The 60,948-nt window shown below is 43.8% G+C and overlaps 3 long non-coding RNA genes across 4 annotated transcripts; all 3 read right to left on the bottom strand.

Annotated features, from left to right (window-relative positions):
• Positions 1-9,032: 9,032 nt before the first annotated feature.
• LOC117185564 (uncharacterized) lies at positions 9,033-17,881 on the bottom strand. 2 transcript variants are annotated; one of them, XR_004471073.1, is made up of 4 exons: positions 17,436-17,880; positions 17,085-17,385; positions 16,659-16,726; positions 9,033-9,322 (listed from the first exon to the last, which is right to left on the bottom strand). It is a non-coding gene; the product is annotated as an uncharacterized lncRNA (long non-coding RNA). The 2 variants fall into 2 exon arrangements; XR_004471072.1 differs by having other exon boundaries at positions 17,085-17,881.
• LOC117185565 (uncharacterized) lies at positions 9,862-10,161 on the bottom strand. The gene is made up of 2 exons (XR_004471074.1): positions 10,028-10,161; positions 9,862-9,977 (listed from the first exon to the last, which is right to left on the bottom strand). It is a non-coding gene; the product is annotated as an uncharacterized lncRNA (long non-coding RNA).
• Positions 17,882-23,874: 5,993 nt separating the features above from the next.
• Positions 23,875-25,252, bottom strand: LOC117185567 (uncharacterized). The gene is made up of 2 exons (XR_004471076.1): positions 24,515-25,252; positions 23,875-24,162 (listed from the first exon to the last, which is right to left on the bottom strand). It is a non-coding gene; the product is annotated as an uncharacterized lncRNA (long non-coding RNA).
• Between the last annotated feature and the right edge of the window lie 35,696 nt (positions 25,253-60,948).

Here is a 60,948-nt window from a genome sequence, read left to right as displayed (position 1 = left end):
GTATTTCGGTAATCGATCAAAAATCTATTTAAAAATGTATTAAAATCTTGTCTTTCATTAGCCTTTATGTTTGCATATAGTGATTTCTTAACAGTCTTTACAAAATTTTCTGCTTGACCATTAGTCGCTGGATGTCCTGGAGCAGTAAAAATGTGATTAACACCATTGTTTTTCATAAACGTTTTAAAATCATCAGAAGTAAACTGTCGTCCATTGTCACTAACTAACACGTCTGGTAAACCATATCGACAAAATACTTCTCTAAGCTTGTTGATAGTAAACAATGAAGTTATTTCCTTCGTTTTAAATACTTCTGCCCATTTTGTAGAAGAATCTATAATAACCAATAAATGAAAACCTCTAATTGGTCCTGCAAAGTCTATGTGTACTCGACTCCAAGCCTTTCCTGTGGATTTCCACGGTATTAACAGACTCTTTTCTGGACTTGATTGTAGTTCCTGACAAGGAATACAATCTCGAATTAATTTCTCAATTTCAGAATCCATGCAAGGCCACCACACATAAGAACGTGCTAACATTTTGGTTTTTACTATTCCCAAATGCGATGCATGAAATTCTGCTAAAATAGCTTGTCTCAGTTTGGTTGGAATTACTACTCTGTGTCCCCATAAGATACAATCATATGAAACTGAAAGTTCATTTGTTTTAGAGATGTAGGCAGAAAACTCGCTGCCATTTAATCTTGTCTTCGAACCAGTGTTAATTGCCTCACAAACTTTTGATAATATTGGGTCACGTCGTGTTTCACGAGCTATTTCTTTGAAGCTAATTTTGAACACCTTTTCGGACTGTATAAAATGTATGTAATTATAGTCTTCGTTTGGTACAGCCGTTTCCCATTGAGGCATTCTTGAGAGTCCATCTGCTATATTTAAGGTCCCCTTTATGTGTTCAACTGTATATTGAAAACCTGACAAAGTCAGTGCCCATCTTTGCATTCGTGCAGAGGCCATCAATGGAAGTCCTTTCAGGTCTCCAAATATGCTTAGTAAAGGTTTGTGATCTGTTCGAAGGATGAACTTGTTTCCTAAAAGATACTGTCTTAATTTACTCACACAGAACACTATAGCCAGGGCCTCTTTCTCGATTGTACTGTAATTATGCTCGCTTTTGGATAATTCTCTTGATACAAATGCTATTGGTTTAATATCTTCATTGCATTTATGTGATAAAACACCTGAAACTGCATGACTGCTAGCATCAGTCGTTAATACTAACGGTTGATCTGGGTTGTAGTGAACTAAAACTTGTTCAGAAGTTACTTCTTTACCTCTTCATATGCACTCTGACATTCGCGTGTCCAATTAATTTTGTATTTTTCTTTAATAATGCATATAAAGGACTCATCATCTGAGCGAAGTTATTGATAAACTTTGAATAATAATTTACCATGCCTATGAAAGCTCTAAGCTGTGATACGTTTTCCGGAGCCGGTGCAAGCAATACACTCGCAACTCTATCATTGTTTTTGCTCAGTCCTATCCTGTCAATTGAAAATCCTAGGTAACAAATTTTGGATTTAAAGAACTCACATTTCTTGTCATTTAATTTAAGTCCAACTGATTTCAGTTTTCTAAGTACAGCTTTTAGGTTTGAAATATGTTCTTGAAGATCTCGTCCTGTAACTGTTATGTCATCTTGATAAACCACAGCTCCTCGCATACCCTGAAACAACCCTTCCATTGTTTTTTGAAAAATAGCTGCTGCAGTTTTTATACCAAATGGTAAGCGTTTAACTTTCAATAGTCCAATATGTGTGCTCCAAGTATACAAATTTTGAGATTGCTCATCTAAATTTAGCTGATTGTAAGCATTTGACAGGTCAAGTTTTGAATACAGTGTACCCCCTTCAAGCGCTGCAAAAATGTCGTCTATTCGAGGTAGTGGATACTTTACGTCGACTAAAGACCGGTTTAATGTAACCTTATAGTCACCACAAATTCGTATGTCACCGTTTGGTTTTAAAATCGGTACCTAAGGTGTTGCCCATTCAGAACTAACAACTTGCTCTAAAATTCCATCATCTATGAATTTTCGTAACTGCACATCAATCTTTTCTTTCCATGCTAATGGTACTGACCTAGGCTTGAAAAATATTGGTTTTGCATCTTCTTTTAATAGTAACGATATCGTATTCGTAGTATATGAACCTAAACGAGGCTCAAAAACTTCAGCAAACTCCGATTTAATCTGTTCTGTAATTACAGAATTTGGTTCATTTACGTACACATTGTTCACCTGCATTAACTCAAAATTAAAAGCTCTCAAAAATGTTCTACCTGCATTGGTTACAACAACAACAATTTGTTTTTTTTAGACCTCGATATTCGATCGTTGCATCGTACTCACCAATAACTTTGATTGAATCTCCATTGTAATCTACATATGGAACTAGACATTTTCTAAGTGGTCTGCTGGTATTTAAGCTTTCGTAAAATGTTTTTGGAACCAATGTGCACGGTGCACCAGTGTCGCAAGCAATTTTCGTTATGTTTCCATCAATTTTTACAGGTAAATAATATACTCCACTAGTTGAGGTTGTATCAACGCTATAGATAGAAAAGTTATAATTATCATTATCAAAATTATTATCAGAATAGGTGTCATGTTTTGTTTGAGATACATAATTTACGGATTTTTTTGATTTATTTTTACAAATGCTCGCCAAGTGACCTATTTTTCCACAGCTGTGACATTTGCATGCCTTATACTTGCAATTGTTTGAGTTATGATTTCGCCAGCCACAGTGTGTGCATGGCTGCTGCTTCTTTTATCTGCCAGCGTCGCAGTCGTTTTCGCCGTCGCCGTCACCGTCGCTTCTGCCGCCTCTGTAACTCACGTTTCGGTTTCCCTTGAAATGACTTCTGCCGTTGCTCTTTGCTTGATCTCTGTTCTCGCCTCTTTGCCTCTGCCATTGACTAGTCCCGTTCTTTTGATGCATGTAGTTGACGTTGTGTTGTCTTCCTTGTGCTGATCTTCGTCTCCATGATCATCGCCTTCTTGAGTGCATCAGCCAGAGTTAGATTTTCGTCTTCTTCACATATTCTTTCATATATGGGGTTGGGAAGGCTCATCACAAATTGGTTTAATACAAACGCTTCCAGATTTGAGCCAAATTTGCATTCCAATGCCAATTGTTTAACTCGAGCATACCACTCCGCTACAGTCTCATCTTCACTTTTTGTGGACATGTGAAATTTTTTTCTTTCTCTGAATATGAGTGTAGGTGGTGTGTAGTGTGTTTTTAAAATTTCACATAATTCTTTGTATGCTTTTGATACGGGTGATACCGGATTGCACAAACTATGTAGTACAGTGTAAGCCGCTGTACCGATCGACTTCAACAAAACTGCCTTTTTTGTGTTTTCCTCTTTCACATTCAATTCGCACAAATGTATGTCGAATTTTTCCTTCCAAATGCAGAACGTTTCTTGGTGTGGCGAAAACTCAGCAATTGTTGCCATTTGATAGAATGTTGGTGCTTCATTTTTCGTCATGTTGCTATTCATATATTATATGCACTTTTAACATGTGTATGTATATTAATACGTTTTATTTTATGCTCGTCGCCAATTATGTAGTGTATTGACACTCAGATTTAAGCACGCGTTGTCTTCAAGATTCTCTTTTATTCTATATCCCTTGGATGGTGTGACCGTATATAGATATTAATATAATACCTAACACTCCGCAACTATATGGCACCTGCACTTATATAGAACCCGTCCCTATACAGCACTTGCATGTATATTGAATCACCGCACCTATATAGCATCTACGCTCCAGGCAATGTGGCAGGATCGCATATTTTGGTCATAAGCACCAATATGGCAATATAGCCCCAAAAAAGTGGAACCTCCGCAACTATAGGGCACCTGCACTTATAAAGAACCCTTCCCTATCCAGCACTGGCATGTATACTGAACCACCGGACCTATATAGCATCCACGCTCCAGGCAATGTGGCAGGATCGCATATTTTGGTCATAAGCACCAATATGGCAATATAGCCCCAAAAAAGTGGAACCTCCGCAACTATATGGCACCTGCACTTATATAGAACCCTTCGCTATCCAGCACTGGCATGTATACTGAACCACCGCACCTATATAGCATCCACGCTCCAGGAAATGTGGCAGGATCGCATATTTTGGGCATAAGCACCAATATGGCAATATAGCCCCAAAAAAGTGGAACCTCCGCAACTATATGGCACCTGCACTTATATAGAACCCTTCCCTATCCAGCACTGGCATGTATACTGAACCACCGCACCTATATAGTATCCACGCTCCAGGAAATGTGGCAGGATCGCATATTTTGGTCATAAGCACCAATATGGCAATATAACCCCAAAAAAGTGGAACCTCCGCAACTATATGGCACCTGCACTTATATAGAACCCTTCCCTATCCAGCACTGGCATGTATACTGAATCACCGCACCTATATAGCCCTCACACTCCAGGAAATGTGGCAGGTTCGCATATTTTAGGCATAAGCACCAATATGGCAATATAGCCCCAAAAAAGTGGAACCTCCGAAATTATATGACACCTGCACTTATATAGAAACCTTCCCTATACAGCACTTGCATGTATATTAAATCACCGCAACGATCTGGAACCCACGCTCTAGGAAATGTGGCAGGATCGCATATTTTGTGCATAAGCACCAATATGGCAATATAGCAATATAGCCCCAAAAAAGTGGAACCTCCGCAACTATATGGCACCTGCACTTATATAGAACACCTCCCTATCCAGCACTGGCATGTATACTGAACCACCGCACCTATATAGCATCCACGCTCCAGGAAATGTGGCAGGATCGCATATTTTGGGCATAAGCACCAATATGGCAATATAGCCCCTAAAAGTGGAACCTCCGCAACTATATGGCTTCTGCACTTATATAGAACCCTTCCCTATCCAGCACTGGCATGTATATTGAATCACCGCAACGATCTGGAACCCACGCTCTAGGAAATGTGGCAGGATCGCATATTTTGGGCATAAGCACCAATATGGCAATATAGCCCCAAAAAGTGGAACCTCCGCAACTATATGGCACCTGCACTTATAAAGAACCCTTCCCTATCCAGCACTGGCATGTATACTGAACCACCGCACCTATATAGCATCCACGCTCCAGGAAATGTGGCAGGATCGCATATTTTGGGCATAAGCACCAATATGGCAATATAGCCCCTAAAAGTGGAACCTCCGCAACTATATGGCTTCTGCACTTATATAGAACCCTTCCCTATCCAGCACTGGCATGTATATTGAATCACCGCAACGATCTGGAACCCACGCTCTAGGAAATGTGGCAGGATCGCATATTTTGGGCATAAGCACCAATATGGCAATATAGCCCCAAAAAAGTGGAACCTCCGCAACTATATGGCACCTGCACTTATATAGAACCCTTCCCTATCCAGCACTGGCATGTATACTGAACCACCGCACCTATATAGCATCCACGCTCCAGGAAATGTGGCAGGATCGCATATTTTGGGCATAAGCACCAATATGGCAATATAACCCCAAAAAAGTGGAACCTCCGCAACTATATGGCACCTGCACTTATATAGAACCCTTCGCTATCCAGCACTGGCATGTATACTGAACCACCGCACCTATATAGCATCCACGCTCCGGGAAATGTGGCAGGATCGCATATTTTGGGCATAAGCACCAATATGGCAATATAGCCCCAAAAAAGTGGAACCTCCGCAACTATATGGCACCTGCACTTATATAGAACCCTTCCCTATCCAGCACTGGCATGTATACTGAACCACCGCACCTATAGCATCCACGCTCCAGGAAATGTGGCAGGATCGCATATTTTGGGCATAAGCACCAATATGGCAATATAACCCCAAAAAAGTGGAACCTCCGCAACTATATGGCACCTGCACTTATATAGAACCCTTCCCTATCCAGCACTGGCATGTATACTGAATCACCGTACCTATATAGCCCCCACACTCCAGGAAATGTGGCAGGATCGCATATTTTAGGCATAAGCACCAATATGGCAATATAGCCCCAAAAAAGTGGAACCTCCGAAATTATATGACACCTGCACTTATATAGAAACCTTCCCTATACAGCACTTGCATGTATATTGAATCACCGCAACGATCTGGAACCCACGCTCTAGGAAATGTGGCAGGATCGCATATTTTGTGCATAAGCACCAATATGGCAATATAGCAATATAGCCCCAAAAAAGTGGAACCTCCGCAACTATATGGCACCTGCACTTATATAGAACACCTCCCTATCGAGCACTGGCATGTATACTGAACCACCGCAGCTATATAGCATCCACGCTCCAGGAAATGTGGCAGGATCGCATATTTTGGGCATAAGCACCAATATGGCAATATAGCCCCTAAAAGTGGAACCTCCGCAACTATATGGCTTCTGCACTTATATAGAACCCTTCCCTATCCAGCACTGGCATGTATACTGAACCACCGCACCCATATAGCATCCACGCTCCAGGAAATGTGGCAGGATCGCATATTTTGGGCATAAGCACCAATATGGCAATATAGCCCCTAAAAAGTGGAACCTCCGCAACTATATGGCACCTGCACTTATATAGAACCCGTCCCTAAACAGCACTTGCATGTATATTGAATCTCCGCAAATATATATCACCCACGCTCCAGGAAATGTGGCAAGATCGCATATTTTGGGCATAAGCACCAATATGGCAATACAGCCCCAAAAAGTGGAACCTCCGCAACTATATGGCACCTGCACTTATAAAGAACCCTTCCCTATCCAGCACTGGCATGTATACTGAACCACCGCACCTATACAGCATCCACGCTCCAGGAAATGTGGCAGGATCGCATATTTTGGGCATAAGCACCAATATGGCAATATAGCCCCAAAAAAGTGGAACCTCCGCAACTATATGGCACCTGCACTTATATAGAACCCGTCCCTATACAGCACTTGCATGTATATTGAATCACCGCAAATATATATCACCCACGCTCCAGGAAAGGTGGCAAGATCGCATATTTTGGGCATAAGCACCAATATGGCAATATAGCCCCAAAAAAAGTGGATGCTCCGCAACTATATGGTACCTGCACTTATAAAGAACCCTTCCCTATCCAGCACTGGCATGTATACTGAACCACCGCACCTATATAGCATCCACGCTCCAGGAAATGTGGCAGGATCGCATATTTTGGGCATAAGCACCAATATGGCAATATAGCCCCAAAAAAGTGGAACCTCCGCAACTATATGGCACCTGCACTTATATAGAACCCGTCCCTATACAGCACTTGCATGTATATTGAATCACCGCACCCATATAGCATCCACGCTCCAGGAAATGTGGCAGGATCGCATATTTTGGGCATAAGCACCAATATGGCAATATAGCCCCTAAAAAGTGGAACCTCCGCAACTATATGGCACCTGCACTTATAAAGAACCCTTCCCTATCCAGCACTGGCATGTATACTGAACCACCGCACCCATATAGCATCCACGCTCCAGGAAATGTGGCAGGATCGCATATTTTGGGCATAAGCACCAATATGGCAATATAGCCCCAAAAAAGTGGAACCTCCGCAACTATATGGCACCTGCACTTATAAAGAACCCTTCCCTATCCAGCACTGGCATGTATACTGAACCACCGCACCCATATAGCATCCACGCTCCAGGAAATGTGGCAGGATCGCATATTTTGGGCATAAGCACCAATATGGCAATATAGCCCCTAAAAAGTGGAACCTCCGCAACTATATGGCACCTGCACTTATATAGAACCCGTCCCTAAACAGCACTTGCATGTATATTGAATCTCCGCAAATATATATCACCCACGCTCCAGGAAATGTGGCAAGATCGCATATTTTGGGCATAAGCACCAATATGGCAATACAGCCCCAAAAAGTGGAACCTCCGCAACTATATGGCACCTGCACTTATAAAGAACCCTTCCCTATCCAGCACTGGCATGTATACTGAACCACCGCACCTATACAGCATCCACGCTCCAGGAAATGTGGCAGGATCGCATATTTTGGGCATAAGCACCAATATGGCAATATAGCCCCAAAAAAGTGGAACCTCCGCAACTATATGGCACCTGCACTTATATAGAACCCGTCCCTATACAGCACTTGCATGTATATTGAATCACCGCAAATATATATCACCCACGCTCCAGGAAAGGTGGCAAGATCGCATATTTTGGGCATAAGCACCAATATGGCAATATAGCCCCAAAAAAAGTGGATGCTCCGCAACTATATGGTACCTGCACTTATAAAGAACCCTTCCCTATCCAGCACTGGCATGTATACTGAACCACCGCACCTATATAGCATCCACGCTCCAGGAAATGTGGCAGGATCGCATATTTTGGGCATAAGCACTGAAGTGTTCAGTCTTTGCCAGTGAGTTGGGGCCAGAGCCTATTTAGGCTCTAACTCCGACAGTGGCCAATAGATGGTTTTTTTCTGACCTCATGTTAATAGGAAGCTAGGTTCGAATGCGCGCATTCTTGCTGTGCTCGGGTCCAGCTCGTCGGATTGGTCGGGGTTCTTTCTCCCCTAGCTACACAGTTTTCCTGACACAAATCAATATAATGCGCTTCAAAAAAAATAAGCAGGATCTCGACGTTAATATCAATAACCAATAAAAAAAAACTCCTTTCCACTCTGCGCCGATACGCATTTAGAAAACGCTTAGAAAAAGTGTAGTTCGTCTTCTGTCTGATAGAGGGAACAGCGGTGATATATGTCCCTAGTCTTTACCCACCCAACCATGACAAACGCGTTTACATTCGGGCGTTGTCCCAATTCAAAGATCCAACATCTTCTAGTGCATTTTGAGGGAGATAAGCATAAGTACTTGACGGACGGAGATAATATTTAGTTTAGGCAGACATAATCATGATTACAAATTCCTTTTATTTTTATGTTAAATGTCCCTAACCATGTGAGATTGTATTGATATATATATTTTTTTTTACATTAATTACAGATATAATCCGATTCCTTACATTTACAAATAAACAAAAATATACAGACTTCCTTCTTCTTGGATCAGCAAAAAAAACTTAATTATTTGAGCATTTGAGGGGGGTAATATTCTTTCAAATCAGTATATATATATCTACTTCAACAAACTTACGCCTGCATTGGTGTATAGACATTGTGGTTTCAGCCACTAGTGGTACTCACAGTAATTGGTTAAACTCATCGGTGTATCGTTGGGCCCAAGATGACTTTGACGGATTCATTTGTATGCACTGTGTAATTTAGAGGTTGGTCAGTATAAATGTATGTATATATATAAAGAGAAACACATTATCCCAAACTCATATTGCTCAGTTTTCAAAATCTTCAATTACTTTACAAATTTACTCATTGGAGGAAGCTATTTAGTTACTACATTAATCAACACAATGATAAGATATGAATATGTGAATCTAATCAGCTGGTTCTTAGAGCAGCAGCGTATAGATTTTTATGTGATAGTGATAAAGGCAAACGGGAACTTGCACTTGAAATTTAATTTGAGAAACACGGGAATCAAAATAAACACAAATCTGCTGACAGCAAGAGTGGTTCTGAGGCAATGTGGTTTAGGCTAGCCTAATTACTCAATCCTTTGTAAGTTTTCGTAGGTTGGTGACGATTATGTCCTCCGGCTTTTTTTATGAGATCGGCAGGTTCAAACTGAAATTCGGACGTCCAGCAGTGGTGTATGGTGGTTGGTCTTTCACGAGCCGTAAATGATTTCCGATATTGAGCTAGCCCAATGTCAACGGTTCAGCCTTCACTTTGCCGCCGTGGATGTGCACTGCACTAACTCCCAAACGGTCAGCTTGGTTGTTTTAGTAGTTGATACCGTAGATTGGTTGGCCGGCTTGGCTGTATTAAGATTTTCCAGTACTCCTATCCCTAAATAAAACTGTGTCAGAACCTTATCTTTCCACGGTGGACTAACGTACCTTTGCTTCTTTCAAGAATTTCACTTTATTTTCACTTTTCCCTCGGGTAGTTCAGCTAACGCCACTCTTCGGATTTATTAATCCATATAAACAGCGGATGATTAGATAATAGTGAAAATTGGAAGTTATGTAACTCCACGTGTCTTCACCATTCACTCTGCGATTGCGAAAATCACGAAAATCTGTATATACGTGTGCCGTAAGTGAAACTATGCAGGGGAATGATTTCACATGAATAAAGTCTATTCGCCTGTACCTATTGCATGCCTAAGCTGAGCTTTAAGCTTTAACATAACTGTGCAATCGGATGATCTTCTGGATCTCCTGCATTCCACCAATTTCTTCGAGCTATGCTAGCGAGGGCGGTATGAAAAGTATCTTTCTAGAAAGTGTACCTAAAGTGTACCTTGTTCGACCTTTTCCTTTCTTTTTTTTTCTTTTGATTTTCGAATAGTTGGACACTACAACCACAGATAATGAAACAAGACCTGCTCGAAGGTACATTATCTGAAAAAAATGCTGTTATTTATTCTTCACCTGAATATCTTTGAGATGGAAAACTCCAATCTTTTTCCCTGTTGGGTTCACCAACTCATAATAATATGGGCTTCTTTTTTTGAGAACCTTTGCAGAAATGAAAACCGGAGCTAACTTCGAACTAAACTTCTTACTCGCGTTGCTCTGGGTAAAGTTACGAGCAAAAACCTCGTCACCCGTTTTAAGTTGTACGTTCCTACTCCGTAGATTATATTTCTTCGCGTTAAGCTCATGTGATTTCTTTATGTTTTTCTTAGCGTCTTGTCTTGCCAGTTGTAACAGATCGGAATGTTCTAATCGGACGTCGTTGCTTAGCAGATCCACGTTTCGCAATAGGGTATAATCTCCTCCGTTCAGAATCATGTTCTGACCAAAAACAAGGAAATATGGTGAATAACCAGTACTTCGATGCACCGCTGCTCTAAGTGCACCATTGATAGCGTTCAAATTAGCGTCCCAATTGGAATGGTCACTTCCAATATAAGCGCGGATGGCTGCCAGAACCGATCTGTTTAATCGTTCACTAGCATTGGCCTAATGCCAAAACTTGTAAGAAAAGCTTCGAAACAACTTGATTTGAACTGCGAACCATTATCCGTTAGAACAACTTCCGGCACTCCAAAGGTGTAGAATATGGAGCTTTCCAGGTATTCACACATTTTTGGCGCCGTGAACTTCTTTAGAGGGCTAAGAAAATGGAATTTCGTGTTATGGTCTACTACTACCAACAACCCAATGTTTCCATTTTTAGTACGGGGCTACGGACCTAGTAGATCCATATACAAGCATTGAAAGGGGCGGTCTGATGTTAATGGTCGGCCCATCGGAGGTTTTAACATTTTGTTCGGACAAATATGGACAAATCGACAAATATGGCATTCTGAGATGTACTCTCGAATTTGGCTTACCATTCGGGGCCAGAAGAAATACCTTTTGAGTTTTTCTACCGTCTTAGCCATACCACAATGTGCAGAGCTTGGCGCATCATGTGCTTGTTGCAATACTTCGGGGATCATCGCGGAGGGTACCCAAAGTTTCCAGGATTCCTCGTGTCCGTCATTGTCTCTATTGAACTCGGTTCTTTTATAGACATACCCATCAATAACTTTTAAGTCAAGCAGTTTTGACTGATTCTCTTGTACTCGTTGAATCACGCTAAGATATTCCGGCGACTTAAAATGACTTGACTGTAAATCAATCATGGGACCACTGGCAACGAATTCTTCTATAGCAGGTTGGTTACGTCGAGTCAGGGCGTCAGCAACAACGTTTTCTGACCCTCGCCTATGTGTAATAGAAAAATTGAATGATTGTAATTTCATCGACCACCTCGCTAGTCTTCCAGAAAGATCTTTCTGCTTCATCAACCATTTTAAAGACGCATGATCCGTTACTACCACAAAATCTTGACCTTCTATATAGGCACGAAATTTTTTTATACCCTTGATAACGGCTAAGCATTCCAGTTCGCTAACGGTGTAGTTCCTTTGGGCTTTCGATAATTTTTCCGACATATACGCGATTGGGAGTTCCACTCCCTCACGCTCTTGCGCCAGGACACAACCTATCCCGTAGGTACTTGCATCACACAGTAAGATAAATTGGCTTGTGAAGTCTGGGGTAATCAAAATCGGAGCTGATGTTAAACGCGATTTTAGAAGATTGAAAGCTTTTTCGGCATCATCATTCCAAATTATAGACTTTTTGTTCTTTAACAATTCCGTCAGTGGAAAGCTTATGGTGGCATAATTTTCGACAAATCGCCGATACCAACCAGACAATCCTACGAACCGACGCAACTGTTTTATAGATGTAGGAACAGGAAACTCATTGACGGCCTTTATTTTCCCTGGATCAGTCAGAATTTGTCCTTCTCGAATGATGAATCCCAAATACTTTATTTCGCGCATACAAAACTTGGACTTCTCAATATTAATAGTCAGATTAGCCTTTTTTAGGCAAACCGAAACTTCCTGAAGCGTGACCAAATGTGACTCGAAATCCTCTGACAGCACAAGTAAGTCATCTAAATATACAAAGACGCATTTTCTTAGATGGGCCGGTATAACCTGGTCCATTAGTCGACAGAGGGTTTGCGCAGCATTGCAGAGCCCGAACGGCATTGTTTTATATTGATATAGTGGCCTGTTTGGCACTGTGAAGGCCGTACATTGCCGTGACTTTTCGTCGAGTGGTATCTGCCAAAAGGCGTGCTTCATATCTAGGCCTGTTATGAACCTAGCTGGCGGCAATCGACTCAAAATACCGTCTATATGAGGTAACGGATAAGCATCCTTTATAGTGACCTTATTTACCTCACGCGAATCTAAGCAAAGCCTGTTCTTTTCCCCTTTCCGCACCAACACGCAATTACTGCTCCATGGACTTGAAGACTCTTCAATTACGTCTAGGGCTAACATATGATCGACTTCGGCAAACATTAGTTTCTCTATTGCTGGTGACACTGGCCAATGTCTTTGCTTGATGGGTGTTGCGGATCCGACTTCTATTTTATGCATTATCAAATTTGTTCTGCCTAAACCTTGCTTGGCAAATGATGGAAAAACTTCTACAACGGCCTTTAGGCGACTTTGTTGTTCATTTGACAAAAGATGCCACTTGGGGAGTTCTTGGTCATGAGTCTCTCCACCCACATCTAGCTCGGAAACCTGCGCGTTGCTGATGCTATCTGTTAATCCAAACTGATGCCAAAAGTCTATCCCGAGATAAATATCTTGTTTGAGACCTGGGATAATAAAAAGATCTAACCATGCTGTTTTCTTTCGATAAGTAATTTGAGTTTGTAATTTGCCAACAACCTTACTTGGCGTTCCATTAGCAGTTCGTATGTTGCCGGAGCACTTTTTGGTTTTTCCTAACGCTAGGAACTCCAGTGCTGCCTTGCCTCCGACACAACTCAGGGTTGCCCCAGAGTCTAGGAGCGCAGTGTAGTTATTCCCTTCAATGCATACTTCTGTGTACTGTCTGTTATCAGTTTTACTAAAAATCGCGGCTACCAGTTTTTTTCGGTCAAAGCGAATCGATTTCCAATACTGTCTTAATCGCTTCGTCGACCTTCTTTGGGTCAGATGGATTTTGGAATTTATAGTCTCGCCAAACAATTTATCGCGAAGCTTATTGTAATTACTATCTATCCTTACATGTAATGGAATAGTAGAGAAATGGGGTTTGGCTTCTTCTAACTTATTTTCTAAACTAGTTTTTGCCTTTGTTTCATTTGACAATTTTACGGGTATACTAGGAGTCTTCACAGTTTCGGGTGCGTCCAGGTTTTGTCGATCGACACACCCGCCGGTCGGTTTCCCGCTGGATTACATCTGGGACATTTCGGCTTGAACGTTTTCTTAGCGCCACAATCATAACAAAATATAGAGCGCTGCTCTAGACAATCATCAAATCGATGACCAGGTTTTTCACAGTTCCAACAGGTTAGGTTTGATGGCTTCCGTTGAATCGCGAGGACTTCTGGATCTGGCGCATTCGATTCTACCTGAGTTTGTTTCTCGTACGCGTCAGTTAGCTCGTTAATATAGGAACGCAAAGTTCGTGGCTTACAAGCTTTTATGTCATTGTAGAATTGTTCATGTTTTCGCACTTCGACACGTAATTGTGACCTATTTGATATTCTTAAATGAAGTAGCTCATGGTGCAAACTTGGTTTACCATTCCTAATCAGCAACTCGACTAATTGACTTTCGGACATGCCTTGTTGAAGTCTATCTGCTAAATCCTCTATTGCGCACTGATAATCATCAAAAACTTCATTTTCGCCTTGTCTGCGTTTCCTTATCTTTTCCCATATGTCAAGGTCAGTTTCAGCGTCCTCAAATCGTTTGCGAAATTCAAAACAAAAGGTTTCCCAAGAAAAATTGGTATGGTTACGGTGGAATTTCCAAAACCAATCACTGGCCTTATTAGCGAACAAGAGATACAGGTGATCACAAAGTACTTGATAATCATTATTTAAGTTCTGTTCAGTTAAAGAGCGTATTCGATATATAAAATCTTCCATCCTCATACCATTCTTCGATCCGTCAAACTTTAGCCGCCAATTTTGAATTATGTTAGTTGCCTTTGCAGGTGCTAACTGTGCATTTGACCTACTTCTACTACTACTGTGACTTGAGATGTTTCCTGCTAACGAAGCACGTACGCCGGACTGCCTATTCCCAGTCTCCACATTTTCCACTGCTTGCGTGGCGATGTTTAGATTGAGTGTAGCCAGTTGTCTCTGAATTGTCTCTTCGATGTTTTTATTCAAAATATCCACCATGTCATCTATCATATTTTCTTGTTGAACACTTAAGGCATTCTGTATGTACCTTACTATGTCATCTGGCGATTTTCCCGATAAATTTTCTTCCTGCTCTGACCGACTAGGATCTGTAAGTCGCGATTTTGATCTAGTGGTCACGCCTCCTTTCGAACTGATGGGCTTCCTCTGCCTCGGCTCTTATACAGGCCTCCCATTCTTCTCAGAGTATGGGCTCCTGAGTCCGTAGCTGAAATATCTTTGATTCCTGTCTCTGCCTCTTCGGCTGCGTCACCAAGTTCCGCTGCAAGGGTATTGTTACCATAACGTAGTTGCGAAATAAGGCAGCATGCCGCACATATCGGACAAGCCGGTGTGGTCGTGATTGCTTCTATTATACAACATTTATGAAATCTATGATTACACGGAGTACTTGCAACTAACTCAGAGACCAAGATTACTTCATTACAAATATAGCAAAACGGATCGCTTTGTTCGCGAATGCCATCGAGATTTTCATTACTATGAGTAACAGGCATTTTAGCCATTTATTGTTAATTCACTAACACAAAAACTTTCTCGAAACAAATTGCTTATCCCCTAATGTCCGTCTTTCCTTAGCTCATCAATATCTCAAAATACAAGAAAACAGACAAAAAAACGAAAACTCTCCTCCAGCGCATTCCTCTATTTTAACTAAGTAACTATTGTTGAATAACAACAATCTACAACCATCTCAAATTGCTGGACAATGTCCGAAATTCTCCAGAGCATCGTAAATCCAAAACACTTTGAGATTGTTTCCTGTCAAGATTGTTTATTTTGCTCAGCATAGATCTATCAGGGTCGATCAATCCGGTATCCGAATTGCAATCGCTAAGTCCACCGATCGATTCCAGCCGAATACAAAACAACTTGTTGTGCAGCAAATGTGAAATAAATGGATGGATTTGTAGAGCTTAAATGGGACTTAAAGAAAACTTTTCGGGCCCCACGTTGGGCGCCATGTTTGTGTAGTGTTCAGTCTTTGCCAGTGAGTTGGGGCCAGAGCCTATTTAGGCTCTAACTCCGACAGTGGCCAATAGATGGTTTTTTTCTGACCTCATGTTAATAGGAAGCTATGTTCGAATGCGCGCATTCTTGCTGTGCTCGGGTCCAGCTCGTCGGATTGGTCGGGGTTCTTTCTCCCCTAGCTACACAGTTTTCCTGACACAAATCAATATAATGCGCTTCAAAAAAAATAAGCAGGATCTCGACGTTAATATCAATAACCAATAAAAAAAAACTCCTTTCCACTCTGCGCCGATACGCATTTAGAAAACGCTTAGAAAAAGTGTAGTTCGTCTTCTGTCTGATAGAGGGAACAGCGGTGATATATGTCCCTAGTCTTTACCCACCCAACCATGACAAACGCGTTTACATTCGGCCGTTGTCCCAATTCAAAGATCCAACATCTTCTAGTGCATTTTGAGGGAGATAAGCATAAGTACTTGACGGACGGAGATAATATTTAGTTTAGGCAGACATAATCATGATTACAAATTCCTTTTATTTTTATGTTAAATGTCCCTAACCATGTGAGATTGTATTGATATATATATATTTTTTTACATTAATTACAGATATAATCCGATTCCTTACATTTACAAATAAACAAAAATATACAGACTTCCTTCTTCTTGGATCAGCAAAAAAAACTTAATTATTTGAGCATTTGAGGGGGGTAATATTCTTTCAAATCAGTATATATATATCTACTTCAACAAACTTACGCCTGCATTGGTGTATAGACATTGTGGTTCAGCCACTAGTGGTACTCACAGTAATTGGTTAAACTCATCGGTGTATCGTTGGGCCCAAGATGACTTTGACGGATTCATTTGTATGCACTGTGTAATTTAGAGGTTGGTCAGTATAAATGTATGTATATATATAAAGAGAAACACATTATCCCAAACTCATATTGCTCAGTTTTCAAAATCTTCAATTACTTTACAAATTTACTCATTGGAGGAAGCTATTTAGTTACTACATTAATCAACACAATGATAAACGAGATATGAATATGTGGATCTAATCAGCTGGTTCTTAGAGCAGCAGCGTATAGATTTTTATGTGATAGTGATAAAGGCAAACGGGAACTTGCACTTGAAATTTAATTTGAGAAACACGGGAATCAAAATAAACACAAATCTGCTGACAGCAAGAGTGGTTCTGAGGCAATGTGGTTTATGCTAGCCTAATTACTCAATCCTTTGTAAGTTTTCGTAGGTTGGTGACGATTATGTCCTCCGGCTTTTTTTATGAGATCGGCAGGTTCAAACTGAAATTCGGACGTCCAGCAGTGGTGTATGGTGGTTGGTCTTTCACGAGCCGTAAATGATTTCCGATATTGAGCTAGCCCAACGTCAACGGTTCAGCCTTCACTTTGCCGCCGTGGATGTGCACTGCACTAACTCCCAAACGGTCAGCTTGGTTGTTTTAGTAGTTGATACCGTAGATTGGTTGGCCGGCTTGGCTGTATTAAGATTTTCCAGTACTCCTATCCCTAAATAAAACTGTGTCAGAACCTTATCTTTCCACGGTGGACTAACGTACCTTTGCTTCTTTCAAGAATTTCACTTTATTTTCACTTTTCCCTCGGGTAGTTCAGCTAACGCCACTCTTCGGATTTATTAATCCATATAAACAGCGGATGATTAGATAATAGTGAAAAATTGGAAGTTATGTAACTCCACGTGTCTTCACCATTCACTCTGCGATTGCGAAAATCACGAAAATCTATATATACGTGTGCCGTAAGTGAAACTATGCAGGGGAATGATTTCACATGAATAAAGTCTATTCGCCTGTACCTATTGCATGCCTAAGCTGAGCTTTAAGCTTTAACATAACTGTGCAATCGGATGATCTTCTGGATCTCCTGCATTCCACCAATTTCTTCGAGCTATGCTAGCGAGGGCGGTATGAAAAGTATCTTTCTAGAAAGTGTACCTAAAGTGTACCTTGTTCGACCTTTTCCTTTTCTTTTTTTTTCTTTTGATTTTCGAATAGTTGGACACTACAACCACAGATAATGAAACAAGACCTGCTCGAAGGTACATTATCTGAAAAAAATGCTGTTATTTATTCTTCACCTGAATATCTTTGAGATGGAAAACTCCAATCTTTTTCCCTGCTGGGTTCACCAACTCATAATAATATGGGCTTCTTTTTTTGAGAACCTTTGCAGAAATGAAAACCGGAGCTAACTTCGAACTAAACTTCTTACTCGCGTTGCTCTGGGTAAAGTTACGAGCAAAAACCTCGTCACCCGTTTTAAGTTGTACGTTCCTACTCCGTAGATTATATTTCTTCGCGTTAAGCTCATGTGATTTCTTTATGTTTTTCTTAGCGTCTTGTCTTGCCAGTTGTAACAGATCGGAGTGTTCTAATCGGACGTCGTTGCTTAGCAGATCCACGTTTCGCAATAGGGTATAATCTCCTCCGTTCAGAATCATGTTCTGACCAAAAACAAGGAAATATGGTGAATAACCAGTACTTCGATGCACCGCTGCTCTAAGTGCACCATTGATAGCGTTCAAATTAGCGTCCCAATTGGAATGGTCACTTCCAATATAAGCGCGGATGGCTGCCAGAACCGATCTGTTTAATCGTTCACTAGCATTGGCCTGAGGAGAATATATAGCCGTACACCGATGTGTAATGCCAAAACTTGTAAGAAAAGCTTCGAAACAACTTGATTTGAACTGCGAACCATTATCCGTTAGAACAACTTCCGGCACTCCAAAGGTGTAGAATATGGAGCTTTCCAGGTATTCACACATTTTTGGCGCCGTGAACTTCTTTAGAGGGCTAAGAAAATGGAATTTCGTGTTATGGTCTACTACTACCAACAACCCAATGTTTCCATTTTTAGTACGGGGGTACGGACCTAGTAGATCCATATACAAGCATTGAAAGGGGCGGTCTGATGGTAATGGTCGGCCCATCGGAGGTTTTAACATTTTGTTCGGACTCTTAGTAGATCGACAAATATGGCATTCTGAGATGTACTCTCGAATTTGGCTTACCATTCGGGGCCAGAAGAAATACCTTTTGAGTTTTTCTACCGTCTTAGCCATACCACAATGTGCAGAGCTTGGCGCATCATGTGCTTGTTGCAATACTTCGGGGATCATCGCGGAGGGTACCCAAAGTTTCCAGGATTCCTCGTGTCCGTCATTGTCTCTATTGAACTCGGTTCTTTTATAGACATACCCATCAATAACTTTTAAGTCAAGCAGTTTTGACTGATTCTCTTGTACTCGTTGAATCACGCTAAGATATTCCGGCGACTTAAAATGACTTGACTGTAAATCAATCATGGGACCACTGGCAACGAATTCTTCTATAGCAGGTTGGTTACGTCGAGTCAGGGCGTCAGCAACAACGTTTTCTGACCCTCGCCTATGTGTAATAGAAAAATTGAATGATTGTAATTTCATCGACCACCTCGCTAGTCTTCCAGAAAGATCTTTCTGCTTCATCAACCATTTTAAAGACGCATGATCCGTTACTACCACAAAATCTTGACCTTCTATATAGGCACGAAATTTTTTTATACCCTTGATAACGGCTAAGCATTCCAGTTCGCTAACGGTGTAGTTCCTTTGGGCTTTCGATAATTTTTCCGACATATACGCGATTGGGAGTTCCACTCCCTCACGCTCTTGCGCCAGGACACAACCTATCCCGTAGGTACTTGCATCACACAGTAAGATAAATTGGCTTGTGAAGTCTGGGGTAATCAAAATCGGAGCTGATGTTAAACGCGATTTTAGAAGATTGAAAGCTTTTTCGGCATCATCATTCCAAATTATAGACTTTTTGTTCTTTAACAATTCCGTCAGTGGAAAGCTTATGGTGGCATAATTTTCGACAAATCGCCGATACCAACCAGACAATCCTAAGAACCGACGCAACTGTTTTATAGATGTAGGAACAGGAAACTCATTGACGGCCTTTATTTTCCCTGGATCAGTCAGAATTTGTCCTTCTCGAATGATGAATCCCAAATACTTTATTTCGCGCATACAAAACTTGGACTTCTCAATATTAATAGTCAGATTAGCCTTTTTTAGGCAAACCGAAACTTCCTGAAGCGTGACCAAATGTGACTCGAAATCCTCTGACAGCACAAGTAAGTCATCTAAATATACAAAGACGCATTTTCTTAGATGGGCCGGTATAACCTGGTCCATTAGTCGACAGAGGGTTTGCGCAGCATTGCAGAGCCCGAACGGCATTGTTTTATATTGATATAGTGGCCTGTTTGGCACTGTGAAGGCCGTACATTGCCGTGACTTTTCGTCGAGTGGTATCTGCCAAAAGGCGTGCTTCATATCTAGGCCTGTTATGAACCTAGCTGGCGGCAATCGACTCAAAATACCGTCTATATGAGGTAACGGATAAGCATCCTTTATAGTGACCTTATTTACCTCACGCGAATCTAAGCAAAGCCTGTTCTTTTCCCCTTTCCGCACCAACACGCAATTACTGCTCCATGGACTTGAAGACTCTTCAATTACGTCTAGGGCTAACATATGATCGACTTCGGCAAACATTAGTTTCTCTATTGCTGGTGACACTGGCCAATGTCTTTGCTTGATGGGTGTTGCGGATCCGACTTCTATTTTATGCATTATCAAATTTGTTCTGCCTAAACCTTGCTTGGCAAATGATGGAAAAACTTCTACAACGGCCTTTAGGCGACTTTGTTGTTCATTTGACAAAAGATGCCACTTGGGGAGTTCTTGGTCATGAGTCTCTCCACCCACATCTAGCTCGGAAACCTGCGCGTTGCTGATGCTATCTGTTAATCCAAACTGATGCCAAAAGTCTATCCCGAGATAAATATCTTGTTTGAGACCTGGGATAATAAAAAGATCTAACCATGCTGTTTTCTTTCGATAAGTAATTTGAGTTTGTAATTTGCCAACAACCTTACTTGGCGTTCCATTAGCAGTTCGTATGTTGCCGGAGCACTTTTTGGTTTTTCCTAACGCTAGGAACTCCAGTGCTGCCTTGCCTCCGACACAACTCAGGGTTGCCCCAGAGTCTAGGAGCGCAGTGTAGTTATTCCCTTCAATGCATACTTCTGTGTACAGTCTGTTATCAGTTTTACTAAAAATCGCGGCTACCAGTTTTTTTCGGTCAAAGCGAATCGATTTCCAATACTTTCTTAATCGCTTCGTCGACCTTCTTTGGGTCAGATGGATTTTGGAATTTATAGTCTCGCCAAACAATTTATCGCGAAGCTTATTGTAATTAGCTATCCTTACATGTAATGGAATAGTAGAGAAATGGGGTTTGGCTTCTTCTAACTTATTTTCTAAACTAGTTTTTGCCTTTGTTTCATTTGACAATTTTACGGGTATACTAGGAGTCTTCACAGTTTCGGGTGCGTCCAGGTTTTGTCGATCGACACACCCGCCGGTCGGTTTCCCGCTGGATTACATCTGGGACATTTCGGCTTGAACGTTTTCTTAGCGCCACAACCATAACAAAATATAGAGCGCTGCTCTAGACAATCATCAAATCGATGACCAGGTTTTTCACAGTTCCAACAGGTTAGGTTTGATGGCTTCCGTTGAATCGCGAGGACTTCTGGATCTGGCGCATTCGATTCTACCTGAGTTTGTTTCTCGTACGCGTCAGTTAGCTCGTTAATATAGGAACGCAAAGTTCGTGGCTTACAAGCTTTTATGTCATTGTAGAATTGTTCATGTTTTCGCACTTCGACACGTAATTGTGACCTATTTGATATTCTTAAATGAAGTAGCTCATGGTGCAAACTTGGTTTACCATTCCTAATCAGCAACTCGACTAATTGACTTTCGGACATGCCTTGTTGAAGTCTATCTGCTAAATCCTCTATTGCGCACTGATAATCATCAAAAACTTCATTTTCGCCTTGTCTGCGTTTCCTTATCTTTTCCCATATGTCAAGGTCAGTTTCAGCGTCCTCAAATCGTTTGCGAAATTCAAAACAAAAGGTTTCCCAAGAAAAATTGGTATGGTTACGGTGGAATTTCCAAAACCAATCACTGGCCTTATTAGCGAACAAGAGATACAGGTGATCACAAAGTACTTGATAATCATTATTTAAGTTCTGTTCAGTTAAAGAGCGTATTCGATATATAAAATCTTCCATCCTCATACCATTCTTCGATCCGTCAAACTTTAGCCGCCAATTTTGAATTATGTTAGTTGCCTTTGCAGGTGCTAACTGTGCATTTGACCTACTTCTACTACTACTGTGACTTGAGATGTTTCCTGCTAACGAAGCACGTACGCCGGACTGCCTATTCCCAGTCTCCACATTTTCCACTGCTTGCGTGGCGATGTTTAGATTGAGTGTAGCCAGTTGTCTCTGAATTGTCTCTTCGATGTTTTTATTCAAAATATCCACCATGTCATCTATCATATTTTCTTGTTGAACACTTAAGGCATTCTGTATGTACCTTACTATGTCATCTGGCGATTTTCCCGATAAATTTTCTTCCTGCTCTGACCGACTAGGATCTGTAAGTCGCGATTTTGATCTAGTGGTCACGCCTCCTTTCGAACTGATGGGCTTCCTCTGCCTCGGCTCTTATACAGGCCTCCCATTCTTCTCAGAGTATGGGCTCCTGAGTCCGTAGCTGAAATATCTTTGATTCCTGTCTCTGCCTCTTCGGCTGCGTCACCAAGTTCCGCTGCAAGGGTATTGTTACCATAACGTAGTTGCGAAATAAGGCAGCATGCCGCACATATCGGACAAGCCGGTGTGGTCGTGATTGCTTCTATTATACAACATTTATGAAATCTATGATTACACGGAGTACTTGCAACTAACTCAGAGACCAAGATTACTTCATTACAAATATAGCAAAACGGATCGCTTTGTTCGCGAATGCCATCGAGATTTTCATTACTATGAGTAACAGGCATTTTAGCCATTTATTGTTAATTCACTAACACAAAAACTTTCTCGAAACAAATTGCTTATCCCCTAATGTCCGTCTTTCCTTAGCTCATCAATATCTCAAAATACAAGAAAACAGACAAAAAAACGAAAACTCTCCTCCAGCGCATTCCTCTATTTTAACTAAGTAACTATTGTTGAATAACAACAATCTACAACCATCTCAAATTGCTGGACAATGTCCGAAATTCTCCAGAGCATCGTAAATCCAAAACACTTTGAGATTGTTTCCTGTCAAGATTGTTTATTTTGCTCAGCATAGATCTATCAGGGTCGATCAATCCGGTATCCGAATTGCAATCGCTAAGTCCACCGATCGATTCCAGCCGAATACAAAACAACTTGTTGTGCAGCAAATGTGAAATAAATGGATGGATTTGTAGAGCTTAAATGGGACTTAAAGAAAACTTTTCGGGCCCCACGTTGGGCGCCATGTTTGTGTAGTGTTCAGTCTTTGCCAGTGAGTTGGGGCCAGAGCCTATTTAGGCTCTAACTCCGACAGTGGCCAATAGATGGCTTTTTTCTGACCTCATGTTAATAGGAAGCTATGTTCGAATGCGCGCATTCTTGCTGTGCTCGGGTCCAGCTCGTCGGATTGGTCGGGGTTCTTTCTCCCCTAGCTACACAGTTTTCCTGACACAAATCAATATAATGCGCTTCAAAAAAAATAAGCAGGATCTCGACGTTAATATCAATAACCAATCAAAAAAAACTCCTTTCCACTCTGCGCCGATACGCATTTAGAAAACGCTTAGAAAAAGTGTAGTTCGTCTTCTGTCTGATAGAGGGAACAGCGGTGATATATGTCCCTAGTCTTTACCCACCCAACCATGACAAACGCGTTTACATTCGGGCGTTGTCCCAATTCAAAGATCCAACATCTTCTAGTGCATTTTGAGGGAGATAAGCATAAGTACTTGACGGACGGAGATAATATTTAGTTTAGGCAGACATAATCATGATTACAAATTCCTTTTATTTTTATGTTAAATGTCCCTAACCATGTGAGATTGTATTGATATATATATATTTTTTTACATTAATTACAGATATAATCCGATTCCTTACATTTACAAATAAACAAAAATATACAGACTTCCTTCTTCTTGGATCAGCAAAAAAAACTTAATTATTTGAGCATTTGAGGGGGGTAATATTCTTTCAAATCAGTATATATATATCTACTTCAACAAACTTACGCCTGCATTGGTGTATAGACATTGTGGTTTCAGCCACTAGTGGTACTCACAGTAATTGGTTAAACTCATCGGTGTATCGTTGGGCCCAAGATGACTTTGACGGATTCATTTGTATGCACTGTGTAATTTAGAGGTTGGTCAGTATAAATGTATGTATAAAGAGAAACACATTATCCCAAACTCATATTGCTCAGTTTTCAAAATCTTCAATTACTTTACAAATTTACTCATTGGAGGAAGCTATTTAGTTACTACATTAATCAACACAATGATAAACGAGATATGAATATGTGGATCTAATCAGCTGGTTCTTAGAGCAGCAGCGTATAGATTTTTATGTGATAGTGATAAAGGCAAACGGGAACTTGCACTTGAAATTTAATTTGAGAAACACGGGAATCAAAATAAACACAAATCTGCTGACAGCAAGAGTGGTTCTGAGGCAATGTGGTTTATGCTAGCCTAATTACTCAATCCTTTGTAAGTTTTCGTAGGTTGGTGACGATTATGTCCTCCGGCTTTTTTTATGAGATCGGCAGGTTCAAACTGAAATTCGGACGTCCAGCAGTGGTGTATGGTGGTTGGTCTTTCACGAGCCGTAAATGATTTCCGATATTGAGCTAGCCCAACGCCAACGGTTCAGCCTTCACTTTGCCGCCGTGGATGTGCACTGCACTAACTCCCAAACGGTCAGCTTGGTTGTTTTAGTAGTTGATACCGTAGATTGGTTGGCCGGCTTGGCTGTATTAAGATTTTCCAGTACTCCTATCCCTTTGCTTCTTTCAAGAATTTCACTTTATTTTCACTTTTCCCTCGGGTAGTTCAGCTAACGCCACTCTTCGGATTTATTAATCCATATAAACAGCGGATGATTAGATAATAGTGAAAAATTGGAAGTTATGTAACTCCACGTGTCTTCACCATTCACTCTGCGATTGCAAAAATCACGAAAATCTATATATACGTGTGCCGTAAGTGAAACTATGCAGGGGAATGATTTCACATGAATAAAGTCTATTCGCCTGTACCTATTGCATGCCTAAGCTGAGCTTTAAGCTTTAACATAACTGTGCAATCGGATGATCTTCTGGATCTCCTGCATTCCACCAATTTCTTCGAGCTATGCTAGCGAGGGCGGTATGAAAAGTATCTTTCTAGAAAGTGTACCTAAAGTGTACCTTGTTCGACCTTTTCCTTTCTTTTTTTTTTTTTTGATTTTCGAATAGTTGGACACTACAAACCTCCGCAGCTATATGGCACCTGCACTTATATAGAACCCGTCCCTATACAGCGCTTACATGTATATTGAATCACCGCACCTATATATCACCCACGCTCCAGGAAATGTGGCAGGATCGCACATCTTGGGCACAAGCACCAATATGGCACTCTAGCCCATAAAAAAGTGGAACCTCCGCAACTATATGGCACCTGCACTTATATAGAACCCTTCCCTATCCAGCACTGGCATGTATACTAAACCACCGCACCTATATAGCATCCACGCTCCAGGAAATGTGGCAGGATCGCATATTTTGGGCATAAGCACCAATATGGCAATATAGCCCCAAAAAAGTGGAACCTCCGCATCTATATGGCACCTGCACTTATATAGAACCCGTCCCTATACAGCGCTTACATGTATATTGAATCACCGCACCTATATATCACCCACGCTCCAGGAAATGTGGCAGGATCGCACATCTTGGGCACAAGCACCAATATGGCACTCTAGCCCATAAAAAAGTGGAACCTCCGCAACTATATGGCACCTGCACTTATATAGAACCCTTCCCTATCCAGCACTGGCATGTATACTGAACCACCGCACCTATATAGCATCCACGCTCCAGGAAATGTGGCAGGATCGCATATTTTGGGCATAAGCACCAATATGGCAATATAGCCCCAAAAAAGTGGAACCTCCGCAACTATATGGCACCTGCACTTATATAGAACCCTTCCCTATCCAGCACTGGCATGTATACTGAACCACCGCATCTATATAGCATCCACGCTCCAGGAAATGTGGCAGGATCGCATATTTTGGGCGTAAGCACCAATATGGCAATATAGCCCCAAAAAAGTGGAACCTCCGCAGCTATATGGCACCTGCACTTATATAGAACCCGTCCCTATACAGCGCTTACATGTATATTGAATCACCGCACCTATATATCACCCACGCTCCAGGAAATGTGGCAGGATCGCACATCTTGGGCACAGGCACCAATATGGCACTCTAGCCCTTAAAAAAGTGGAACCTCCGCAACTATATGGCACCTGCACTTATATAGAACCCTTCCCTATCCAGCACTGGCATGTATACTGAACCACCGCACCTATATAGCATCCACGCTCCAGGAAATGTGACAGGATCGCATATTTTGGGCATAAGCACCAATATGGCAATATAGCCCCCAAAAAAGTGGAACCTCCGCAACTATATGGCTTCTGCACTTATATAGAACCCTTCCCTATCCAGCACTGGCATGTATACTGAACCACCGCACCTATATAGCATCCACGCTCCAGGATATGTGGCAGGATCGCATATTTTGGGCATAAGCACCAATATGGCAATATAGCCCCAAAAAAGTGGAACCTCCGCAACTATATGGCACCTGCACTTATATAGAACCCATCCCTATCCAGCACTGGCATGTATACTGAACCACCGCATCTATATAGCATCCACGCTCCAGGAAATGTGGCAGGATCGCATATTTTGGGCATAAGCACCAATATGGCAATATAGCCCCAAAAAAGTGGAACCTCCGCAACTATATGGCACCTGCACTTATATAGAACCCTTCCCTATCCAGCACTGGCATGTATACTGAACCACCGCACCTATATAGCCCCCACGCTCCAGGAAATGTGGCAGGATCGCACATCTTGGGCATAAGCACCAATATGGCAATATATCCCCAAAAAAGTGGAACCTCCGCAACTATATGGCTTCTGCACTTATATAGAACCCTTCCGTATCCAGCACTGGCATGTATACTGAACCACCGCACCTATATAGCATCCACGCTCCAGGAAATGTGGCAGGAACGCATATTTTGGGCATAAGCACCAATATGGCAATATAGCCCCAAAAAAGTGGAACATCCGCAACTATATGGCACCTGCACTTATATAGATCCCGTCCCTATACATATTTTGGGCATTAGCACCAATATGGCAATATAGCCCCAAAAAAGTGGAACCTCCGCAACTATATGGCACCTGCACTTATATAGAACCCTTCCCTATCCAGCACTGGCATGTATACTAAACCACCGCACCTATATAGCATCCACGCTCCAGGAAATGTGGCAGGATCGCATATTTTGGGCATAAGCACCAATATGGCAATATAGCCCCAAAAAAGTGGAACCTCCGCAACTATATGACACCTGCACTTATATAGAACCCTTCCCTATCCAGCACTGGCATGTGTACTGAACCACCGCACCTATATAGCATCCACGCTCCAGGAAATGTGGCAGGATCGCATATTTTGGGCATAAGCACCAATATGGCAATATAGCCCCAAAAAAGTGGAACATCCGCAACTATATGGCACCTGCACTTATATAGATCCCGTCCCTATACATATTTTGGGCATAAGCACCAATATGGCAAAATAGCCCCAAAAAAGTGGAACCTCCGCAACTATATGGCACCTGCACTTATATAGAACCCTTCCCTATCCAGCACTGGCATGTATACTAAACCACCGAACCTATATAGCATCCACGCTCCAGGAAATGTGGCAGGATCGCATATTTTGGGCATAAGCACCAATATGGCAATATAGCCCCAAAAAAGTGGAACCTCCGCAACTATATGGCACCTGCACTTATATAGAACCCTTCCCTATCCAGCACTGGCATGTATACTGAACCACCGCATCTATATAGCATCCACGCTCCAGGAAATGTGGCAGGATCGCATATTTTGGGCATAAGCACCAATATGGTAATATAGCCCCAAAAAAGTGGAACCTCCGCAACTATATGGCACCTGCACTTATATAGAACCCTTCCCTATCCAGCACTGGCATGTATACTGAACCACCGCACCTATATAGCATCCACGCTCCAGGAAATGTGGCAGGATCGCATATTTTGGGCGTAAGCACCAATAGGGCAATATAGCCCCAAAAAAGTGGAACCTCCGCAGCTATATGGCACCTGCACTTATATAGAACCCGTCCCTATACAGCGCTTACATGTATATTGAATCACCGCACCTATATATCACCCACGCTCCAGGAAATGTGGCAGGATCGCACATCTTGGGCACTAGCACCAATATGGCACTCTAGCCCATAAAAAAGTGGAACCTCCGCAACTATATGGCACCTGCACTTATATAGAACCCTTCCCTATCCAGCACTGGCATGTATACTGAACCACCGCATCTATATAGCATCCACGCTCCAGGAAATGTGGCAGGATCGCATATTTTGGGCATAAGCACCAATATGGCAATATAGCCCCAAAAAAGTGGAACATCCGCAACTATATGGCACCTGCACTTATATAGATCCCGTCCCTATACAGCGCTTACATGTATATTGAATCACCGCACCTATATATCACCCACGCTCCAAGAAATGTGGCAGGATCGCACATCTTGGGCACTAGCACCAATATGGCACTCTAGCCCATAAAAAAGTGTAACCTCCGCAACTATATGGCACCTGCACTTATATAGAACCCTTCCCTATCCAGCACTGGCATGTATACTGAACCACCGCATCTATATATCACCCACGCTCCAGGAAATGTGGCAGGATCGCAAATTTTGGGCGTAAGCACCAATATGGCAATATAGCCCCAAAAAAGTGGAACCTCCGCAGCTATATGGCACCTGCACTTATATAGAACCCGTCCCTATACAGCGCTTACATGTATATTGAATCACCGCACCTATATATCACCCACGCTCCAGGAAATGTGGCAGGATCGCACATCTTGGGCACTAGCACCAATATGGCAATATAGCCCCAAAAAACTGGAACCTCCGCAACTATATGGCACCTGCACTTATATAGAACCCTTCCCTATCCAGCACTGGCATGTATACTAAACCACCGCACCTATATAGCATCCACGCTCCAGGAAATGTGGCAGGATCGCACATCTTGGGCATAAGCACCAATACGGCACTCTAGTCTCAAAAAAGTGGAACTCCGCAACTATATGGCACCTGCACTTATATAGAACCCTTCCCTATCCAGCACTGGCATGTATACTGAACCACCGCACCTATATAGCATCCACGCTCCAGGAAATGTGGCAGGATCGCATATTTTGGGCGTAAGCACCAATATGGCAATATAGCCCCAAAAAAGTGGAACCTCCGCAGCTATATGGCACCTGCACTTATATAGAACCCGTCCCTATACAGCGCTTACATGTATATTGAATCACCGCACCTATATATCACCCACTCTCCAGGAAATGTGGCAGTATCGCACATCTTGGGCACAAGCACCAATATGGCACTCTAGCCCATAAAAAAGTGGAACCTCCGCAACTATATGGCACCTGCACTTATATAGAACCCTTCCCTATCCAGCACTGGCATGTATACTGAACCACCGCACCTATATAGCATCCACGCTCCAGGAAATGTGGCAGGATCGCATATTTTGGGCATAAGCACCAATATGGCAATATAGCCCCAAAAAAGTGGAACATCCGCAACTATATGGCACCTGCACTTATATAGATCCCGTCCCTATACAGCGCTTACATGTATATTGAATCACCGCACCTATATATCACCCACGCTCCAGGAAATGTGGCAGGATCGCACATCTTGGGCACTAGCACCAATATGGCACTCTAGCCCATAAAAAAGTGTAACCTCCGCAACTATATGGCACCTGCACTTATATAGAACCCTTCCCTATCCAGCACTGGCATGTATACTGAACCACCGCATCTATATAGCATCCACGCTCCAGGAAATGTGGCAGGATCGCATATTTTGGGCATAAGCACCAATATGGTAATATAGCCCCAAAAAAGTGGAACCTCCGCAACTATATGGCACCTGCACTTATATAGAACCCTTCCCTATCCAGCACTGGCATGTATACTGAACCACCGCACCTATATAGCATCCACGCTCCAGGAAATGTGGCAGGATCGCATATTTTGGGCGTAAGCACCAATAGGGCAATATAGCCCCAAAAAAGTGGAACCTCCGCAGCTATATGGCACCTGCACTTATATAGAACCCGTCCCTATACAGCGCTTACATGTATATTGAATCACCGCACCTATATATCACCCACGCTCCAGGAAATGTGGCAGGATCGCACATCTTGGGCACTAGCACCAATATGGCACTCTAGCCCATAAAAAAGTGGAACCTCCGCAACTATATGGCACCTGCACTTATATAGAACCCTTCCCTATCCAGCACTGGCATGTATACTAAACCACCGAACCTATATAGCATCCACGCTCCAGGAAATGTGGCAGGATCGCATATTTTGGGCATAAGCACCAATATGGCAATATAGCCCCAAAAAAGTGGAACCTCCGCAACTATATGGCACCTGCACTTATATAGAACCCTTCCCTATCCAGCACTGGCATGTATACTGAACCACCGCATCTATATAGCATCCACGCTCCAGGAAATGTGGCAGGATCGCATATTTTGGGCATAAGCACCAATATGGTAATATAGCCCCAAAAAAGTGGAACCTCCGCAACTATATGGCACCTGCACTTATATAGAACCCTTCCCTATCCAGCACTGGCATGTATACTGAACCACCGCACCTATATAGCATCCACGCTCCAGGAAATGTGGCAGGATCGCATATTTTGGGCGTAAGCACCAATAGGGCAATATAGCCCCAAAAAAGTGGAACCTCCGCAGCTATATGGCACCTGCACTTATATAGAACCCGTCCCTATACAGCGCTTACATGTATATTGAATCACCGCACCTATATATCACCCACGCTCCAGGAAATGTGGCAGGATCGCACATCTTGGGCACTAGCACCAATATGGCACTCTAGCCCATAAAAAAGTGGAACCTCCGCAACTATATGGCACCTGCACTTATATAGAACCCTTCCCTATCCAGCACTGGCATGTATACTGAACCACCGCATCTATATAGCATCCACGCTCCAGGAAATGTGGCAGGATCGCATATTTTGGGCATAAGCACCAATATGGCAATATAGCCCCAAAAAAGTGGAACATCCGCAACTATATGGCACCTGCACTTATATAGATCCCGTCCCTATACAGCGCTTACATGTATATTGAATCACCGCACCTATATATCACCCACGCTCCAGGAAATGTGGCAGGATCGCACATCTTGGGCACTAGCACCAATATGGCACTCTAGCCCATAAAAAAGTGTAACCTCCGCAACTATATGGCACCTGCACTTATATAGAACCCTTCCCTATCCAGCACTGGCATGTATACTGAACCACCGCATCTATATAGCATCCACGCTCCAGGAAATGTGGCAGGATCGCATATTTTGGGCATAAGCACCAATATGGCAATATAGCCCCAAAAAAGTGGAACATCCGCAACTATATGGCACCTGCACTTATATAGATCCCGTCCCTATACATATTTTGGGCATTAGCACCAATATGGCAATATAGCCCCAAAAAAGTGGAACCTCCGCAACTATATGGCACCTGCACTTATATAGAACCCTTCCCTATCCAGCACTGGCATGTATACTAAACCACCGCACCTATATAGCATCCACGCTCCAGGAAATGTGGCAGGATCGCATATTTTGGGCATAAGCACCAATATGGCAATATAGCCCCAAAAAAGTGGAACCTCCGCAACTATATGACACCTGCACTTATATAGAACCCTTCCCTATCCAGCACTGGCATGTGTACTGAACCACCGCACCTATATAGCATCCACGCTCCAGGAAATGTGGCAGGATCGCATATTTTGGGCATAAGCACCAATATGGCAATATAGCCCCAAAAAAGTGGAACATCCGCAACTATATGGCACCTGCACTTATATAGATCCCGTCCCTATACATATTTTGGGCATAAGCACCAATATGGCAAAATAGCCCCAAAAAAGTGGAACCTCCGCAACTATATGGCACCTGCACTTATATAGAACCCTTCCCTATCCAGCACTGGCATGTATACTAAACCACCGAACCTATATAGCATCCACGCTCCAGGAAATGTGGCAGGATCGCATATTTTGGGCATAAGCACCAATATGGCAATATAGCCCCAAAAAAGTGGAACCTCCGCAACTATATGGCACCTGCACTTATATAGAACCCTTCCCTATCCAGCACTGGCATGTATACTGAACCACCGCATCTATATAGCATCCACGCTCCAGGAAATGTGGCAGGATCGCATATTTTGGGCATAAGCACCAATATGGTAATATAGCCCCAAAAAAGTGGAACCTCCGCAACTATATGGCACCTGCACTTATATAGAACCCTTCCCTATCCAGCACTGGCATGTATACTGAACCACCGCACCTATATAGCATCCACGCTCCAGGAAATGTGGCAGGATCGCATATTTTGGGCGTAAGCACCAATAGGGCAATATAGCCCCAAAAAAGTGGAACCTCCGCAGCTATATGGCACCTGCACTTATATAGAACCCGTCCCTATACAGCGCTTACATGTATATTGAATCACCGCACCTATATATCACCCACGCTCCAGGAAATGTGGCAGGATCGCACATCTTGGGCACTAGCACCAATATGGCACTCTAGCCCATAAAAAAGTGGAACCTCCGCAACTATATGGCACCTGCACTTATATAGAACCCTTCCCTATCCAGCACTGGCATGTATACTGAACCACCGCATCTATATAGCATCCACGCTCCAGGAAATGTGGCAGGATCGCATATTTTGGGCATAAGCACCAATATGGCAATATAGCCCCAAAAAAGTGGAACATCCGCAACTATATGGCACCTGCACTTATATAGATCCCGTCCCTATACAGCGCTTACATGTATATTGAATCACCGCACCTATATATCACCCACGCTCCAAGAAATGTGGCAGGATCGCACATCTTGGGCACTAGCACCAATATGGCACTCTAGCCCATAAAAAAGTGTAACCTCCGCAACTATATGGCACCTGCACTTATATAGAACCCTTCCCTATCCAGCACTGGCATGTATACTGAACCACCGCATCTATATATCACCCACGCTCCAGGAAATGTGGCAGGATCGCAAATTTTGGGCGTAAGCACCAATATGGCAATATAGCCCCAAAAAAGTGGAACCTCCGCAGCTATATGGCACCTGCACTTATATAGAACCCGTCCCTATACAGCGCTTACATGTATATTGAATCACCGCACCTATATATCACCCACGCTCCAGGAAATGTGGCAGGATCGCACATCTTGGGCACTAGCACCAATATGGCAATATAGCCCCAAAAAACTGGAACCTCCGCAACTATATGGCACCTGCACTTATATAGAACCCTTCCCTATCCAGCACTGGCATGTATACTAAACCACCGCACCTATATAGCATCCACGCTCCAGGAAATGTGGCAGGATCGCACATCTTGGGCATAAGCACCAATACGGCACTCTAGTCTCAAAAAAGTGGAACTCCGCAACTATATGGCACCTGCACTTATATAGAACCCTTCCCTATCCAGCACTGGCATGTATACTGAACCACCGCACCTATATAGCATCCACGCTCCAGGAAATGTGGCAGGATCGCATATTTTGGGCGTAAGCACCAATATGGCAATATAGCCCCAAAAAAGTGGAACCTCCGCAGCTATATGGCACCTGCACTTATATAGAACCCGTCCCTATACAGCGCTTACATGTATATTGAATCACCGCACCTATATATCACCCACTCTCCAGGAAATGTGGCAGTATCGCACATCTTGGGCACAAGCACCAATATGGCACTCTAGCCCATAAAAAAGTGGAACCTCCGCAACTATATGGCACCTGCACTTATATAGAACCCTTCCCTATCCAGCACTGGCATGTATACTGAACCACCGCACCTATATAGCATCCACGCTCCAGGAAATGTGGCAGGATCGCATATTTTGGGCATAAGCACCAATATGGCAATATAGCCCCAAAAAAGTGGAACATCCGCAACTATATGGCACCTGCACTTATATAGATCCCGTCCCTATACAGCGCTTACATGTATATTGAATCACCGCACCTATATATCACCCACGCTCCAGGAAATGTGGCAGGATCGCACATCTTGGGCACTAGCACCAATATGGCACTCTAGCCCATAAAAAAGTGTAACCTCCGCAACTATATGGCACCTGCACTTATATAGAACCCTTCCCTATCCAGCACTGGCATGTATACTGAACCACCGCATCTATATAGCATCCACGCTCCAGGAAATGTGGCAGGATCGCATATTTTGGGCATAAGCACCAATATGGTAATATAGCCCCAAAAAAGTGGAACCTCCGCAACTATATGGCACCTGCACTTATATAGAACCCTTCCCTATCCAGCACTGGCATGTATACTGAACCACCGCACCTATATAGCATCCACGCTCCAGGAAATGTGGCAGGATCGCATATTTTGGGCGTAAGCACCAATAGGGCAATATAGCCCCAAAAAAGTGGAACCTCCGCAGCTATATGGCACCTGCACTTATATAGAACCCGTCCCTATACAGCGCTTACATGTATATTGAATCACCGCACCTATATATCACCCACGCTCCAGGAAATGTGGCAGGATCGCACATCTTGGGCACTAGCACCAATATGGCACTCTAGCCCATAAAAAAGTGGAACCTCCGCAACTATATGGCACCTGCACTTATATAGAACCCTTCCCTATCCAGCACTGGCATGTATACTAAACCACCGAACCTATATAGCATCCACGCTCCAGGAAATGTGGCAGGATCGCATATTTTGGGCATAAGCACCAATATGGCAATATAGCCCCAAAAAAGTGGAACCTCCGCAACTATATGGCACCTGCACTTATATAGAACCCTTCCCTATCCAGCACTGGCATGTATACTGAACCACCGCATCTATATAGCATCCACGCTCCAGGAAATGTGGCAGGATCGCATATTTTGGGCATAAGCACCAATATGGTAATATAGCCCCAAAAAAGTGGAACCTCCGCAACTATATGGCACCTGCACTTATATAGAACCCTTCCCTATCCAGCACTGGCATGTATACTGAACCACCGCACCTATATAGCATCCACGCTCCAGGAAATGTGGCAGGATCGCATATTTTGGGCGTAAGCACCAATAGGGCAATATAGCCCCAAAAAAGTGGAACCTCCGCAGCTATATGGCACCTGCACTTATATAGAACCCGTCCCTATACAGCGCTTACATGTATATTGAATCACCGCACCTATATATCACCCACGCTCCAGGAAATGTGGCAGGATCGCACATCTTGGGCACTAGCACCAATATGGCACTCTAGCCCATAAAAAAGTGGAACCTCCGCAACTATATGGCACCTGCACTTATATAGAACCCTTCCCTATCCAGCACTGGCATGTATACTGAACCACCGCATCTATATAGCATCCACGCTCCAGGAAATGTGGCAGGATCGCATATTTTGGGCATAAGCACCAATATGGCAATATAGCCCCAAAAAAGTGGAACATCCGCAACTATATGGCACCTGCACTTATATAGATCCCGTCCCTATACAGCGCTTACATGTATATTGAATCACCGCACCTATATATCACCCACGCTCCAGGAAATGTGGCAGGATCGCACATCTTGGGCACTAGCACCAATATGGCACTCTAGCCCATAAAAAAGTGTAACCTCCGCAACTATATGGCACCTGCACTTATATAGAACCCTTCCCTATCCAGCACTGGCATGTATACTGAACCACCGCATCTATATATCACCCACGCTCCAGGAAATGTGGCAGGATCGCAAATTTTGGGCGTAAGCACCAATATGGCAATATAGCCCCAAAAAAGTGGAACCTCCGCAGCTATATGGCACCTGCACTTATATAGAACCCGTCCCTATACAGCGCTTACATGTATATTGAATCACCGCACCTATATATCACCCACGCTCCAGGAAATGTGGCAGGATCGCACATCTTGGGCACTAGCACCAATATGGCAATATAGCCCCAAAAAACTGGAACCTCCGCAACTATATGGCACCTGCACTTATATAGAACCCTTCCCTATCCAGCACTGGCATGTATACTAAACCACCGCACCTATATAGCATCCACGCTCCAGGAAATGTGGCAGGATCGCACATCTTGGGCATAAGCACCAATACGGCACTCTAGTCTCAAAAAAGTGGAACTCCGCAACTATATGGCACCTGCACTTATATAGAACCCTTCCCTATCCAGCACTGGCATGTATACTGAACCACCGCACCTATATAGCATCCACGCTCCAGGAAATGTGGCAGGATCGCATATTTTGGGCGTAAGCATCAATATGGCAATATAGCCCCAAAAAAGTGGAACCTCCGCAGCTATATGGCACCTGCACTTATATAGAACCCGTCCCTATACAGCGCTTACATGTATATTGAATCACCGCACCTATATATCACCCACTCTCCAGGAAATGTGGCAGGATCGCACATCTTGGGCACAAGCACCAATATGGCACTCTAGCCCATAAAAAAGTGGAACCTCCGCAACTATATGGCACCTGCACTTATATAGAACCCTTCCCTATCCAGCACTGGCATGTATACTGAACCACCGCACCTATATAGCATCCACGCTCCAGGAAATGTGACAGGATCGCATATTTTGGGCATAAGCACCAATATGGCAATATAGCCCCAAAAAAGTGGAACCTCCGCAGCTATATGGCACCTGCACTTATATAGAACCCGTCCCTATACAGCGCTTACATGTATATTGAATCACCGCACCTATATATCACCCACGCTCCAGGAAATGTGGCAGGATCGCACATCTTGGGCACAAGCACCAATATGGCACTCTAGCCCATAAAAAAGTGGAACCTCCGCAACTATATGGCACCTGCACTTATATAGAACCCTTCCCTATCCAGCACTGGCATGTATACTGAACCACCGCACCTATATAGCATCCACGCTCCAGGAAATGTGGCAGGATCGCATATTTTGGGCGTAAGCACCAATATGGCAATATAGCCCCAAAAAAGTGGAACCTCCGCAGCTATATGGCACCTGCACTTATATAGAACCCGTCCCTATACAGCGCTTACATGTATATTGAATCACCGCACCTATATATCACCCACGCTCCAGGAAATGTGGCAGGATCGCACATCTTGGGCACAAGCACCAATATGGCACTCTAGCCCATAAAAAAGTGGAACCTCCGCAACTATATGGCACCTGCACTTATATAGAACCCTTCCCTATCCAGCACTGGCATGTATACTGAACCACCGCACCTATATAGCATCCACGCTCCAGGAAATGTGACAGGATCGGATATTTTGGGCATAAGCACCAATATGGCAATATAGCCCCCAAAAAAGTGGAACCTCCGCAACTATATGGCTTCTGCACTTATATAGAACCCTTCCCTATCCAGCACTGGCATGTATACTGAACCACCGCACCTATATAGCATCCACGCTCCAGGAAATGTGGCAGGATCGCATATTTTGGGCATAAGCACCAATATGGCAATATAGCCCCAAAAAAGTGGAACCTCCGCATTTATATGGCACCTGCACTTATATAGAACCCGTTCTATACAGCGCTTACATGTATATTGAATCACCGCACCTATATATCACCCACGCTCCAGGAAATGTGGCAGGATCGCATATTTTGGGCGTAAGCATCAATATGGCAATATAGCCCCAAAAAAGTGGAACCTCCGCAGCTATATGGCACCTGCACTTATATAGAACCCTTCCCTATACAGCGCTTACATGTATATTGAATCACCGCACCTGTATATCACCCACGCTCCAGGAAATGTGGCAGGATCGCACATCTTGGGCACAAGCACCAATATGGCACTCTAGCCCATAAAAAAGTGGAACCTCCGCAACTATATGGCACCTGCACTTATATAGAACCCTTCCCTATCCAGCACTGGCATGTATACTGAACCACCGCACCTATATAGCATCCACGCTCCAGGAAATGTGACAGGATCGCATATTTTGGGCATAAGCACCAATATGGCAATATAGCCCCCAAAAAAGTGGAACCTCCGCAACTATATGGCTTCTGCACTTATATAGAACCCTTCCCTATCCAGCACTGGCATGTATACTGAACCACCGCACCTATATAGCATCCACGCTCCAGGAAATGTGGCAGGATCGCATATTTTGGGCATAAGTACCAATATGGCAATATAGCCCCAAAAGAGTGGAACCTCCGCAACCATATGGCACCTGCACTTATATAGAACCCTTCCCTATACAGCGCTTACATGTATATTGAATCACCGCACCTATATATCACCCACGCTCCAGGAAATGTGGCCGGATCGCATATTTTGGGCGTAAGCACCAGTATGGCAATATAGCCCCAAAAAAGTGGAACCTCCGCAGCTATATGGCACCTGCACTTATATAGAACCCGTCCCTATACAGCGCTTACATGTATATTGAATCACCGCACCTATATATCACCCATGCTCCAGGAAATGTGGCAGGATCGCACATCTTGGGCACAAGCACCAATATGGCACTCTAGCCCATAAAAAAGTGGAACCTCCGCAACTATATGGCACCTGCACTTATATAGAACCCTTCCCTATCCAGCACTGGCATGTATACTGAACCACCGCACCTATATAGCATCCACGCTCCAGGAAATGTGACAGGATCGCATATTTTGGGCATAAGCACCAATATGGCAATATAGCCCCCAAAAAAGTGGAACCTCCGCAACTATATGGCTTCTGCACTTATATAGAACCCTTCCCTATCCAGCACTGGCATGTATACTGAACCACCGCACCTATATAGCATCCACGCTCCAGGAAATGTGGCAGGATCGCATATTTTGGGCATAAGCACCAATATGGCAATATAGCCCCAAAAAAGTGGAACCTCCGCAACTATATGGCACCTGCACTTATATAGAACCCTTCCCTATCCAGCACTGGCATGTATACTGAACCACCGCATCTATATAGCATCCACGCTCCAGGAAATGTGGCAGGATCGCATATTTTGGGCATAAGCACCAATATGGCAATATAGCCCCAAAAAAGTGGAACCTCCGCATTTATATGGCACCTGCACTTATATAGAACCCGTCCCTATACAGCGCTTACATGTATATTGAATCACCGCACCTATATATCACCCACGCTCCAGGAAATGTGGCAGGATCGCATATTTTGGGCGTAAGCACCAATATGGCAATATAGCCCCAAAAAGGTGAAACCTCCGCAGCTATATGGCACCTGCACTTATATAGAACCCGTCCCTATACAGCGCTTACATGTATATTGAATCACCGCACCTATATATCACCCACGCTCCAGGAAATGTGGCAGGATCGCACATCTTGGGCACAAGCACCAATATGGCACTCTAGCCCATAAAAAAGTGGAGCCTCCGCAACTATATGGCACCTGCACTTATATAGAACCCTTCCCTATCCAGCACTGGCATGTATACTGAACCACCGCACCTATATAGCATCCACGCTCCAGGAAATGTGACAGGATCGCATATTTTGGGCAGAAGCACCAATATGGCAATATAGCCCCCAAAAAAGTGGAACCTCCGCAACTATATGGCTTGTGCACTTATATAGAACCCTTCCCTATCCAGCACTGGCATGTATACTGAACCACCGCACCTATATAGCATCCACGCTCCAGGAAATGTGGCAGGATCGCATATTTTGGGCATAAGCACCAATATGGCAATATAGCCCCAAAAAAGTGGAACCTCCGCAACTATATGGCACCTGCACTTATATAGAACCCTTCCCTATCCAGCACTGGCATGTATACTGAACCACCGCATCTATATAGCATCCACGCTCCAGGAAATGTGGCAGGATCGCATATTTTGGGCATAAGCACCAATATGGCAATATAGCCCCAAAAAAGTGGAACATCCGCAACTATATGGCACCTGCACTTATATAGATCCCGTCCCTATACATATTTTGGGCATAAGCACCAATATGGCAATATAGCCCCAAAAAAGTGGAACCTCCGCAACTATATGGCACCTGCACTTATATAGAACCCTTCCCTATCCAGCACTGGCATGTATACTAAACCACCGCACCTATATAGCATCCACGCTCCAGGAAATGTGGCAGGATCGCATATTTTGGGCATAAGCACCAATATGGCAATATAGCCCCAAAAAAGTGGAACCTCCGCAACTATATGGCACCTGCACTTATATAGAACCCTTCCCTATCCAGCACAGGCATGTATACTGAACCACCGCATCTATATAGCATCCACGCTCCAGGAAATGTGGCAGGATCGCATATTTTGGGCATAAGCACCAATATGGCAATATAGCCCCCAAAAAAGTGGAACCTCCGCAACTATATGGCTTCTGCACTTATATAGAACCCTTCCCTATCCAGCACTGGCATGTATACTGAACCACCGCACCTATATAGCATCCACGCTCCAGGAAATGTGGCAGGATCGCATATTTTGGGCATAAGCACCAATATGGCAATATAGCCCCAAAAAAGTGGAACCTCCGCAACTATATGGCACCTGCACTTATATAGAACCCTTCCCTATCCAGCACTGGCATGTATACTGAACCACCGCATCTATATAGCATCCACGCTCCAGGAAATGTGGCAGGATCGCATATTTTGGGTATAAGCACCAATATGGCAATATAGCCCCAAAAAAGTGGAACCTCCGCAACTATATGGCACCTGCACTTATATAGAACCCGTCCCTATACAGCGCTTACATGTATATTGAATCACCGCACCTATATATCACCCACGCTCCAGGAAATGTGGCAGGATCGCACATCTTGGGCACAAGCACCAATATGGCACTCTAGCCCATAAAAAAGTGGAACCTCCGCAACTATATGGCACCTGCACTTATATAGAACCCTTCCCTATCCAGCACTGGCATGTATACTGAACCACCGCATCTATATAGCATCCACGCTCCAGGAAATGTGGCAGGATCGCATATTTTGGGTATAAGCACCAATATGGCAATATAGCCCCAAAAAAGTGGAACCTCCGCAACTATATGGCACCTGCACTTATATAGAACCCGTCCCTATACAGCGCTTACATGTATATTGAATCACCGCACCTATATATCACCCACGCTCCAGGAAATGTGGCAGGATCGCACATCTTGGGCACAAGCACCAATATGGCACTCTAGCCCATAAAAAAGTGGAACCTCCGCAACTATATGGCACCTGCACTTATATAGAACCCTTCCCTATCCAGCACTGGCATGTATACTAAACCACCGCACCTATATAGCATCCACGCTCCAGGAAATGTGGCAGGATCGCATATTTTGGGCATAAGCACCAATATGGCAATATAGCCCCCAAAAAAGTGGAACCTCCGCAACTATATGGCTTCTGCACTTATATAGATTATATATAGATTATATAGATTGTCCGATTAGATCTGGAAAACCCCCTTGGTTTACCAAAGAGTTATCCAGTCTAAAAAACTTAAAATCAAGACTTTATAAAAAATTTCAAGAAGTGGGTTCTCCTACTTCTCACTCTCGTTATGTAATAGCTCGGTCAAACTTTTCAGTTCTTAATGCTCAATGCTATAAGAACTACCTATCTCGTTGCAGGATACGTTTTTCTCAGGACCCTAAACAGTTTTACTGCTTCGTAAACAGTAAGCGTAGAACGTCCGCACACCCATCCTCGCTATCATTTTGTAATACGTCGGCAAATAATGATCAGGCAATTGCCGATCTTTTTGCCCAGTTTTTCCAAACCACCTATTCTGAGGAACGCTACTCTGGTCAACCGTACCCATACGGATTACCGAGGTCGAACGGCATTTTCAGTCCCTTGTTAAATGAATATTCCCTACTTCAAGATATTCGACTAGTTAAGCCGGTGTTTTCACCGGGTCCAGACGGGGTTCCAGGTTGTGTACTCAGGTACTGCGCCGAGGCTCTGTGTGGACCACTGCTTAAACTATTCACCCTGTCCATTGATTCCTCTTGCCTCCCCCCAATCTGGAAGGAATCGTTTATAATTCCTCTCCATAAAAAAGGTAGCAAGTCTGATGCAAAAAATTATAGAGGTATAGCAAAGTTATCCGCTATTCCCAAATTGTTTGAGAAGGTTTTAACTCCGCACTTGCAACATCTCTGCAAGTCACTTATATCTCCAACTCAGCATGGATTTATAAGGCGGCGATCAACCACCACGAACTTGTTAGAGTTTACCTCTTTCATTATTAAAGGCTTTCAAGGTAACTTACAGACGGATGTTATTTACACCGACTTTAGTAAAGCATTCGACTCTGTAAACCATTCCCTTTTAGCACATAAACTTGACCTTTTAGGGTTTCCGCCCAACCTCCTGAGATGGATTTCTAGCTATCTTTGTTCTATGTCTCAAAGAGTCCTCTTCAAAAACTCCCTCTCTTTACCAGTAAAGGTTTCTTCGGGAGTACCACAGGGCAGCCATCTAGGCCCCTTACTCTTCACACTCTTTATTAATGACTTGCCTTCAGTAATAACATACTCTCGAGTACTTATGTATGCGGATGATGTTAAACTCTGTGTCCAGTACAAGGACATTTCATTTCATTCTCGCTTGCAATCCGATCTCAATAGCTTTCAGTCATGGTGTTGTGCAAACTTGTTACACCTTAATGCCTCGAAATGCAAAGTTATGACATTTCATCGTTCTAACCCTTTGTTGGCTCCCTACACCCTATTTGGGGGTTCTCTTGAGAGAATTACCCTGGTGGATGATCTGGGTGTTATGTTAGATCCCAAGTTAAAGTTTTCCGAACACATTTCTACCATGGTAAATAAGGCCATGGGCGTGCTTGGGTTTATAAAGAGGTGGTCAAAGGAATTTGACGACCCCTATATAACAAAGACTCTCTATACCTCGCTTGTTCGTCCGATCTTAGAATACGGCTCCTGTGTATGGTGCCCTCAGTACAAAGTACACCAGGACCGTATAGAATCAGTACAGAAAAACTTTTTACTCTTTGCTCTGCGGGGCCTTAACTGGGATGCGGGTGTAAGACTCCCATCTTACTCTAGTAGACTATTATTAGTAAACCTCCCATCCTTAGTTAACCGTAGAAAAATGCTTGGTGTGATATTTATGCACAACTTGATCAGGGGTGACATAGACAGCCCTGATCTGTTGAGCCGCATAAACTTCACGATTCCTATTAGACTGACTAGAAACTTTATACCGTTGTTCCTTCCACTTTGTAGATCGAATTATTCCTTGCATGAACCGTTTAGGGTCTTATGCTCGGACTATAATTCCCTCTACCATATTATATCCTCCACTAATTCTCTTCCTCTTATTAAATTACTAATCCTTACACACCTTTCTAGTAATTAGTAATTGTAGTGGTATTTGTATTTTGTATTTTATTGCATGCTTAATTTCTTAATAAGTTTAGTTCTAATTTTCCTCGAAGGTTAGTCTAATATCTATCTTTCTTGCATGCTCGCGTTTGGTTCGGCTACGCACCGCGCGTCATGCGGCAGCGCCCCTCGGTCGGTTGGGCGGGAGGAGGGCTGCGTTTTGCCTGGGATCCGCGCGTAACAGCCTTCTGCTGGTGTCACACGGGCCACTTGACGGTGCAGTAATTGCATCGCCTCTTGTTAGATGCAGTCATTGCATGTCAACGTCCAACGTCCAATAGAACCCTTCCCTATCCAGCACTGGCATGTATACTGAACCACCGCACCTATATAGCATCCACGCTACAGGAAATGTGGCAGGATCGCATATTTTGGGCATAAGCACCAATATGGCAATATAGCCCCAAAAAAGTGGAACCTCCGCAACTATATGGCACCTGCACTTATATAGAACCCTTCCCTATCCAGCACTGGCATGTATACTGAACCACCGCATCTATATAGCATCCACGCTCCAGGAAATGTGGCAGGATCGCATATTTTGGGCATAAGCACCAATATGGCAATATAGCCCCAAAAAAGTGGAACCTCCGCAACTATATGGCACCTGCACTTATATAGAACCCGTCCCTATACAGCGCTTACATGTATATTGAATCACCGCACCTATATATCACCCACGCTCCAGGAAATGTGGCAGGATCGCACATCTTGGGCACTAGCACCAATATGGCACTCTAGCCCATAAAAAAGTGGAACCTCCGCAACTATATGGCACTTGCACTTATATAGAACCCTTCCCTATCCAGCACTGGCATGTATACTGAACCACCGCATCTATATAGCATCCACGCTCCAGGAAATGTGGCAGGATCGCATATTTTGGGCATAAGCACCAATATGGCAATATAGCCCCAAAAAAGTGGAACATCCGCAACTATATGGCACCTGCACTTATATAGATCCCGTCCCTATACATATTTTGGGCATAAGCACCAATATGGCAATATAGCCCCAAAAAAGTGGAACCTCCGCAACTATATGGCACCTGCACTTATATAGAACCCTTCCCTATCCAGCACTGGCATGTATACTAAACCACCGCACCTATATAGCATCCACGCTACAGGAAATGTGGCAGGATCGCATATTTTGGGCATAAGCACCAATATGGCAATATAGCCCCAAAAAAGTGGAACCTCCGCAACTATATGGCACCTGCACTTATATAGAACCCTTCCCTATCCAGCACTGGCATGTATACTGAACCACCGCATCTATATAGCATCCACGCTCCAGGAAATGTGGCAGGATCGCATATTTTGGGCATAAGCACCAATATGGTAATATAGCCCCAAAAAAGTGGAACATCCGCAACTATATGGCAACTGCACTTATATAGATCCCGTCCCTATACATATTTTGGGCATAAGCACCAATATGGCAATATAGCCCCAAAAAAGTGGAACCTCCGCAACTATATGGCACCTGCACTTATATAGAACCCTTCCCTATCCAGCACTGGCATGTATACTGAACCACCGCACCTATATAGCATCCACGCTCCAGGAAATGTGGCAGGATCGCATATTTTGGGCGTAAGCACCAATAGGGCAATATAGCCCCAAAAAAGTGGAACCTCCGCAGCTATATGGCACCTGCACTTATATAGAACCCGTCCCTATACAGCGCTTACATGTATATTGAATCACCGCACCTATATATCACCCACGCTCCAGGAAATGTGGCAGGATCGCACATCTTGGGCACTAGCACCAATATGGCACTCTAGCCCATAAAAAAGTGGAACCTCCGCAACTATATGGCACCTGCACTTATATAGAACCCTTCCCTATCCAGCACTGGCATGTATACTGAACCACCGCATCTATATAGCATCCACGCTCCAGGAAATGTGGCAGGATCGCATATTTTGGGCATAAGCACCAATATGGCAATATAGCCCCAAAAAAGTGGAACATCCGCAACTATATGGCACCTCACTTATATAGATCCCGTCCCTATACAGCGCTTACATGTATATTGAATCACCGCACCTATATATCACCCACGCTCCAGGAAATGTGGCAGGATCGCATATTTTGGGCGTAAGCACCAATATGGCAATATAGCCCCAAAAAAGTGGAACCTCCGCAGCTATATGGCACCTGCACTTATATAGAACCCGTCCCTATACAGCGCTTACATGTATATTGAATCACCGCACCTATATATCACCCACGCTCCAGGAAATGTGGCAGGATCGCACATCTTGGGCACTAGCACCAATATGGCACTCTAGCCCATTAAAAAGTGGAACCTCCGCAACTATATGGCACCTGCACTTATATAGAACACTTCCCTATCCAGCACTGGCATGTATACTGAACCACCGCACCTATATAGCATCCACGCTCCAGGAAATGTGGCAGGATCGCATATTTTGGGCATAAGCACCAATATGGCAATATAGCCCCAAAAAAGTGGAACCTCCGCAACTATATGGCACCTGCACTTATATAGAACCCTTCCCTATCCAGCACTGGCATGTATACTGAACCACCGCACCTATATAGCATCCACGCTCCAGGAAATGTGACAGGATCGCATATTTTGGGCATAAGCACCAATATGGCAATATAGCCCCCAAAAAAGTGGAATCTCCGCAACTATATGGCTTCTGCACTTATATAGAACCCTTCCCTATCCAGCACTGGCATGTATACTGAACCACCGCACCTATATAGCATCCACGCTCCAGGAAATGTGGCAGGATCCCATATTTTGGGCATAAGCACCAATATGGCAATATAGCCCCAAAAAAGTGGAATCTCCGCAACTATATGGCACCTGCACTTATATAGAACCCTTCCCTATCCAGCACTGGCATGTATACTGAACCACCGCATCTATATAGAATCCACGCTCCAGGAAATGTGGCAGGATCGCATATTTTGGGCATAAGCACCAATATGGCAATATAGCCCCAAAGAAGTGGAACCTCCGCAACTATATGGCACCTGCACTTATATAGAACCCTTCCCTATCCAGCACTGGCATGTATACTGAACCACCGCACCTATATAGCATCCACGCTCCAGGAAATGTGGCAGGATCGCATATTTTGGGCGTAAGCACCAATATGGCAATATAGCCCCAAAAAAGTGGAACCTCCGCAGCTATATGGCACCTGCACTTATATAGAACCCGTCCCTATACAGCGCTTACATGTATATTGAATCACCGCACCTATATATCACCCACGCTCCAGGAAATGTGGCAGGATCGCACATCTTGGGCACTAGCACCAATATGGCAATATAGCCCATAAAAAAGTGGAACCTCCGCAACTATATGGCACCTGCACTTATATAGAACCCTTCCCTATCCAGCACTGGCATGTATACTGAACCACCGCATCTATATAGCATCCACGCTCCAGGAAATGTGGCAGGATCGCATATTTTGGGCATAAGCACCAATATGGCAATATAGCCCCAAAAAAGTGGAATCTCCGCAACTATATGGCACCTGCACTTATATAGAACCCTTCCCTATCCAGCACTGGCATGTATACTGAACCACCGCATCTATATAGCATCCACGCTCCAGGAAATGTGGCAGGATCGCATATTTTGGGCATAAGCACCAATATGGCAATATAGCCCCAAAAAAGTGGAACATCCGCAACTATATGGCACCTGCACTTATATAGATCCCGTCCCTATACAGCGCTTACATGTATATTGAATCACCGCACCTATATATCACCCACGCTCCAGGAAATGTGGCAGGATCGCATATTTTGGGCGTAAGCACCAATAGGGCAATATAGCCCCAAAAAAGTGGAACCTCCGCAGCTATATGGCACCTGCACTTATATAGAACCCGTCCCTATACAGCGCTTACATGTATATTGAATCACCGCACCTATATATCACCCACGCTCCAGGAAATGTGGCAGGATCGCACATCTTGGGCACTAGCACCAATATGGCACTCTAGCCCATAAAAAAGTGGAACCTCCGCAACTATATGGCACCTGCACTTATATAGAACCCTTCCCTATCCAGCACTGGCATGTATACTGAACCACCGCACCTATTTAGCATCCACGCTCCAGGAAATGTGGCAGGATCGCATATTTTGGGCATAAGCACCAATATGGCAATATAGCCCCAAAAAAGTGGAACCTCCGCAACTATATGGCACCTGCACTTATATAGAACCCTTCCCTATCCAGCACTGGCATGTATACTAAACCACCGCACCTATATAGCATCCACGCTCCAGGAAATGTGGCAGGATCGCACATCTTGGGCATAAGCACCAATACGGCACTCTAGTCTCAAAAAAGTGGAACTCCGCAACTATATGGCACCTGCACTTATATAGAACCCTTCCCTATCCAGCACTGGCATGTATACTGAACCACCGCACCTATATAGCATCCACGCTCCAGGAAATGTGGCAGGATCGCATATTTTGGGCATAAGCACCAATATGGCAATATAGCCCCAAAAAAGTGGAACCTCCGCAACTATATGGCACCTGCACTTATATAGAACCCGTGCCTATACAGCGCTTACATGTATATTGAATTACCGCACCTATATCACCCACGCTCCAGGAAATGTGGCAGGATCGCACATCTTGGGCACTAGCACCAATATGGCACTCTAGCCCATAAAAAAGTGGAACCTCCGCAACTATATGGCACCTGCACTTATATAGAACCCTTCCCTATCCAGCACTGGCATGTATACTAAACCACCGCACCTATATAGCATCCACGCTCCAGGAAATGTGGCAGGATCGCATATTTTGGGCATAAGCACCAATATGGCAATATAGCCCCAAAAAAGTGGAACCTCCGCAACTATATGGCACCTGCACTTATATAGAACCCGTCCCTATACAGCGCTTACATGTATATTGAATCACCGCACCTATATATCACCCACGCTCCAGGAAATGTGGCAGGATCGCATATTTTGGGCGTAAGCACGAATATGGCAATATAGCCCCAAAAAAGTGGAACCTCCGCCTCATGTTCGCTTCTAGCTCTTGCTTAAGCCGGTTGTGTTTTTTTCTTGCTCCCGCATTCTCCGCCCTTTGCCTAAATATCATACAACATTGTTGTGACTTTGTTTTGATATATTATCGCATCTCTATAATTTGATTCTACTTTGTGTTAACCACCAGTGTTTTGTTAGTAAACAAGTGTTTAATATAAATTCAATATTGCAATCGTAACGCATCGGACTCGTGCAGGCAATTTGTTATTGTTTTTTTGCTCAGTCTGCTTTTCGTTATCGCTTCTTCGGTGTGCACTGTTCTCGCGCATCAGCGTTTGCATCGCCCACACTCTCTCGTGAGCATAAGCGGGCTGCTCGCATTGTTGCTCTCACTCTCTCTGGATTGCTTATACTCTCCCTCCCTGTGGACTTTTCTTTTGTGTCTCTGCTTTGGTGAGTTTACTGCTCGTTTTCTGCACTTCGTTGGATCATCTGTTTTGAATTATTGCTGCTGCAGCTGATTGTCTGGCTCGCTCTGCTGTCTCTCTCCTACTCTCCTACTTTACCTGCGATCTAACTCCGCTCTTTTATTATTCGTGCACAGTGATTCTACTGCTGTCAATAATGGCAATCGTTTCTTAGCTGCTGGCTGTGCGACAATTTTGCCCACATAAAATGTGCTGGTGGTGGAAATTTTGGCCGGTTGAATGATCTAATCTCGAAACGCATGGGCCTGTCTTGGTCATGTCTGGCTTGTCGGGAGATTGAGGCCGAAATGCGCACATTTATGAGACAGACTCGAACTGGGTTTCTGGATGTCCGGAAACAATTTGTTGCTCTCAACGAGAATTTTCTTGCCCTTGAATCACAGTTTCTTGGGCTCAAACTCTTGAGCGAATCGCCTAGACGGAAAATTCCGCATAATGATACCAATCTCTTGCAATCTAATCCGATTGGTACGCCTGCCTCCCACCTTAATCCATCGGCAGCATTTCCGTGTAGTCATGCCACGCCGTTGTCTGTAAATCCGCCAACGGTGGCTCCGGAGTTCTTTACACCGAGCAATGTGGCCGTCATTTCTGACGCGGTGAGTGCTCCTAGTGCGGGTGTGCTGGTTGCTGACGACGTCTTGCCAACTCCTGCTCCAATTCCTGCTCCAATTCCTGTTCCAATTCCTGCTCCAATTCCTGCTCCAATTTCTGCTCCAATTGCTGCTACAACCATTGCTGCCAATTCCTCTGCCCTTGGACCGAGATCTCTTTTAGGAGTGGCTCCACCATCTCGATCTCGCTCGGGACTTCAACTTAGAGCAGTGGTCCCTCGGAAAGCAATATTTGTTTCTCGTCTTATTCCCGAGGCTACAACAGAGGATGTTAAACAACATCTCTCCTCTAAGCTTAACACCTCGCCTGTTGATATAGTTGTGACTAAATTTACATTTAAACATAAGCGCAACATATCATCATTTAAAATTCTTCTCCCTGATTCTTTACTATCCAGTTCTCTAAAACCGTCAATATGGCCTGAGCATACAATTGTGCATGAGTTCCTTCTCAAAGATTCGAACTCGAATCCTAGAATAACTGAGCATGCTCCAAAAAACTGAAGTACTATTTTTCCATGCACTATCAGAACGTTCGCAGTTTGCTGGGAAAACTGCGTCAAATTCATACTAATAGCGCGTCCTTTGATTTCGATGCCATCGCGTTTACCGAAACCTGGCTTAACTCCTCTGTCAATGATCATGAAATTTTCATTGATAGTTACACTATTTATAGAATGGACCGCCCATCTTTTGCAGGTGGGGTTCTGATTGCAGTTAAATCTGTTTTCTCATCTGAGTTATTCCCATTTAATAACATTCACGGAATTGAATTTGTTGCAGTCAAAGTTCGTGTTGGCTCCGCATTTTTCTATTTAACCTGCTCTTACATTCCTCCCAGGTCTGATGCTGAGCTTTACTTACACCACCTCTCAGCAATTAATATTGTTGTTTCTGCATTAGGGTGCCATGATCGAATTATTGTCATGGGGGACTTTAACCTCCCATTTTTTTCTTGGCTGCCTTGTGATGACGCTAACCTATTGTTTCCCAATTGCCATAATGACTTTATCAATGGGCTAACGGATAGTTCCCTTGTCCAAATTAATGCCGTTAAAAACATCAGGGACAGACTTCTTGAACTCGTTTTTGTTAACGATGGTTCTCTTGCTACGGTATCTAGAGCAAGTCCAATATCTCTCCCTGAAGATCCTTACCATCCAACTTTGTTGATATCACTGGAGTGTACACAATCTGGATGTGTTGACAGTTCCATGGCTCCTTGTCACATAAAGTGTTTTCGCAAAACAAACTTTATCGATTTAGATCTACATCTCTCGCGTGTTGATTGGTCGTTTCTTTATTCATTACCGAACATAGATGCAACTGTTGACTCGTTTTATAGTTCTATTTACTCCGCCCTAAATACGTTTGTTCCTGATATCACTGTACCTGTATCGTCCAAGCCTCCTTGGTTCTCCAAGTATTTATCATACTTAAAAAATAATAAATCCCGGCTCTATAAAAAGTACCAGAAGTCGGGCTCCACGTTGGCTTTAGCTCTATACTCCTCCGCTCGCTCTCTGTTCCTTGCCGTCAATAGTCAGTGTTATAATCATTACCTTTCACAATGTAGTAGAAACTTTCGTAGTGATCCTAAAAAATTCTATTCGTTCGTTAACTCTAAGCGCAAGTCAAACGTTTTTCCTCCGTCCCTTCATTACCAGAACAAAACAGAAGCTTCTGCTGTTGGTATTGCAAATTTATTCGCTAACTTTTTCCAAACAACGTACTCGTCTCATATTTACAACGCATCCACTCCGTATCCGTACCAGCTACCTCAAGCTAACAGCATTTTTCTGCCCTTTTTCGAGGAAAGCGTTGTTCTGGAAGGTTTGTCATCTATGGACATATCGTTTTCTGCGGGTCCAGATAAGGTACCAAGTTGCATCTTAAAACACTGTGCCCAGTCCCTTTATAAACCCTTGACCTTTCTCTTCAACCTCTCTTTGGAACAGTCTTGTCTCCCAGTAATTTGGAATGAGTCCTATATCATTCCGCTTCACAAAAAAGGTTCAAGATCAAACATTGAAAACTATCGTGGTATCGCAAAGCTTTCCGCCATCCCGAAGCTTCTTGAGTTCCTGGTCACCCGGCAACTGCAACATCTTTGTTGCAGCCTGATATCTCCGTCGCAACACGGTTTTTTCAGACATCGTTCAACATCGACTAACCTTCTTGAGTTTTCTAACCTAATCCACCGTGGTTTTCAAATTGGTTCGCAGACGGATGTAGTTTTTACTGACTTCAGCAAGGCATTCGATTCTGTGAACCATGCTCTGCTTATTCACAAGCTCTCTTTATTAGGGTTCCCAACGAATCTTCTAGATTGGATTTTGTCCTATCTCTCTAACCGCACTCAACGTGTTTTGTTTTCTAACGTGTTGTCAAATACTGTAAATGTTACTTCAGGTGTGCCACAGGGAAGTCATCTGGGCCCGCTTCTGTTCATTTTATTTGTGAATGACCTTCCTCAAGTCATAACATACTCTACTGCACTAATGTATGCTGATGATGTCAAAATCTGTCTTTCTTACTCTGATTGGTATTTGCACACACGCCTTCAACTTGATCTAAGTGAACTACTATTGTGGTGTTCAACTAATCTTCTTTTTCTGAACCTTTCCAAATGCAAACTTATGACATTTTATCGTCGCGCTCCTCATTTTGTCCCATATGTTCTAGGAAATCATGTCCTTGAACGAATTTCGAGTTCAAATGACCTCGGAGTCCTTTTTGATCATAAGATGTGTTTTAACGCCCATATAGCTGCAACTGTAAATAAAGCTAAGGGTGTTTTAGCGTTCATCAAGCGTTGGTCCAAGGAGTTTGACGACCCGTACGTTGCAAAACAACTGTACATCTCGTTAGTACGTCCTATATTGGAGTATTGTTCTTGTGTGTGGAGCCCGCAGTATAAAGAAGGCTGTTATTGAATCCGTGCAAAAGCAATTTTTAATTTTTGCCCTTCGGAACTTTAACTGGGACTCAGGTAGAATCTTGCCACCCTACCGGTCTAGGCTAAATCTTATTGACCTGCCGTCGTTGCACCATCGCAGAATATGCAATGGCGTAATGTTCGTGCACAAGCTCCTTCTTGGGACTGTTGACTCCCAAACTCTCTTGGGTCAGATTGACTTGGCCGTTCCATCTAGACCTACCCGTACATTTAGGCCTATCCGTCTACCCATATGTAGATCTAATTATGCTGATCATGAACCTTTTAGGGTTTTATGCCATAATTATAACTCCCTCTGTCAAACCCTATCCCCTGAACTGTCTCTTAAACTAATTGCATGCAATATTTATAATCATTTAAATTTAGCTAACTTTTAACTTATCTTTTTCCGCCTTTAGTAACTAAGTACCATTATTAACAGATAATTGTTAATTAAATAAATAAATAAATAAATAATAAATAAATATGGCACCTGCACTTATATAGAACCCGTCCCTATACAGCGCTTACATGTATATTGAATCACCGCACCTATATATCACCCACGCTCCAGGAAATGTGGCAGGATCGCACATCTTGGGCACAAGCACCAATATGGCACTCTAGCCCATAAAAAAGTGGAACCTCCGCAACTATATGGCACCTGCACTTATATAGAACCCTTCCCTATCCAGCACTGGCATGTATACTGAACCACCGCACCTATATAGCATCCACGCTCCAGGAAATGTGACAGGATCGCATATTTTGGGCATAAGCACCAATATGGCAATATAGCCCCCAAAAAAGTGGAACCTCCGCAACTATATGGCTTCTGCACTTATATAGAACCCTTCCCTATCCAGCACTGGCATGTATACTGAACCACCGCATCTATATAGCATCCACGCTCCAGGAAATGTGGCAGGATCGCATATTTTGGGCATAAGCACCAATATGGCAATATAGCCCCAAAAAAGTGGAACCTCCGCAACTATATGGCACCTGCACTTATATAGAACCCTTCCCTATCCAGCACTGGCATGTATACTGAACCACCGCACCTATATAGCATCCACGCTCCAGGAAATGTGGCAGGATCGCATATTTTAGGCGTAAGCACCAATATGGCAATATAGCCCCAAAAAAGTGGAACCTCCGCAGCTATATGGCACCTGCACTTATATAGAACCCGTCCCTATACAGCGCTTACATGTATATTGAATCACCGCACCTATATATCACCCACGCTCCAGGAAATGTGGCAGGATCGCACATCTTGGGCACTAGCACCAATATGGCACTCTAGCCCATAAAAAAGTGGAACCTCCGCAACTATATGGCACCTGCACTTATATAGAACCCTTCCCTATCCAGCACTGGCATGTATACTGAACCACCGCATCTATATAGCATCCACGCTCCAGGAAATGTGGCAGGATCGCACATCTTGGGCATAAGCACCAATACGGCACTCTAGTCTCAAAAAAGTGGAACTCCGCAACTATATGGCACCTGCACTTATATAGAACCCTTCCCTATCCAGCACTGGCATGTATACTGAACCACCGCACCTATATAGCATCCACGCTCCAGGAAATGTGGCAGGATCGCATATTTTGGGCATAAGCACCAATATGGCAATATAGCCCCAAAAAAGTGGAACCTCCGCAACTATATGGCACCTGCACTTATATAGAACCCGTGCCTATACAGCGCTTACATGTATATTGAATCACCGCACCTATATATCACCCACGCTCCAGGAAATGTGGCAGGATCGCACATCTTGGGCACTAGCACCAATATGGCACTCTAGCCCATAAAAAAGTGGAACCTCCGCAACTATATGGCACCTGCACTTATATAGAACCCTTCCCTATCCAGCACTGGCATGTATACTAAGCCACCGCACCTATATAGCATCCACGCTCCAGGAAATGTGGCAGGATCGCATATTTTGGGCATAAGCACCAATATGGCAATATAGCCCCAAAAAAGTGGAACCTCCGCAACTATATGGCACCTGCACTTATATAGAACCCGTCCCTATACAGCGCTTACATGTATATTGAATCACCGCACCTATATATCACCCACGCTCCAGGAAATGTGGCAGGATCGCACATCTTGGGCACAAGCACCAATATGGCACTCTAGCCCATAAAAAAGTGGAACCTCCGCAACTATATGGCACCTGCACTTATATAGAACCCTTCCCTATCCAGCACTGGCATGTATACTGAACCACCGCACCTATATAGCATCCACGCTCCAGGAAATGTGACAGGATCGCATATTTTGGGCATAAGCACCAATATGGCAATATAGCCCCCAAAAAAGTGGAACCTCCGCAAATATATGGCTTCTGCACTTATATAGAACCCTTCCCTATCCAGCACTGGCATGTATACTGAACCACCGCACCTATATAGCATCCACGATCCAGGAAATGTGGCAGGATCCCATATTTTGGGCATAAGCACCAATATGGCAATATAGCCTTAAAAAAGTGGAATCTCCGCAACTATATGGCACCTGCACTTATATAGAACCCTTCCCTATCCAGCACTGGCATGTATACTGAACCACCGCACCTATATAGCATCCACGCTCCAGGAAATGTGGCAGGATCGCATATTTTAGGCGTAAGCACCAATATGGCAATATAGCCCCAAAAAAGTGGAACCTCCGCAGCTATATGGCACCTGCACTTATATAGAACCCGTCCCTATACAGCGCTTACATGTATATTGAATCACCGCACCTATATATCACCCACGCTCCAGGAAATGTGGCAGGATCGCACATCTTGGGCACTAGCACCAATATGGCACTCTAGCCCATAAAAAAGTGGAACCTCCGCAACTATATGGCACCTGCACTTATATAGAACCCTTCCCTATCCAGCACTGGCATGTATACTGAACCACCGCATCTATATAGCATCCACGCTCCAGGAAATGTGGCAGGATCGCACATCTTGGGCATAAGCACCAATACGGCACTCTAGTCTCAAAAAAGTGGAACTCCGCAACTATATGGCACCTGCACTTATATAGAACCCTTCCCTATCCAGCACTGGCATGTATACTGAACCACCGCACCTATATAGCATCCACGCTCCAGGAAATGTGGCAGGATCGCATATTTTGGGCATAAGCACCAATATGGCAATATAGCCCCAAAAAAGTGGAACCTCCGCAACTATATGGCACCTGCACTTATATAGAACCCGTGCCTATACAGCGCTTACATGTATATTGAATCACCGCACCTATATATCACCCACGCTCCAGGAAATGTGGCAGGATCGCACATCTTGGGCACTAGCACCAATATGGCACTCTAGCCCATAAAAAAGTGGAACCTCCGCAACTATATGGCACCTGTACTTATATAGAACCCTTCCCTATCCAGCACTGGCATGTATACTAAGCCACCGCACCTATATAGCATCCACGCTCCAGGAAATGTGGCAGGATCGCATATTTTGGGCATAAGCACCAATATGGCAATATAGCCCCAAAAAAGTGGAACCTCCGCAACTATATGGCACCTGCACTTATATAGAACCCGTCCCTATACAGCGCTTACATGTATATTGAATCACCGCACCTATATATCACCCACGCTCCAGGAAATGTGGCAGGATCGCATATTTTGGGCGTAAGCACCAATATGGCAATATAGCCCCAAAAAAGTGGAACCTCCGCAGCTATATGGCACCTGCACTTATATAGAACCCGTCCCTATACAGCGCTTACATGTATATTGAATCACCGCACCTATATATCACCCACGCTCCAGGAAATGTGGCAGGATCGCACATCTTGGGCACAAGCACCAATATGGCACTCTAGCCCATAAAAAAGTGGAACCTCCGCAACTATATGGCACCTGCACTTATATAGAACCCTTCCCTATCCAGCACTGGCATGTATACTGAACCACCGCACCTATATAGCATCCACGCTCCAGGAAATGTGACAGGATCGCATATTTTGGGCATAAGCACCAATATGGCAATATAGCCCCCAAAAAAGTGGAACCTCCGCAACTATATGGCTTCTGCACTTATATAGAACCCTTCCCTATCCAGCACTGGCATGTATACTGAACCACCGCACCTATATAGCATCCACGATCCAGGAAATGTGGCAGGATCCCATATTTTGGGCATAAGCACCAATATGGCAATATAGCCCCAAAAAAGTGGAATCTCCGCAACTATATGGCACCTGCACTTATATAGAACCCTTCCCTATCCAGCACTGGCATGTATACTGAACCACCGCATCTATATAGCATCCACGCTCCAGGAAATGTGGCAGGATCGCACATCTTGGGCACTAGCACCAATATGGCACTCTAGCCCATAACAAAGTGGAACCTCCGAAACTATATGGCTTCTGCACTTATATAGAACCCTTCCCTATCCAGCACTGGCATGTATACTGAACCACCGCATCTATATAGCATCCACGCTCCAGGAAATGTGGCAGGATCGCATATTTTGGGCATAAGCACCAATATGGCAATATAGCCCCAAAAAAGTGGAACATCCGCAACTATATGGCACCTGCACTTATATAGAACCAGTCCCTATACAGCGCTTACATGTATATTGAATCACCGCACCTATATATCACCCACGCTCCAGGAAATGTGGCAGGATCCCATATTTTGGGCATAAGCACCAATATGGCAATATAGCCCCAAAAAAGTGGAATCTCCGCAACTATATGGCACCTGCACTTATATAGAACCCTTCCCTATCCAGCACTGGCATGTATACTGAACCACCGCATCTATATAGCATCCACGCTCCAGGAAATGTGACAGGATCGCATATTTTGGGCATAAGCACCAATATGGCAATATAGCCCCAAAAAAGTGGAACCTCCGCAACTATATGGCACCTGCACTTATATAGAACCCTTCCCTATCCAGCACTGGCATGTATACTGAACCACCGCACCTATATAGCATCCACGGTCCAGGAAATGTGGCAGGATCGCATATTTTGGGCGTAAGCACCAATATGGCAATATAGCCCCAAAAAAGTGGAACCTCCGCAGCTATATGGCACCTGCACTTATATAGAACCCGTCCCTATACAGCGCTTACATGTATATTGAATCACCGCACCTATATATCACCCACGCTCCAGGAAATGTGGCAGGATCGCACATCTTGGGCACTAGCACCAATATGGCAATATAGCCCATAAAAAAGTGGAACCTCCGCAACTATATGGCACCTGCACTTATATAGAACCCTTCCCTATCCAGCACTGGCATGTATACTAAACCACCGCATCTATATAGCATCCATGCTCCAGGAAATGTGGCAGGATCGCATATTTTGGGCATAAGCACCAATATGGCAATATAGCCCCAAAAAAGTGGAATCTCCGCAACTATATGGCACCTGCACTTATATAGAACCCTTCCCTATCCAGCACTGGCATGTATACTGAACCACCGCATCTATATAGCATCCACGCTCCAGGAAATGTGGCAGGATCGCATATTTTGGGCATAAGCACCAATATGGCAATATAGCCCCAAAAAAGTGGAACATCCGCAACTATATGGCACCTGCACTTATATAGATCCCGTCCCTATACAGCGCTTACATGTATATTGAATCACCGCACCTATATATCACCCACGCTCCAGGAAATGTGGCAGGATCGCATATTTTGGGCGTAAGCACCAATAGGGCAATATAGCCCCAAAAAAGTGGAACCTCCGCAGCTATATGGCACCTGCACTTATATAGAACCCGTCCCTATACAGCGCTTACATGTATATTGAATCACCGCACCTATATATCACCCACGCTCCAGGAAATGTGGCAGGATTGCATATTTTGGGCGTAAGCACCAATATGGCAATATAGCCCCAAAAAAGTGGAACCTCCGAAACTATATGGCTTCTGCACTTATATAGAACCCTTCCCTATCCAGCACTGGCATGTATACTGAACCACCGCACCTATATAGCATCCACGCTTCAGGAAAAGTGGCAGGATCGCATATTTTGGGCATAAGCACCAATATGGCAATATAGCCCCAAAAAAGTGGAACCTCCGCAACTATATGGCACCTGCACTTATATAGAACCCTTCCCTATCCAGCACTGGCATGTATACTGAACCACCGCACCTATATAGCATCCACGCTCCAGGAAATGTGACAGGATCGCATATTTTGGGCATAAGCACCAATATGGCAATATAGCCCCCAAAAAAGTGGAACCTCCGCAAATATATGGCTTCTGCACTTATATAGAACCCTTCCCTATCCAGCACTGGCATGTATACTGAACCACCGCACCTATATAGCATCCACGATCCAGGAAATGTGGCAGGATCCCATATTTTGGGCATAAGCACCAATATGGCAATATAGCCTTAAAAAAGTGGAATCTCCGCAACTATATGGCACCTGCACTTATATAGAACCCTTCCCTATCCAGCACTGGCATGTATACTGAACCACCGCACCTATATAGCATCCACGCTCCAGGAAATGTGGCAGGATCGCATATTTTAGGCGTAAGCACCAATATGGCAATATAGCCCCAAAAAAGTGGAACCTCCGCAGCTATATGGCACCTGCACTTATATAGAACCCGTCCCTATACAGCGCTTACATGTATATTGAATCACCGCACCTATATATCACCCACGCTCCAGGAAATGTGGCAGGATCGCACATCTTGGGCACTAGCACCAATATGGCACTCTAGCCCATAAAAAAGTGGAACCTCCGCAACTATATGGCACCTGCACTTATATAGAACCCTTCCCTATCCAGCACTGGCATGTATACTGAACCACCGCATCTATATAGCATCCACGCTCCAGGAAATGTGGCAGGATCGCACATCTTGGGCATAAGCACCAATACGGCACTCTAGTCTCAAAAAAGTGGAACTCCGCAACTATATGGCACCTGCACTTATATAGAACCCTTCCCTATCCAGCACTGGCATGTATACTGAACCACCGCACCTATATAGCATCCACGCTCCAGGAAATGTGGCAGGATCGCATATTTTGGGCATAAGCACCAATATGGCAATATAGCCCCAAAAAAGTGGAACCTCCGCAACTATATGGCACCTGCACTTATATAGAACCCGTGCCTATACAGCGCTTACATGTATATTGAATCACCGCACCTATATATCACCCACGCTCCAGGAAATGTGGCAGGATCGCACATCTTGGGCACTAGCACCAATATGGCACTCTAGCCCATAAAAAAGTGGAACCTCCGCAACTATATGGCACCTGTACTTATATAGAACCCTTCCCTATCCAGCACTGGCATGTATACTAAGCCACCGCACCTATATAGCATCCACGCTCCAGGAAATGTGGCAGGATCGCATATTTTGGGCATAAGCACCAATATGGCAATATAGCCCCAAAAAAGTGGAACCTCCGCAACTATATGGCACCTGCACTTATATAGAACCCGTCCCTATACAGCGCTTACATGTATATTGAATCACCGCACCTATATATCACCCACGCTCCAGGAAATGTGGCAGGATCGCATATTTTGGGCGTAAGCACCAATATGGCAATATAGCCCCAAAAAAGTGGAACCTCCGCAGCTATATGGCACCTGCACTTATATAGAACCCGTCCCTATACAGCGCTTACATGTATATTGAATCACCGCACCTATATATCACCCACGCTCCAGGAAATGTGGCAGGATCGCACATCTTGGGCACAAGCACCAATATGGCACTCTAGCCCATAAAAAAGTGGAACCTCCGCAACTATATGGCACCTGCACTTATATAGAACCCTTCCCTATCCAGCACTGGCATGTATACTGAACCACCGCACCTATATAGCATCCACGCTCCAGGAAATGTGACAGGATCGCATATTTTGGGCATAAGCACCAATATGGCAATATAGCCCCCAAAAAAGTGGAACCTCCGCAACTATATGGCTTCTGCACTTATATAGAACCCTTCCCTATCCAGCACTGGCATGTATACTGAACCACCGCACCTATATAGCATCCACGATCCAGGAAATGTGGCAGGATCCCATATTTTGGGCATAAGCACCAATATGGCAATATAGCCCCAAAAAAGTGGAATCTCCGCAACTATATGGCACCTGCACTTATATAGAACCCTTCCCTATCCAGCACTGGCATGTATACTGAACCACCGCATCTATATAGCATCCACGCTCCAGG

This window comes from Drosophila pseudoobscura, unplaced genomic scaffold (assembly GCF_009870125.1).
Source record: "Drosophila pseudoobscura strain MV-25-SWS-2005 unplaced genomic scaffold, UCI_Dpse_MV25 Unplacedtig00000861, whole genome shotgun sequence".
Lineage (NCBI taxonomy): Eukaryota > Metazoa > Arthropoda > Insecta > Diptera > Drosophilidae > Drosophila > Drosophila pseudoobscura.
The sequence above is the reverse complement of the archived record's forward strand: the minus strand, read 5'-3'. Positions and strand labels throughout refer to the sequence as shown.